General features: G+C 40.4%; 4 protein-coding genes and 1 pseudogene across 4 annotated transcripts in view; 2 read left to right on the forward strand and 3 right to left on the reverse strand.

The window, feature by feature from the left end:
* Positions 1-3001: 3001 nt before the first annotated feature.
* LOC146587642 (uncharacterized) lies at positions 3002-5736 on the forward strand (annotated as a pseudogene).
* A 12690-nt stretch (positions 5737-18426) lies between these two features.
* On the reverse strand, positions 18427-28969 carry GABARAPL1 (GABA type A receptor associated protein like 1). Its single transcript, XM_085319232.1, has 4 exons — positions 28656-28969; positions 25185-25263; positions 24071-24189; positions 18427-22692 (listed from the first exon to the last, which is right to left on the reverse strand). Exons 1-4 carry the CDS (start codon positions 28743-28745, stop codon positions 22627-22629), a joined length of 354 nt encoding a protein of 117 aa, XP_085175358.1. The 5' UTR covers positions 28746-28969; the 3' UTR covers positions 18427-22626.
* Positions 28970-38734: 9765 nt separating this feature from the next.
* TMEM52B (transmembrane protein 52B) lies at positions 38735-43419 on the reverse strand. The gene is made up of 5 exons (XM_085319234.1): positions 42995-43419; positions 41584-41627; positions 40662-40700; positions 39504-39670; positions 38735-38990 (listed from the first exon to the last, which is right to left on the reverse strand). Exons 1-5 carry the CDS (start codon positions 43064-43066, stop codon positions 38740-38742), a joined length of 573 nt encoding a protein of 190 aa, XP_085175360.1. The 5' UTR covers positions 43067-43419; the 3' UTR covers positions 38735-38739.
* Positions 43420-47123: 3704 nt separating this feature from the next.
* Positions 47124-50917, forward strand: LOC146587645 (C-type lectin domain family 7 member A-like). The gene is given in 5 exon segments (XM_085319236.1): positions 47124-47166; positions 47169-47210; positions 49245-49392; positions 50188-50309; positions 50583-50917. Coding segments are annotated over 5 exon segments (690 nt in total).
* Positions 50918-66812: 15895 nt separating this feature from the next.
* Positions 66813-72089, reverse strand: part of KLRD1 (killer cell lectin like receptor D1) — a 7147-nt gene continuing 1870 nt past the window's right edge. The window contains exons 2-7 of the mRNA XM_085319235.1: positions 71474-71572; positions 69802-69897; positions 69353-69507; positions 67391-67503; positions 66990-67136; positions 66813-66849 (exon numbers count right to left, since the gene is read on the reverse strand). Coding sequence (XP_085175361.1) covers positions 67016-67136; positions 67391-67503; positions 69353-69507; positions 69802-69897; positions 71474-71572 — 584 coding nt within the window. The 3' untranslated portion in view covers positions 66813-66849; positions 66990-67015. The remainder of the gene's footprint in view (positions 66850-66989; positions 67137-67390; positions 67504-69352; positions 69508-69801; positions 69898-71473; positions 71573-72089) is intronic.

The raw sequence follows: 72089 nt of genomic DNA on the forward strand, positions 1-72089 counted from the left end.
CAGTCACATCAGTTGGACACCACCATACAATCACACAAAACATCCTAGGACTGCTGTACTCCTTTGAGTAAGGTTTTCTCTCTCTGCCCTGGCTGGATGTCTCCTGTCACAGCTTATCCATACCGGGGGGGTGGTTTGGTATCAAGTAGGAGGGACAGGGAGAATCAGTGTCACCTCCAAGGTTTGCTCTGTCCTAAGGATCTCAGGACAAGGATATACCTGCCATTTGCCTGCCCCAGCCTTGCAGATTCTGAGGCTGAATGAACATCCTCATGCTGAGAACAGCTTTGTGCGTTATTGTCTTGTGTCAGATAGCTAGTGCACCAGTAGGAGAAGCCAATTATACGAGCCAGGCCTAGAGTGCAGCAAACAGATAGCAATTTGTAGAACAGTCACTAGGTTCTATTTAAACTTTCTGGGGATTCTGAAGATGGTTGGGAGCCTTCTAGGAGCCCTCTGAGGAAGTAGGGGGGGCTTCTGCTGCTAAGCAAGGAGAATCAGGTAAGGACAGCCACAGGAGACCTTCATTTCTCCTTGGAAGCCTTAGCAAGCTCTAGCAGCTGCTAAGGAGCTTTCTGGGTTGCCCCCATCAAAGAGTATTTAGGCCTTTATTCCAGCAGACCCCTGATCAAAAGAATCAAGCACCCTTTGAAACAGTGCAAAGGGAGAGTGGCCTATTTAAAGGGAGGCCCAGAGCACGGCTAACAGAACGCAGCCATCAGACAGGGGTTTGGGCAGCAGTCTCTAGACTGTATTCATATCTTTCAGGGACTTTGGAGATTATTGGGGAATTTCTGGGAATCCTTGAATGAGCTGGGATGGAAGGTCCCTCTACTGACTGGTAGGGAGAACTAGGTAAAGAGACCCACAAGAAGCCTTCACTTCTCCTGAGAAGCCTTTGTAGCTCCTAAGAAGATTGCTGGTTGCCACAAAGGGGGGTGTTGGAGCAAGTTCAGTGAAGTGCCACTAAGATCATTAAGGGACTCGTAGTCCTTTGCTGCTCCTTTAGCTACACTCTGACCCTGCCTGTTATAATAGGCCTTTCCCTAGCATTGGTAAAAGGGTGCTTCATCTTCCCTTCATCTTATTGGCAGAAGGCCCCCAGGAGTTCCTCAGAGAGTTCCCAGAAAGCCCCCAACAAAGACCCCAGAAGGTCTAAACACAGCTTAGACTGCTGTGCAAATAGCTACATCTGGTAGCTACACTCTGGGACTAGCACTTCTATAGATTTCTCCCTAACACTGTCTGAAAGAGTGCTTGACCTTGCTAACAAGGCCTCAAGACTCGCCCTTGGGGGAATGGATGGACCTTGCTAGCAGCTGCTATTGCTTCCCAGGAGAAGTGAAGGCTTCATCTGCCTGTCATTGCTTGGTTCTATCAATGTCCATTCCTACTGATAGATGTTGATACCTCTCAGTTTCAACAGATATCTATATATTTTGATTTCAGACTGATTTTGCTATGAGTAAGCATTGTTGCCTATTGATATCAATATCTCTTGATTTTTAGGAGGCATTGATGCCTCCCAATTTCCATACTTGTCAATAGGTATCAACAACTGTCATTATCAATTTTTATCAATATGCATCAATACCTCTTGATCTCCAAAGAAATCTATAGTTTTCTGTCTCAGACCAATAGTGCTATCAGTAGGCATCAATACCTATTGACATCAATACCTCTTGATATCAATTTCTATTGATCTCTATTGATAGAGCTCGATCTCCAAGGGTATCAGTAGCTATTGGTATTTCTTGATCTCAACAGGCAGCTATAGCTTTTGGTCTCTGAACAATTTTGCTATTGGTAGGCATTGACACCTATTAAGAGCACAGCTAACAGAGGCAGCCAACAGATGCAGCAGTTTGTGCAGTGGTCCCTGAGGTCTGCTTAGATCTTCAGAGAACTTTGTTGGARGCTGTGTGGGATTTCTGGGAACTCTCTGAAGGGAAGTATCAACACTGGGGGGTTATCAGTGTTGGGGGGGGGGAATATCAGTGTTGGAGGGAATCCACATTTTGGATATCACCAATAGAGAAGTATCAGCATCATGGGGAGTGTATTGAAGTCACGGGGATGGCTGCATCTGGCTCAAATCAAAATCTGGGGAGACAGATAACAGCACAGTAGCCAAGGGCTAATTGAGCATGTGCCAACCAAAATATGGCTGGTATGCAAATATGACCAAGTCAATCATCTTACCCCATAAATAGGGGGACAGTCCAGAGCCCATCGAGATCTGCTGCATGGCAGTGGGATTCATGCTAGAACCTCCCCCTGAGTAGGGACACCTCTCAAGGTTACTCCTCGAGGTTGAGAGATTCCTCATACGTGACAGATTCTCAATAAGTGATTAATTACATGCTGAAACTTGGCAAGCTTGCTAATTTGCATCTTGGATTGATTGTGTGCATAATCCTTTAGACATAAACAGTTCACCATGTCTGGGACTAAGATTGGATCCAATTGCACCAAGTCTCCTCTGAGAAGGAGTTGGGAAAGCAAGGGAGTCCACTCTGAATCCCATGACTCAATAGGAGAGTCACTTTGATTTCATCTGACCCAGTCCTCTATGCAGTAAATAACAGAGTGAGCCTTGCCATGGAATCTTGTAAACCACTGTTCTATTTACCGTCAACTTTATTAAATCACTATCTTATCTCAATAAAACGTATTGCTGCTTCTCTTTTATGAGTGAAGTGCATTACTCATCTGTGGCATTGGGGTATCAACCTCAGCAAGATATTGACTTGGGGGAGAGAATTGATGTCAGAAGTATCCGGGCCAGGGGATATCGGTGTCAAGGATTATCAGAAAAGGGGAGGTATTTATATTAGGGAGGTATGAAGGTCAGGAAATTTTTGATCTTGCAGATATAGCAATATTCCAGACATATCTAGAATGGGAAGGTATCAAGGAAGGGGATGTGTCAAGATTGAGTAGATATCAACATGGGGGAAGTATTGATTTGGGGAGATATGAACATCAGGGAGTGTCAACAATGGAGAAGTGTCGATGTCTGGGAGATGTCGACATCAGGTGGTATTGGAAAAGTGGAAGTATTGATGTCATGGATCTATTGACCTTGAGGGTATTGGAGGGTAAAGACCTCATGGGGGTGTTGACCTTGCAGTGGTATCAACCTTGCAGGGTACCAGTGTTGGTGGGAATCAACATCATGAGGGAATCCACACCAGGAAGTAGTAATGTTGGGATGATATTGACACTGGGGAGATACCGCTGTCTGGTTTTTCATTGTTGTGGTAGCATCAATGTTGGGGAGGTATTGTCATTAGGAAGGAATTGACACCATGTGGTTATCTACTTCGTAGGACATTGACGTCAGGGAGATACTGATTTGGAGGGGGTGTTGATGTCAGAGAGCATTGGCATCAGGGAGATACACACATCAGGGGGATTCATGTCAGATGGTATTGAAGACAGGGAAATATCAATGTCAGGAATATATCAAAGTCGAGGAGATCGATGTCGGTGAGGTATTGATGTTGGGGTTTCATTGTTTTAGTGGTATTGATGCTGGTGGGGTATTGATGCCCAGGGAGGTTTGATGTTGGGAAGGTAGTGATGTTAGGGACATTTAGACACTGGAGGAATATCAACATCATGGACTGTCAATGTAGGGGGAGTATTGAAGTCGAAGAATTTTGACATTGGGGAAATATCYACATTAGGGGGGTATTGACGTCAAAGAGCATTAATGTCAGGGAGGTATTAACATGTCAGAGAATCAAATCAGGGAGGTATCAATGTTGGCAGGTATCAAATCGGGGAGTATTGACATTAGGCGGTATCGACCTTGTGGAAGAATTGACATCAGTGGGTATTGACATCAAGAGGTGTCCAGGAAAATGTAGAATAATTTTGAGGAGATAGGCGATGGAAGCTAGCCAGACCATTCCATGGGAAAAGGAGCATCACCAAGGCATGTTGACTCACAGTCATGGTCACACAGCTGGAACTGTGCCAATGTGGCACTACACCTGGGCTTTCAATTGAAATTAGCAATGAACTCAGTATGTGTACTGCACATGTGTACAGTCCATAAAAACCTCTTATGTGCCTCTTCTGACATTCCTCAACATGAACCAATGTTCAGCAGGTCCTTGGATTCCCCTGCGCCTTTATTGCCTTGATCAGGAAACTTCTAGAGAACCCCCACTTAGGCACTGAGATAATAAACGCTCATCATTGCCCATAGTGTGCCTTATGTTTGTTTATCTGACCCTCCTGGGAGTCGAGGCAATGTCCCCACCTCACCCTTACAGTTGACATAGTTGGCACGATATGCAAACAATAATGCTGTAACCGAGGAGAGTGAAGGGGGAGGACAAGAGCCAAGGAGGAGCTGCTTGCCTGTGACTGCCAGGATGGCCCCAGACTGAGTGGTAGGGAGTGGTAGCTGCATTGCTTGCCACTTTGGCAGCCCCCAAGCACTGACCACAGCTGTCACAGGGGGAAAATGTTACCTCAAAAGTGATTGAATCTGCATTAAATGCTAAGTCCTTCTGCACTATTTTGGAAGCAGCTCAGAAACTAGCTGGACAATTAGGGTGGGTACAGTTGTCAGGCATTCAAGCCTTAGATATTAAGGTATCATCTCTGCAGCAATGAGTAAAAGATACGGAGAAGGAGCATGGAGATTTGCATGATATGAAGACAGTAGTGCAAGAGCTGATTACAACCCAAACTGAAAAGAGCCAGGAATTAACTCATAGGGTAGAGTAGCTTCGTGAGTGGCTAGCAAATGCCATGTGTGCTATGGCAAAGCTCCAGCTACAGTTGCCCAGGTAAGAGCAATAATAACTAGACCCTCCTGGGACCCAGAGGAGTAGGATGGTAATATTTGGAGTACTTATCTGACTCAGAGGTTGAATTTGGATTAGAGGAAGAATTGACCACTCCTCAGGTCTGACTTCTTGTGCAATTGAAGGGGGAGAGGCTAGTACATGAGAATACAGTGGAGCTATCTAGGATGTATACCCTAAAGGAACTGCATGAATTTCTAACTACTTTCCAGCAGCAGCCTGGGGAGTCGTTGTTAGCCTGGTTAGTGAGAACATGGGATGCAGGTGCCAGATCACTTACAATCTTAAGAGAGGAGCTGAATTTAATGAGCTCCTTATCAACCTGTGCTCAAGTATTGTATTATCTTACCCAATTAATTTTTATGCAAGATGAAGCAGGAAATGTTGTTGCAGCTCCAACATTATATAAAAGGTGGTCCGCTGCTGTGTTAGGTGCTTACTTGTCCACAGGCGAATTAACTGCAACAGTGGGAGTGTGGCGTACTTTTGAGGAAGGGATCAACATATTGCAACAGCTAGAGGTAGCAACTGGATTAGCAGATGGAGATGGACTGGACAGTGTGGAAATAGCATGGCAGATGAAAACCTAATTACTAAAGGGGGCTTCAAATGCTTAAAGCTGTTACTACTTGGCACAGTAATGCCTTCAACTGGGACAGCAGGGGCTTTGGTAAACAATATGAGGGATTTGGCACTTTTTGATGAACCAGATACTAAGCAAGTGAGAGCAGTTCAGAATTCCAAGGTGAGAAAATTGGCAGGGTCTACTAAATTGAGGGTAAAGGTAACAAGGCAACAGATATGGGCTGATTTGCTTCAGGCAGGGGTATTATGTGATGAGATAAATAGTCTTTCTACTGTTGACTTATTTAAGCAGTGGCAGTGGTTGCCTGTTAATCAGCAATATTGAACAGTCTATCGCCCTTCCTGCTCCAGTTACAGAAGGGAAATTGCTGACCAAAAGACTATGAAGAGGCGGCAGTTCCCCCACAAGAAAAGCATCTGTTGCAGCTTACCATCGAGGGGACTGATGCCCTTACATACCCCTGTGAATTTGCTGGTGCTCTGGAGGAGATATTACTGTGCTTGCTTTAGTAGATACTGTGGCAGAAGTTACTGTACTATGTAGCGCAGTAGCTCTGGAGAAGGCCGCCACCCATATATGCAGTTTGGGAGGACAGGCCACCCCTGCAGTTCAGGCTGTAGTTACATTAGCAATTGATGTTTTATTATCACCAATTCATGAGTACATTTGGGGAATCGACATGATACTTGGTAGAGAAATTCAGACCTTGCAAAGATTGTTCTACTTTGGAAAAACTCCTGGATTATGATGGTTTGGAGGGCATCCAAAATGGGACCCAGCAGATTTACTGGTTCCCCCCACTGTGGTGCAAGTGAAGCAATATAGAATTCTTGGTGGGAAGAAGGAGATTCAATAAACTATAGATGCTTTACTGCATGCTCAAATAATATTCTCTGCCTTGTCAGCTTTCAGTAGTTCTGTTTGGCCTGTTCGGAAGCCTGGTGGTTCATGGCATGGAAACTGTGGAATATAGATAGTTAAATAAAATTGACTCACCATTAACAACTGCAGTACCTGACATGAAAACTCTACTAGAAGGAGTAGGGAAACATCTGCAGGAATGGAAAGCTGTCATTGATTTGGTGAATGCATTCTCTGTTGCTATATCCCGCAGTCACAAGATCAACTCGTGTTTATCTGGGATAATAAGCAACATTTCAAGTCCTCCCTCAGGGCTACAAACATAGCCCCACCATTTGCTACTAGATAATCTCAGCTGATCTTCCCTCCTTTCAGAGTCCATCATTATATTGATGATATTTTGATAATGCAACCTTTTAAAGAACGAGTACGTGAGTAACTATCATTGTTAATAGAAACTCTACAGGAGCAGGGGTGGACTGTAAACCCTAAGAAGGTACAGGGGCCAGATTCAGGTGTGTGATTCTTAAGGACAGTCTGGAGAGGGCAAATGAAAGCTATCTCTGAGAAAGGATGCAATGCTATTTGATAGTACCCTGTTCCCACTACTGTGAAACAACTGCAAGCTCTTTTGGGTCTTTCGGGGTTCTGGCAGACCTTTATACTCCATTTAGTGTATTTAATGAGGCTGCTGCAGTGTTTGACCATAAAAAGTAGCCAATGGCAATGGAGTAAAGAACAGCAGCAAACCTTTGGCCTGGGCAAGGAGGCGGTGTCCAACATGCCAAACTAGTCACTCCATATGAGGGACAATCTTTTGAGCTGGAGGTAATGGTTATGAAAGATAGAGCGTCTTGGGACTTGTGGCAGCAATGTGCCCATGCAAGGTGGGAAATTATAGGTTTCGTGTCCTATTCCCTGCAAGAGGCCACAGAAAATCATATACCTCTGGAAAAGCAGCTCTTGGCAGTAGTGTGGGCTTCAGAGAATACCAAATGAGTTACTGAATGTGACCTGGAAACTGTACACACCCTCATTCCCATTCAGGCATGGGTCATTGATGGTACCATCAGCATCCATGTGGAGGCGGCCCAAGCTGTGACTCAGTGTAAATGGAAACACTATTTACAAGCCCAGTTTAAGTGGGGGAGAAAGGACATGAGTACCCTGCATGTAACCTTCTTAGGGGAAGTATGTTTTAAACACATGCCTCTGCTGTCTGAGCCAGAGGGGCTGCCCCCCTCTGCTCCTCCCACAGAGCCATCATCTGTCCAAGAGACCCCTTCTTTAGAGAAGTTATCTCCTGAACAATGAGAGTGGATCTGATTTTCTGATGGCAATGCAGTGTACTCCTGGGCAGGACAGCGAGTGTGGCACTCTGTAGCATGCAGTGCATACAGTCCTGCCACAGATACTATCTATTTTGCCTCAAGTCAGTGGACTGAAGTGAAGGCTGCAGCTATAGCTCTGGATGAGGGAGATGCACGCTACCTCTGTACAGATGGCTGGGTAGTATACAAGGATCTACGGACGTGTTACCAATGTGGGCCACTGCACACATTGTATGTGGAAAATTTTATATATGTGGAAAATACATGATAAGGAACTCTGGGGGACGCCCTTGTGGGAAAAGATTTGGGACATTTTGCAAACTAAAGCTGTGTCTCTGTGACACRTTGATGCCCATCAGAAACAAGAGACCCTTGAAATTGCATGATAGAGCGGTCACTTAGATGGCAACTTCCTCAGAGCTAAAGCAAGCTTGGCAAACGCATGAACTATCAGGGTATCATGGCCCCATCACAGCTCAGGCTTGGGATCTATCATGAGGCCATCCCATGTTAGCATTACACTGGTATAAGGCAGCATGTGCTACCTGTCCCATTTGTATGAAGATAACAACAGTGCCTTTCACTAGCACATATGGTTGCATCAAGCAAGACAAACAACCCTTTGCAACCTGGCAAGTAGATTATGTGGGCCCATTGCCTCCCTCACAGGGATAAAAGTATATATATTAACAGCTGCAGACACTTATACAGGCCTTATGTATGCATAGTTTACCTCCCATGAAAATCCTCTACTATACAGGACTTAGAGCAATTCATGTATACTTACAGTATACCAAATACAGAGTGACCAAGGCACTCACTTTGCAGGCCATACAGTACAAGAATRGACTTGGGGTCACCGGGGGTCTTGCATGTATCGTACCACCCTCAAGCTAATGAATTAAAGGAGAGAACGAATGGTCTGCTAAAAGAACAAAGTTGAAAGCTTACCACCAGCAGACGTTAAACAGGGTGGGTAGGCGTGCTCCCACAAGCACTGTTTATGCTTAACAACAGGCATATTGGAATGCTTACTCTATGAGTGAGTACAAACCAAATCAACCCTAGCAATTCCTGCTCAGATATCTGTGATGGAAGGGAGGTTGCCCCCTGCGTACTTGCCTCTGGGGAGGTAGAATTCTACACACCTGAGCAACTTATCATTACTGAACAAAGAGTTACCAGCTTGCATTTAATACTTGACTGCCCTTCACAGTGTATACGGCTGTTTACACCTCTGATACCTGTTCARATAGTACCACTGTTATTGACCTCTTCTCAAGATTTATCTTRCCAGGTATTTATATCCAAGCCAGTGAATGTCTCACAGGGAGCACCAATACCGAGAGGAATTCTGATCCACAGTGCCAAAGTGCCTCAAGTTCAGCAAACACCCTCAACACACTTCAACCAGTGTGTGGATACTGCCTCCTCAAAAGGAAAAATAGGCTGGCACTGTTTTAGCAAATGATCCAGGAGCTACTGCTCTAATTCTTCCTGATGATGATACCATGCCTTCCTATATTCTCATCAACAGGTTATCACACCAGTATCTGTAAGTTGCTGTTGGAATATTGCCTCTTGCTGACCATGACAGATGCCATTGCTCTACAAGACCATCCAGCCTCCCATGTAATACATGGATTTGGCTCACACAAAGATCAGCTAACCTTTCTGCTTTCTGTATTGCAGGAAGACAACCAGTGGATGATGTCTTAACTACATGTTACGTAGATGTACCAACTCCACTCGCAGCATTTTTCTAAAAAAAAAAAAAAAAAAGATATATCTGTAGCTCCCATGCATTTATATGATTTGTGTATTGCTTCCCAAAAGCTGACACCTTGGACTTACTCTTTTGGTATAGCTAACATATCTACAGCAGATATTTGCCTTCATTTTGTAAATGCTACCTCTGTTCTGTGGAATGTAACCAATACACATTTCATTTGTAATGACACTATGAATACTACTTATGCAGCTGCTCACCTTATACTACCATTAGGGTGTTCCTTCTGTGTGCCACTGTAGCATATACATATGTGCCAGTCAATGCCACACGTGGATCATGAGTTGTGGGTCATGTTACTTTAAACATCCTTCCCTTTATGATGGAGCAGCAGAAAACCCCATAGCATATCATAAAAGTCATGTGTAATCCCCATGTAAATTTATTTTCTCACACAGAAGCCTTAGGCGTATAGTTAAACCTAGTTTAGATTCTGGGGCTCTATAATTAAAAACAATTAGAGCATGTTGTCTGTGCTATAGCTCAAGGATTAAATTGGACATTTAGAGCCATTGCCTTTTTAAATAAAGAGTTGGGGTAGTTCAGCAAGGAACACTGCAAAACGATTTAGTGATTGACTGTCTCTTACTGTGGCATAACCACAGATGTCATGACTTTGCCAGGATGTGCTGTTTTAACATCACTGATGAATCGGTGTCTACTGAGAATGATATCAGCTACAAGACATTATTCAACATACTCAGCAGAACAATGGAGATGTCTGGCTGACTAATTGGTTTGTCTCTACTGTGATGGCTGGGTCACCTCATATAAAGGGGACTCTTGTTTATCATTTGCTTTTTATTATGTTATGTTTGATTTCATTACCTCACACCCTACTTTTCCTCATACCTCACATCCTTCTGAAGACTGGGATGGCCTGTAACTAGCTTTCCATCGAGTATATGGGAAAATGCAGAAGAATTTCAAGAAGATACGTGATGGAAGCTAGCCAGACCATTCCATGAGAAAAGGAGGATCAATAGGGCATGTTGACCCATAGCCATGGTCACACAGCTGGCCTGTGCTAGTGTGGTGCTACACCTGGGCTTTGAATTGAGATTAACAATGAGCCTAATAGGTATACCGCTCATGTGTATCGTACATAAAAACCTCTTAAAATGCCCCACCTGACATCCCTCAACATGGACTGACACTCAGCAGTGCCTTGGATTCCTCTGCACCTTTATTGCCTTGACTGTAAGACTTCTGCTTGGGGGGTGTCCCCACCACACCCTTACAGGGGAGTACCAATGTGGTGGGCTATCAATACTGAGGAGGTATTAACAGCAGAGAGTATTCTCATCAGGGAGGAACAGAGATCAGGGAGCTATTGACCTCAGGAAGATATTGATGTCAGGAGAGTATCAATGTCAAGGTGATATTGATGTTGGGGTGTGCCCACATTGAGGTTATCGATATTGAAGAGGTATGGATGGCAAGAGGATATCAATGTTGGGCAGGTATTAAGGGCAAGGAGGTATTGACATTCCGGGTTTTGATGCTAGAGAGGTATCGACATCAGGGACTGTCGACATCAGGAGTTATCAATGTTGGGAAGCTATTGAGGTCGGCTGGATATCAATGTCTTGGGTGTATCAGCATCTTGATATCAGTGTCAAGGGAGACCAATATCAGAGGGATATTGAATTTGGGGAGTTTCAAGTTTGAGGTTTATCGACAGGGAGTATCAGTGTCAGGGGAGGATCAAGGTCACGAGTGGTATCAACACTGGCAGGGTATCGATGTCAGGGAGGTATTAATGTGGGCAATTTCTTTTTTGTGCTGATGTTGACATCAGGGAAGTATTGATGTCAGGGAGTGTTGAATTCAGAGAAGTATTGATGTCAAAGGGTTCATTGTCATAGTGGTACTGATGTCGGGGGTTTCGATGTTGGGGTATGGACCTTGGGAAGATATTGATATTAGGTGGTATTGACGTTAGAGGGTATTAGCGCCATGGAGGAGTCGATGTTAGGAGGTATTGATGTTGAGGGAGTACCAATAATGTCGGTAGTGATGTTGGAGGTGTTTAGACATCAGAGGRGTATCAACACTGGAGGCTGTCAAGGTCAGGCAGGTTTGACATCSGGGGATATCAACATCGAGGTGTATTGATATTGGGAAAGTATTGACATCAGGGTACATTGATGTCACGGGCTTTTGACTGTATCTACGTTAAGGTTATTGGCATTGGGGAGTATTGGAAAAGAGGAGGTATGACTGTTGGGCAGGTATAGTTCCTGAGGAATTATTGAAGTCAGAGGCTGCTGATGTCACAGGGGTATCCACATCAGAGGGTATAGACAATGGGGAAGTATCAATGGCAGGGGTGTATCAAAATTGGGTAACATCAACATCAAGGAGGTATCAACATTGGTTTCATTGTTGTAGTTGTACTGATGTTAGTAGGATATCAATGCCAAGAGATTTCAATGTTGGGGAGGTAGTGATATGTCAGAGGTATCAACTTCGAGGGATATTGATGTCAGAGAGATATCAATGATGTCAGGGGTTTCATTGTCATAGTGGTATCAACATCAGCTGGGTATCAATATACAGAGAGTATCAATATCAGGGATGTAGCAATATAGGGGGTGTTTAGACATCAGGGGTATTGACATTGGTGGCTGTCAATGCCAAGGAAGTATTGACACTGGGGGTATTGACGTTGGGTAGTATCAATGTCTCGGTTATATCAATGTTGCGAGCTTTTGACATCATGAAATTTCTGACATAGTGGAGGTATCACTGTTGGAGGTACTGATGCAGTGGGGTATTGAATTCAGGAAGATATTGATGTGGGGACATATTGGCATAGCGGGGTATTGACGAGAGGAGTTGTCAACATGGGGGAAGTATCCATGTTGGGGTTATCAGTGTTGAGGGGGTATTGGAAGAGAGGATTTATGAACATCAGGAAATGGGGGGAATTATCAATGTCAGGGGCTATTGATGGTGTGGGAGTATCAACATTAGAGAAGTTTCAGCGTTGAGGTAGTATTGACACTGGGGTAGTATCAAAATTGGACACATTCACTGTCCAAGGATAACGACATAGTGGAGGTCTCAACATCAGATATTTCATCGTTGTGGTGGTGTCGACAACAAGGAGGAATCTATTTTGGAGAGTATCAGCGGCAGTGAGTTACAGACTTCAGAAAGATATTGATGTCGAGGTGGTATTGCTGTTGGGGGGGTGTCAATGTTGGGGAGATGTCAATGCCATTTACATCCCTGTATTAACATCAGGGAGTATCAGCATCAGGGTGGTGTCAATGTCAGGGTTTGTTGTGGTGATATTGATGTCAGGGGATATCAATATCAGGGAGTATATACGTGGTGCGTTAATAACATAGTGATGGGACATATATATATTGATATATTGATGTTGGAAAGACATTGATATCTGAGGGTGTTGACTTTGGGGAAATAGCGGTATCTGGGAGATATCAATGTCAGGGGTTATCAACATCATGGGGCTATGGTTGTTGAGTGGCTATTGACCTTGAGTAAGTGTCAGTGTCAGGGGCATCCATGTTGGAGGGTGTTCAAATTGGAGTCGTCGATTCCAAGAAGGTATGAACATCAGGAAGATATTGAGGTTGGGCAGGTATTGACATCAAGAGGTATTGACTTCATGGGGTTTCTACATTGAGGAGGTATTGACGTAGTAGGGTTTTGATGCTGGGGAGGTATCAACATCGGGGGCTGCCAGTGTCAAGGGTTATCAATGATGGGAAGCTGTTGAGGTTGGCTGGATATTGACATCTTGCGGGTGTTATTACTGTCTCAGGGCTATCAGTGTCATGGGGGTATCAGTATGTGATGATGCCAGAGCTATCAGTGCCAGAGAGGTACAAATTCTGAGATACTGATGTCAGGGGCATGTCAATGTCAGGGTTGTGTTGATGTCAGAGGTAACAGTGTCCAGAAGGTATTGATATCAAGGGATATCAAAGTTGGGGGTAACAATATAAGGAGGTATCAATGTTGGGGGGTAATGATGTCAGTATTAATGATGTCAGGGACATATCTATTTCAGGGATAATGATGTCAGGGAGTGTCAGTATCAGGGAATACTGAAGTTGGGGGTTACAAAGTGAGGAGGTATCGATGTCAGGTGGTAACAATGTTGGGAAATTATTGATGTTTGAAGGTATCAATGTTGGGGTATATTGATACCAGGGCAGGTATTGATGTTGGTGTGTAACAATGTTAGTTGATTTCTAGGGGTATCTATGTTGGGAGGTATCAGTGTTGGAGGTTCTGATATCATGTGGTATTGAGCTGGGGGAGGTATTGAAGTCGTGGGGTATAGATGCCAGAGGAAGTCTTTATCTGGGGTATCAGTGAGGTATTGATATCAGGGAATATCAAAGTAGGGGGTAACAATCTGAGGTGGTATCAATGTCTAACGTAACAACATTGGGAGGCGTTAATGTCAGAGGATGTGGAAGTTGGAGGTATCAATGCCATGGAGTATTTATAGTTGGGGCAAATGATGGTGAGGAAGTTATTGATGTCACAGAGTTATTGTTGTCAGGGTGGGTATTGATGCTGGCATGTAATGATGTTGGAGACTATCAATTTCAGGGAGGTATTGATATCAGGGGTTATCGATATGTAGAGTACTGATGTCAGAGGGGGATTGATTTTGGAGAGGTATCATTGCTGTGGTGGTGTTGATGTTGGGGGGTTAATGATAACAGGGAATTAATAATGTCGGGGACTAACAATGTCAGGGGCATCTCTATTTTGGGCTTCATGATGTCTGGGAGTATCAGTGTCAGGGGACTATTGATGTCAGGAAGGGTATTGATGTTGGCAAGTAATGACGTTGGGGACTATTGATGTTGGGAAGGTATCAATGTCTGGGAATATTGATACCTAGGGATCTCTATCTTGGGAGGTATTGATGTTGGGAGTTCCAGTGTCATGGGGTATTGATCTTAGGGAGATATCAGTGTCAGTGGGTTAACAACATTGGGGACATACCTATTGCAGGGGTGTCAATGTCGTTGAGGTGTTGATGTCACAGAGCTGTCCATTTCATGGGGTGTCAATATTGGGGAGTGTTGATGTTGGGGCCAATGTGAAGGGGAGTATCAATGTCAGGTGATATCGATGTCAGGCGTTATCTGTGTTGGGAGGTGTTGATGTTGGGAGTACAGATGTCATATACCATGGGGGATCTCAGGGAGATCTCAAAATCACGGGCATTCAGTGTGGGRGGTTGATGTCTGGAATGTATCCATATTGATGAGTGTCAACTTTGGGAGGGTATGGACATGGGGAAGGGGTGTGATTATCAGAGGGGGGGTGTCATTGTTGGAGGAAGRTTTTGACGTCAAGGAGGCATCCACGTCGGAGTGTGTTGATGTTTRGATGTATTTATGTGAGGGGTATTGATGTGAGGGGTATTGTTGTCGAGTTCATGTATTCATTGATCTTGGGGAGTTATCCATGTCAGGGAGGCATCACTGTTGAGGGGGTGTTGATGTTGGGAGTGCTGATGTGTTTATATCTGGGATGTATCCAGACACTGGGGAGGTATCCATGTTGGTGTGTCGATATCAGGGCATTTCCACRTCAGGGGTTGTTGTTAGGAAGGTGTTAATGTCAGGGGATTTTGAATGTCTGGAATGCATCCATATTGGCAAGTATTGATGTTGGGTGTATTGATGTTGGAGGTAATGATGTGGAGAGGTGTTGATGTCAGGGAATTTTGATGTCTGAGGTATCAAAGTTATAGGGTATTGAAGTCATGGGTAATGATGTGGAGAGGTATCATTGTTGYAGGAAGCGGTAGTTTGAGGTATTGATGTCAAGGAGTATTGATGCTGAGGCTATTGATTTTGCAAGAGTATCAAAGTAATGGGGTATAAATGTTGGAGGGAAAATGACGTCAAGGTTAATGATGTCGGAGATATCTATTTYGGCAGTATCAATATTGAGGAGAAATGGATGTCAGAGGGTGTAGATGCTGAGGAGGATCAGTGTTGGGAAGGAATGGGTGTCAGGGGCTAATGATGTCAGAGGCTAATGATATGTAGGGGTGACAATGTTGGGAGTTGTCAACATTAGGAGATATTGAAGTTGGGGGTTACAATATAGGGTGGTATCAATGTTGGGGGGTACCAGTGTTGAGGAGGTGTTGAAGTAAGGGAGTATCAATGTCAGGAGTATCGTGCTGGGGCTAACCACTTGGGAAGTATCATTGTTGGGGGGGAAACAGTGGTTAGGGTTATTGAGGACAAGGAGGTTCGATGTCAAGGGTATTGATGATAAGGGAGTATCAAAGTAATGGGGTGTTGATGTCAGAGGGTAATAATGTTGGGTTTAACAATTGGAAAGGAATGAATTGGAGGGGGTAACAATGTCAGGGATATATCTGTTCGGTGGGTATCAATGTTGGGGAGGAATCTACGTCACAGGGTGTCAATGTCTGGGAGATATCAATGTCAAGGATAATGTTGTGGAGGCATATGTTGGGAGGTATGAAGGCTGGGATGTATTGATGCTGGGAAGTATCATTCTCAGTGGATGTCAAAGTTTGGGGGTATCTGTATCAAGGTATTGATATCAGAGGGGTAATGATGTCTGGAGTAACAACGTCAGATGACCCTGTTTGAGCAAGGTGGTTGGATTAGATGGTCTCCAGAGGTCCCTTCCAACCTCAACCATGCTGTGATTCTTTGAATGTCAGGGAACAATAGATGTCAAGAGAKGTAATGTTAAATACAGAGAAAGCTAAAGCAGTCTGGGCTTACCTGACAGTCAGGTCATTGGTGACTTATACTGATCGTCTCAGTTAGAAAGCAATAGATTTTGAAAACAGCTGTCCCTAGGGGAACCAACCACATCTACAGATATCAGACACTTGCAGAAGGCTGAGCTCAATATGGAACTGCTATTTGTGAAAGATGAGTCTCCAGAAAGAACTTAGACACCTTGACCACTTGGAGTGAAAGTGCTTGTCGTCATCAAAAGAGTTTTGACTGAGTAAATTTTACTCAATTTAATTGACTGTTATTCACACAAACTTTTAATTACTGATTTGGGTATTGAGATGAAAAGAAAACATAACTTATTAAACACTTAGAGAACAGCTGTTCCTCTCCCCTTCCCCATGCTCAACTTCAGTCCAACACTTCTCCTCTGCCCTTCCTAGTCTCAACTTCCCATGTTGTTTCTGTGTGTTACACTCAGTCCATCCTAACTTCTCTTGTAAGTAAAGGGCAGGGCAGGAGGTTGTGATCATTGTGTAATGTTTTTTTCCCACCACTCCTTGCTGCTTACTCAATTTCCTCTGCTCTGGTGTGGGTTCCCCTCAGGTTGCAGTACCTTTGGGGATCTCCTTGCTCTGGAACGAGTCACCCATAGACCACAGTCCTTCGTAGGCATACACCTGCTCTGATATGGGTCCTCCAAAGGCCACAGACACTTTTTGGGGGTGTCTCTGCTCCAGCATGAAGCTTCTCCTTCCAAGAGTATGTCTACAACAGTATCTCCTTCCATGTGTCTGCTCATGTATCTCCTCCAGTTTGCAGCTATCAGTCTTTTAAATATGTTTGAGACTGGGTGCCATGGGTTCTGCTGTGAGTGCTCTGACTGGCTGAGATTTCCAGCATGCCACGAGCTGCTCACATTAGTTTCAGAGATGGCTTGAAGGGACTGTGACTGATATAGGGCAGTTCACAGCCTCCCCTGCACAGGTCACCCCAGGCTACCAAAATGCTGCCATTTTTGCCAATAAAGAGTTATTCCCCTGAGTCCATGGTGTAAGTGTGTTCTGCACAGAACATGTATGTGATCTTAAATTTTATATCACTGAGTGGTGATGATCTTCTCTTGCTGCTACCTCACCTAAATTTCCCAGCACAGCTCACTTTCTTTTTTAAATTATCTATGTTTTACTGGACAAGAATATGCTGCTATACTAGGTAAACTCCTTGGGCCATCTCTGGCCAAGAATCTCTGGCAGAGAGCTACCTCCAAAGACAATATTATAGTATGGACAGCCCAGCATCAATGGCAGAAATGGCAAAAGCTAACTATTCTATGGGAGTGAGCAACCTTCAGTCAAGAGGAATTTTGGAGTCTGTGGGCTGCAGTAAATTACAGCTCATGCTACCTGTGACTTATACATTGGATGTGTTTTCTATTTTCTGAGAGTCGGGAAAATATATGACTTTCAGTAAAAGAATATGCTAAAATGTGCTATAAGATTATGGAAAATACGAATCTGAATCAACTGAAATCTACCAGTCATTACACTGATACTAACTTGCTGTTGCTTCTCCATTTCATTAGGTAGCTGTAGAGTCTTCAATCTGTACAACTGAGTAAGTGCTTTCTGACCTTTTGAGGTCAAGGTAATGTGTGGCATTTTTTCTAATGACAGTTTAATCCTACATTAATCCTACATCCTCAATCCTCCCTAACATCTGAAACAAAGTTATAGAATTTTTTAAGTGCTTGTTCCTTTCTTTACAGACAGGAAATTCTGTCCCAGAAGGGTAAAATTATCGGTAATGGCTTAGGGCAGATTTTTACTTAGACACTCACAACTGTATATAGGCATACAGTTTCAGAAACACCAGGTTTTCATTCTGCTTTATCATGTAGYTATATGTCTTTAAAAATCAACAATCCCACAAAAGAAAGTATCACTGAAAGTCTATGGCTATAATGCCAATTTTATTTCAATTTCTTCTAAAGTAAGTGGACTCTACCCCTGAAGAACTATGGCTAATTACCTAAATTCTTTTCAAAATGACATTTAGGGTCCTAATTCATTTGAACTCTTCTGCAATTTCACAAGACTTCTTTGTAATAGAAGAATAGATAATAAATACTTGTAAGCTGCCAGAAAACCCAAGACAATGAAAAAGAAAATAAGAAAATGTATTTTTTTTAAATCAGGCTTGCCCTGACTAGACTAATATGTCTATTAGTGCACAGCAAGAAGGCAYTGATAAATGTATCAATAACCTTTGAACATAACTGTAATCAAAGACAATTCATAACTCAGGTCAAAGACAATGTTTTATTGGCAGTATGTCAGAGTAGGAGCTACCTTATTGTTGCTGGTTCTGGCAAAGAAATCACAGCTTTTCCATTCTACAAATGGCAGAACATCAAAACATTACAATGCTGCATTCACAAAAATGATGAAACATTTGTTTCATTAATGAAAGAGAATATGAATATACAGAAGCCAGATTTCAAGTTTCAGCATCTAATTAATATAATTCTATTTCTAGAGGTGTTGGAGATCAAGGGGACAAGACTTTTTTTCCTATTTGTTGTGCGGTCTTGGGGTAAGCCAGTTCACATCTCTGCACATTTCCCCAGCTGAAAATTGGTGACAATAATAGCTACCCTACTAGGCTGCTGTGAGGCCAAATAGATCAGAAATTGTGAAATGACCGAGACTGTCATATTGAACTTGTTAAATAAGTGAAAAGTAATAAAATGTAAATATGATCAGACCCCTCACTGCTAATTTTCTGTTGTATGCCCCTGGACCAAATTATTTGTGAGTGAAATGTTCCAATCTTACCTCTCCGAACAATCACAGCAAAACTGAAGAATATTTATTTCAGATTCTGGTCTGTGTTAGCGTTTTCCCCATCTTTTTTATATATATTCTGAAATATTGTACTACAACTTGAATTCTGCCTTTGTTGGTTCATATACACTGCTGCCCTCATCCTAAAAGCGTTATTTTTGCTCATTGTCTTCTAAAGGTTCATCTCCTAAATCTTCAGCTCTATCACCTTTCTTATCTGCATGAGGATACCACTCTTTTGATGATACAATCACTTTGCTCCTGGTCTGAGATTACCTGTTCGTGGAAAAAAAGGGACTGTCTCTATGATAAGAATTCAGTTTTTCATGCGGCCATGGACTTCCTGTGGAAAGTCAGGCAAGTGATTTAGTCTCTCTCTCCCCATTGTCAAACAGAATGATAGCACTGGGTTAACACAAAAGCTATAAGGAGCTCAGATGGCTATAGTAATGACTATGCAAAAAACGACTAATTAGAGAGAGAGGTGTAAGTAAATAACCAGAGCTTCACCAAAATACTCAGCTTTGTGAATGAGGTCTATGTGCAATTGCAATTTCACTAGTAGTCACAGCAATCTGCATGTGGAGGAACTTTTTGGAGCCACTATGTATCTCATCTAGGAGCTTCTGCTGMAATACTTTTTGGTGTTAGTTTGAGCTGTCTGTACCTTTTCACTCCTGCCCTGCAGCCCTTCTGCTGGTCTGTTCTTGCTCTCCTCACATACCTTGCTCTGCCAGGATATAACCTCCATCTGCACTCCACAAATTGCCAATACTCCATCTCTGCCTCTCTCCTATTCTCCCAGTCCACCTCAGTCCCAATCAGAAGCATTCTGTTTTTGTGCCCCTCTTGCACGTCTTTTATTTACAACTGTGTATGTGAGACAGAAACATTACAGTCACTCATTTTGGGTCAAGCCTCTGATTTCAAAATGTGTCTTTATTGATTGGTTGATTTAGCTTAAGTAATATCAACTTTATTTTACAAGAAGCTAACCAACAGAAAAAAATTACCACAATTACCTTGTACAATATTGGACTAGCAGAAAAACAGAAGCAAATGCCACAACTCAGTTAAAAGAAATGTAAAATAATTAAATTAAATTAGGAAACCCTACATATAACAAATAGTTGAGGTTAGTCCCAGATATCACTTACACACACAGCAGTGGGAGGGAAGGCAAGGTCTGAACACAAAGTCAAGCATTTCACCTTACAACTCTTTCTCCCCTGAGTGCCCAAGCATGAGTTAGTTTGAGACAACACATATCCATGTGCTTAATAGCATATGTGTGAGCAAGTGGGACAGTGGTAGAGATGCATGCCATCCTGTCCTGCCCCCTCTTGTCTTTTACCCTAAAAAGTCTTCTGGATCTATTTTCTGTTTCAAAAACTTCAGAACTTCCTAAAACAAGAGACTGATGTGGATTTGCATGCAAAGGATCTGAAAACAGCTTAATAGTCAGAGAAGAGTGGGTAAAAAAAAAGAGTACTGTACACTGTAGGCAGAATTGATTTAAATTAGGCAGTAGGTATAATTCATCTCAACATGTTTACTCTAGATGAGCACATGATTGAGCAGTAAAACTGAAGTTCAGAATGAAAAGCCGGGGATACTAAGCCACACATTTCTGCTTTTGTTCCCCCATTTTCTGTCTGTTCATTATGGTTATCCTAACTACACTCTTTGCACACCTTCCCTTCTCTCTCATTCCGGTCTACTACTTTCCATACCACACAGGCAATGATCTTCCTGCTCCACAGTCTCCTTGACCTTCACACACTTCTGCCAATGACTCTTGTTCCACATTCTCAGAAYGCTCTACTTGCCTTATACTCTTTAGTGGAACAGCAGTCACAAAAGGCTGAAATCTGATTTTCTATCTCTCACAATCAGAGGAGCACCTATCTTGATTTTCATTCCTGAGGAACTGGGACCTAATTTCTTCATGTAAATACAGTAAACACCTTCAGCTTACATTGGGATCTGCCTATCTTCTTCATTCTTCTTGTCTTTTCCTCCTTCTTGGTCCCTCTCCTGTATGTAGCAATGCTTACAGTAATTCAGTTCAGTTCTCTAATTTTTGGATAAAAACCTTAACCTAGAATTTTCCCGGAAGTCAACTCACTCCCCAAAGCCCTTCTCCTTCATTAGAGTAATGGCAGTTATGGGAAAATCTGCTGTTTGTGCCACCAGGAAGAAATTGCTTCAGCATGACAGCGTAAGGCTTGCACAGGACAGAATCTATCTAGTACCTTTCTAAGAACATTTGGCTTAAAAGGGATGGGGAGGACGGGGAGAGGAAGCAATCTACAGAGAATCTGTCCTGAAGAGATATCCATCCCATCCTCATCCCCCGTGTGCCGAAAATGACTTAGTCCTATGGGGATTCATGGGATTAGTCCCCATCCCCCTCAGACCTGAAAGCACTTCTCTGGAAGCAAAGAGTATCCAACCACTGAAAGCTGGGAAAACGCATTTGTGAGGGACCAATTTCCTCTGCTTATGAATGCGGTACAAGATCTGTATGGGAGCGAGACACGGAAGGGAGGTTTAACTGACAGAATTTCTGCCATCTTCAAACTTGCGGAAGAGTTACAAAGACAGCACAAATAGATTACTCTCCATGTTCACCAGTACCAAGATCATTAGTAGTTAGATTCCTTAATACACAGCAAGGGAGACTGAAGTTAAGGTATCACAAAAAGCTTTCTTGCTTGGAGTCTAGCTAAAAAATGGAACAGGCTATCACAGCAGCCTATAGGATCGATTTTAGTGAAGCTCACTAAGAATAAGTTAGATGAACAGCCATAGAAATTTTTGGTATATTCCGTCCTGTCTCAGTGTCTGATTGGGCTAGAAGTTTTCTTGAAGTCCTTTCTAGCCCTGTGAGTCTTATCAGTTGGCTTCACTGAGAAGAATGAAAGGGTCAGCCTCAAACTTTTGTCCAGAACTTGCAATTAAAGTAACAAAGAAAACATCCTCCCCGCCCCCAACCTTTACATGTCACAACTGAGGAGTTCCCAGCCCTCAGGGTTAGCCCTTTTACTAGTGATGTGACAGGAAATACAGTAGTCTTGCAACACTTCAGAGGCAGCAGTTGGAATGAGGATGGTCAGCACAGGAAAGCCTTGTACAAGCAGAACAAAGTATTGCACTGCTCACTGAATGCTCATAGGACTGCAATCCAAGCCACAGGCAAGGTGTGACTAGGTCAGTGTACAATATATGTTCCAGACATGCCTCCCTCATCCAATGAAAGATTTACACACGAACAGCCATTTCTTTCCTACCAAGTCACTTTGCCAGAGGTCCACCACACTGGCTCGTCTAGCAGCCTCCAGTATTGGCTAATAAATTCCAGCTGTGGCAAGAGAAGAACTAGAGAAAATGGAGTCTCCCCATCCCTCAACACAGAATCCCTTGTTAGCCTATGAGTTCACCCTTTCATACCATTTCTTCTTACCCTCCCTCCCCTCAATACAAAAATGATGATTATAATTAATGCATGAAGGTGATGGCATTGTGCATGTGACTCACTTCCAGTTCTCTTCCCCTCTTCTCAAGCATTCTCCTTCCTCCTCTTCAGCATACCCCCAAGCCCCCCCAAATCAGTTCCATCTGTCCATCTCATCTGCATGACTGGTGGCTGGTGCTCACTTGCCATAGACACTCTCATCACTGTAGGCCACATAGAGAAAATAGTCCTCCTCATGGTTATCCTGGGAGGAGAGAGAGGGAAAAAGTAACAAACCAAAGCCCTGTAACTCATCATGTGTGAAAATGCCCAAAYAAGCAATCACTGTGACAGCAAGAGGGCATAACCCCTCTTTTATTGCTTCTTTCTCTCCATGGAAGGCTTTACTTCCTTATACCACAGGGTCCTTTAGCTGGCTGAAAACAGAGGAACTCTCTCTGGCCACAGCTCTACTATAAGTTGAAAAAATGTCTCGTTTTGAGGTGTATTGAATTTTCTAGTACTGCCACAGCCAGAGCATGCTAGAAACACGCAAGCACTGTGGAATAGAGATAGCTCTTTTGCAGGCTCTGCAGCAGAATCTCAGCACTGATACAGCCTTAAGATTGGGAGAAGAGACTGAGAAGGCTTAACAAGTCAAAAACCTTTTTGCATAGTTCCATACTTGAAGTTGCTTCTTTTCAGAACACCTTGGTGATTGCATTTCTAGTCCTGTTTTACAGATGGTCTACAAAGCTAAGATGCAAAGTGATTACACTGACACAAAAAGTCTGCAGAATGCTAGGAACAGAGCCCAGGTCTCAGCTCTAGACAGTTAGATCTACCTACCTCTAATGTGTTCAGATTTTGTATTGCCTTCATTAGCCTAGACACCCGTTGTGCAGTTATTATTGAAAAATGATGGGCCAGATATGGCTCACAGCACCATAACAGAATCTCTTACTAAAATACACTAGCACAGCAGGAGGCAGGTTTTTGATTGAAGTCCATCCATGCTGCAAACTAGTCATGATATAACGCCAACATAATTAAGGAACATTACTTTGATGGCCAAAGAATATGCCTTCAAATTTGATCAAACCGCTCTCCTCAACAGAAATAGTGGGAAATAATGTTTAGTGTCCTAAGAGGTTCTTGCATATACAGTACAAAGTACAAAAAAAAACTAATCCAAAACAAAGCATAAGCATTCTCTGAAAAAGCATTTGTAGGCAGTTTGTTGTCCAGCAATACTGTGCTCAAAAGAAATCTCTTTTGTATAAACAGGAAAGTTGATACACAGGTTTGTTCATCTTTTCCCCAGTCACAGTCTCTCCTCTGCAATACAGACAAGTGGTTTATAGCAATGCTTTGTTTATGTATGTCACTGCTGAGGCATCTGTTCACCACCTAATACAACAACTCTTTCAACTAGCAAGCTCCCCAGGCTCCTCTTTATAACCACAAAATGGAACTTACCCAAACAGGTGATGGAGTATCGCCAAGGGCAAGGGGTCCATGTTTAGGGACCTGTTGCCAAGCTTTACCCACTGCCATTTAAGCAGTGCTCAGCGATACTTCAGTGAGGATATACATTCCTATGGACATTCCACCACAAGGAGAAAGAGAAAGGCCAGGCATACCTCATACAGCTGTCCCATGGTAGCACTGGTGGGAGGGATGGTATTATTGACAAAGAAGAACAGGGCATCTTCCGGCCTCAGGTGGATTCGCTTTCGGATTAAGAAGTAGAATTGGCCAACTGAAGAAGAACAGGGGAGAACACTTTAAATACGGAAAGATCGTGGGTTTTGTTTAGCAACTAAGCATGGTTGTTTCCTTTTGGGAAAGAAGTGGGGGAAACAACATGCTGTAAAAAGTGTAAGTTAAAAAAAAAAAGAAAAAACATAGGAAAGAAAGATGAAACTTCTTGATGGTCATCACATTAGCAGCTGATCCACTCAGAGCTGTAAGTGTTGGGTCAGTGCAGCTTTTCAGGTTGACACATACTGCCTCTGACCACTGTACCCTCTAAATCCACATTCCCACTATTATGATATTAAATGCTCTATAGTAGGGACTGGTGGGAAAATCTCTAATCAGCTTAATCTTAAATCCTATATACCAAAGGTACTATAAAGAATTTTGCCTTAGTGTAAATGGTCATATTGTTCCTGAAAACAAATTTAATCCTTACTGTTTATTTGCTTGAGCTTTGTTGCACAAGATGTTCCACAATCGACTACATAATGCAAGATAAAAGATTCTGTTGCTTTAACTGATTCATACTCTCAAATGAAAACAAATGTAATCACACACAAAATGGCCATGATCATTTGGAAAATGAACTTTGTGGCCATGACTCCAAACCTGGCAGTGGAAAAAAGTGGGACTACTTTAAGAACTTGCCTCTTCCTGCAACAAGGATACAGCTTCTGTCAACTTGAGCTGCAACTAAGCCATCATTGACTGATGATTGTGTTACTGTCTATGATACACAATTCAGTCATTTTCATCCTGAGTAGAAGTCTGTAGTAACACATGCACATTAGCTGAGTCATCAGGATTCCTCAAAAGACCTCAGAGAATTCTGCATGTTGCAATTCAGGCTGTAAGATACATATCTTAAACATAGGTAGGTAAACTGGAGGTAACGATAAGCTACTCAGCCTGCTTGGATATTTTCTTGATACTGATCATAGCAGTAAAAACTTAAGAGACTTTGTCATCAGGACAAAAGGAGGTAGATTTTCTTACCTGTAAGATCAGAAGGCACAAGATACTTCCTTTTGTCTAGGTCAGGTACTCTGGCTTTTGGCGCTTTTTCCACAATTACCTGGAGGCAGAAAGGAAGACAGAGCAAGAAACAAGCCATGATTATCTTAAGAGGGAACGGACTAAGAAGCATCTGTGAAAAACGATATTACCCTTTAAGAAAGATGTTGTTTCTAGGACAACAGAAATTTCTTTGCTCTATGAGAAATACACAATATTAAGGAACAAACAAGTGAGAACAAGTCTGGAAATCACTGGCAATAGCTGTGTCAGAAGCCCAGAACTGAGGCAGTAAACATAAAGAGTGAAAAATGGGAGACTGGAACAGGCATAAAAATAAACTATAATAGCAGGAAAAGAAAGAAAAATCAGGTCACCTTGATGGTCCCAGTGCAGGCCAGTTTTGTATGAATAGGCTGCCAGGAGGCTAACACATAGGCAGGAGAGGTATTACAGATAACGTTAACTGTTCCKAACCACCTGGCATAAAATCAGCCCTAGTTTCAGTAGTCTCATATCCTAATTTCTACAGTCACCACTACCAAATGTCCTAGAAAGAAGCAAAAAAGGAAGAGAAAATACAGTTCATTGGGAAAATTTAGTTTTTGTTTTTGCTTCAATAGTTAAGTTTATACTCTGAAATTTGCACATTCACATCTTTTCAGACTATTTTCCTGACTTCACACAGTTATGGATATTTCCTTAATCATATAAACAAATAATAGAATTAAAAAATGTGTTAGTGTCAGGGCCTCTGGAATTAGGAGACTTGATACAAAATACTAATCCTCATTATATGTGGTACAGATGAAGTTCAGTAGTTTTGACGTCAAACAGGTAAACAGCTCTTCAGCTACAGGAAAAGAGTTGTCATGAGAACTAGGCAAAATATTTACCTCAGAAGTATTAAGTATTCCAAACCAACCTGAGCGTCTTCTAAGAAGAGCCTAGAAAATCTTTCCAAAGGTTGGAGGTTTGTTTCCATGGAATTATTGAGTTTGTATGGAAAAAAAAGTGTAGACAATTCTTTTTTTTGGTGGTACATCTTGTGTTTTCTCATGTTCAGATGTCCTTTCCTGTGTTACAATGATGGGCCCATGTTAGCCTGGGCAAAGTGCCATATTAATCCAGGTCTACTCTTTTAAGACTAAAGTGAGTATCTGCAAAGGATGCCTGACCTGAGACACTAGTTCGGACATCTTTTCACTGGGCCCCATTTGGATGCTTCAACATAGTCAAAAGCCTTGAAAATTTAAGTTTGTTTTTAAAATAGAAGTATGGCCATTTCTACCTTTTCAAGAACCTTCTTTTTCAAGAACCTCAGTTAGTACAAGCCGTTTAAACTCTCTGAGATAGGTTGTGGTAGCATACGCATTTCTGTACAGATGCAATTGACACAGGACAAATGCTGTGAAGGAAATGTAGTTCCAAGATTTTACTGAATGAGTGAGAACAGCAACCACAGTGAGCATATTCTTTTACCCACACATAATACAAGGCAATATCTAACACAATAAATTGCAATGAAAACAAACCTTTCTTTCTTGTCCACAATTACCAAAACTATGGACAAGTAGAACTGTTAGCCAGCAGTAGTGGTACAACCATCCTGACCTCAAAAGAGTAGATTGTAACTCGATCATTAGAATAACAAAGGAAAAGATGATGATGGGGAAGTCCAAAGATATGTCATGCCTGTGAGGAAGATGGGAGAATGCTGGGAGGGGRAAAGATAGGAGAATGCTGGGGCTTCTAAATCCCTAGGAAGCAATCAAATTAAATAATGACTGAGTTTAAAAGATCTCTTCTTACAAAGAGGCAGAGCAGGAATGGAAGTGCTTTGCTAGACTGACTATCAACAGCAGTTAGTTTGCCTGGTAACAGAGGTATTTTTTTCTCAAGTACTAAAACCTTCACATATCTGTGCATGCACACTCGTCCAACCCAAAGAAAATCCAAAAGATAGCAAGAGGTTATCTGTATATGTGTTGTTGCCAAGTGGTGTCAGTGGTAGCATGAGACTGAGCCAACATCATAATTTCAGCAAAACGCTGAGATGTATCAGGGCACTGCAGTGTAGGCAGCCAAAGGGATGTCACCTTCAAGGATCCTGCTGTCAGGAAGGACAGAGACATAAGTGACACAAAGAATCCTGTCAGCTGCATTCATTTGTTCCAGATGCAGTCTCTCAACAGGCTTTCCCCTCATAATTCACATCCAAGCCTCCTCATGCAGCTTTTATCATTTATCCTTAACTGCAGCACACCTTGCTATTTGGGTCCTGGCTTCCTCTCTAAGGTTCTTCTGATGCCCCTCTACCCTGATCTCATTTACCTGTCGCCAAGTCTGGTTCTTTGCTCCCCACATGGCTCTTCCAGACACATCAACTGTGATCTGCTGCACAAACTGCTGTACTAATTCTCACTCCTGACCTACAGCACCCTCTTTGGTCGTGAACACATGCAGCAGCATCCATTTCATCATTGTCTAGCTGTATTCTGAATCTGCTATACTAGCGTAAGAGTCCCCAAATTTGCAGCTTGGRCAAATTTACCCAAATTCTGACTTCCCAACATTTTTACAAGCCCAGGTGTAGGCCACTCCTAAGATACAAAGTGGTGTCGGCCTGCTGGGAAAAAATGTTTCCCCTTTGCTTCAGATTCACACGGATTCTCAGATATTTTGAATGTAGTACCCCTAGGAAGTAAATTTAGGACAGATCTCTCCAGTGGGGATGGAAAGGAAAGAACATTTGCAAAATATTTAATAGAACAAAAAAAATTACAATTTGGTTTGTCATTACCAGTAATTATAAAGATAGAAGTCTTCCAAAGGCATTCCAAAGAGATTTAAGGATGAGAAAGCAAAGTCTGGCTAGGAGATCAAAACCTTGTTTCCCTAGATATGCTTTTTCTGTAAGTTAATGTCATTTTTTTCTCATGCAAAGCACAAAAATAGAACAAGACTGTACCAAAAAGTCAGTCCAAAAGAAAGTAAAACAAAAATAAAGGGAACATATCTGATGACACGGATACAGCTCTAGTTTTCTATGAGGAGTGCTCAGCAAACTCCATTTTCACAGAGCAAATGGAAAGCTCCTTTCCAACCCCCAGCTCCATGGACACAGGCTGCCATAAAAAGATCAGTAGCATTCACGTTGCCAAGCTGCTGCGGATCCATGAAAGAGGGAGGGTATATTACACTTGGCCATCCTCACACCTACTCGCTGATAAGAGACCTTAAGTGTATCCCCATAGCTTTGCACTAAAGAGAAAAGCAGCCTGAAATGAGAACATCAAGGTAACCATCATGAATACTAATTTTTTTTTTTTTTTAAGATAGCAATTGACAACAAGAACAAAGACAGGCAGATGGCAGGATAAAACGTAATGCAAGCTCTACAAGCATCAATTGCTGTCGCTGTCCAAGCACACACTCACACACTGCACTCACAGGGACTCTGTCGGGATATTTCTTTCTGATTTTCTCCCCTTCTTTCTTCCTGTACTCGAAAGGATGGTCTTCTTTGTACTGGAACTTCATGCTGGGGTACTGCCCAGGCGTCAGCTTCCCCTCCGAGGGCTGCTGCCGCTCCGTGACTAAGGCCGGGCACTTCGCGAGCCCTCCAACACCCGCCGCAGTGGAGCGGCACCCCGCCGCCACGGAGCCGTGCGGAGCTTGGGCGTCCGCCGCGACCCCGCCACGCCACACCGAACCCAGCTGCAGCCGGACGCCGCTGTCCTGGAACACGGAAAGAGCAGTGAGGCATGTTGGGAATTGTGATGTCACGGGGAGGCACCCCTGCCGCCATTCCAGACGGTTCCATTGCACCCGGGGGGGGGAGGAAGGGGGAGTGGAGAGGCTGCTGCAAGGTGTGCGGTGGCGACCGCAGTCTCTGCTTGTTCTTTCTACCCCGCACGGCAGCGTGAGGTTCCCGAGCGCCGCCTGCGGCGCGTGGAGGGCGCGGGGATGTCTCCCGTCTCCGCCTGTGGGTCGCCTCTGCTACAAGGGCCTCTGCGGAGGAGGGGTGTAGCAAAACCGTAACGGTGCAGCGGGACAGGGGCACGTCAGTGTCCACACCCTGCAGAGCAGGCAGCTGCGGGACAGTGGGGCAGCCCCATGCAGTGCGGCAGGCAACTCCTGCTTGGGAGGAGGYGGCAGCTGCTGCTTCTGCTCCATCTGCTGTGTGCTCTGTCTGTGGGGTAGAGCTTGTGTCTCGCTGCTCCATCATGCAGGGTTATGGCTTTTCTATTATTATATCTATTAATCGTACAGAGCCTTGTTGCTGCCTCATTCCCCTTCTCTCCCCCCCCCCCCAAAAAAAAAAAAGGCAAAATGAACCTATGATTAAGCAGCATCACAATCTCCAGCATGACTCCAGGGGTTATGAATACAGATAGCTGAGCAGCCACATGAACAGGAACATCATCTTTGAGGGTTGCAGCCAACTATGTAGTTTCTCCTTCCTTGCCAGCCACTTTTTAAACCACCATGGTGAAAAATCYGTTGGAGCGATGGCTGGTGGTTGAGGGGCTGGAGGGCTCCCTGCCCCAGGAGCAGAGTGGACAGGCACATGGCGTGCAGAGTGCTGTTGCAAATAAAGCTGCCAGATGAGGCTTGCAGCAGCAACGGGTCTGTAATTTGTTGGCACTTGGGCAACCACCAGCCTTTCTTAAGAAGAGGGCAATTTTGGAGACTTTCCCCTTGGTTGCAGCGAAGGCAGGAGGCGGGGATGTGGAGCGCCAGTTGTGGGGTGCAGGCCTGGAGTGGCTGCCTCAGTTTCCCCAAGTAATGTTGAATGCTTCTGCTTCCACTTACCTAAAACAAGGGTGATGAAACTGACCTATTTAAGTGGCTGTGAGATTTAAGAGGAAGAAAATATTAGTTTGGGTGACTAACACTGTCATTGCTAGGTCTGGATTACTCTCCTGTTTATACTATTTGAGTTAAATAACGGGGGACAGAAAGCATGACGTGTAATGTGCCTGACCAGATGCACATTACAAACAGCAGACAGTTAATGCGAACTGTTTGCAAACAAGCCAAAGCAATGAGGCAATTTTAGCCCAGTTACTCAACACATATTTGCTTGGAATATCTTTGTTTTTTCCAGGGGCAGTTAGGCTCACAGTATTTACTGACTAGAAGAAAGGAAGGTGCTAATGAATGGATCAGCATGTTCAAATCAGTATAAAAATTAATTGCTGCTCTCCTGGGGGGATGAACAACTGAATAGCAGTGTGTCAAAATGTTCTAGTTCTTTTAATGTGTGCCTCATACAGAGAAGCAGAATGTTTTCAAGGATGATCTTTTATTTGTGTAAAAATTTTTATTGTGGTAGGAGCTGCTGAGCAGGACAGCAGGCTGCCTTGAATGCTTGATGTATCCAAGGCTAGACCAATGGCATAGGTGAGAGGACCCAGGTTGCCTGTATCTCATTCAATGTTCTGCCAATGTGTTGCATCAAAATTAACCAGGATAAGAAAAACACTGATGCTATTTTGCAGGCACTTTGTTTCTAGAGTGTCCATAGTGCAGAAGAAATCCAGACTAAAGTGAACAGTCAGCTTGAATCCGCAGCAGATTGTYGGATATAATAGCATTTGCTTAGCACTAGTAACTAAATTTATTGTAGCCTAAGGCCACACATTGCTGAACTTTTCCCTGAATTGTTTGAGCCAGTTTGAACACGGAGAAAATAAGGAGATAAGAAAGTAAGAAAACAGCTTCAGTAATGATTAGTGAGTGTCATATCTCTACCTGGGAAAATGGGGAGAAGCGAAGAACCTACTACTTGTCAAGCAATCATTAGTGCAACAATTCAAAGAACAGACAAAGGACTTAACCTGTAGGGGTGTAAATACCCAGGGAATTTTCTATTTAGAGTCCCTCTGAGGAGGCACCCAACTTGAGCTGTAATACTAGTAAAATCATCTTATAAAGAATTATTTTGTATCTTTTGGATAAAGCAGAAACCTGAAAGTCAAACCCTGTTAAGGACACTGGGTTGAACAGTGTCCCTAACAGAGATCCAGAATGTTAGTCTGTCCCCTCTGTATTGTAGAGAGTTGTTTCATGTGCCACGTACCTTTGCTTTCAAAAGCAGGCAGCAGTGAATCACAGAATTACAGTATGGCTGAGGTTGGAAGGAACCTCTGAAGGTCAGCTAGTCCAACACTCATGCTCAAGTAGGGTTGCCTAGAGCATGTTAGACAGGACTGCGTCCAGGTGGGTCTTGAATATCTCCAGAGAAGGAGACTCCACAACCTCTCTGGGCAACTTGGTCCAGTGCTCTCTCACTCTCACAGTAAAGAAGTTTTTCCTTACACTCAGATGAAACTTCCTGTGTTTCAGTTTGTGTCCCTTGCCTCTTGTCCTGTTGCTTGGCACCACTGAAGACAGTCTGGCCCCATACCCTTGACACCCTCCCTTTAAGATATTTATAGACATTGATAAGATCCCCTCTCAGTCTTCTCTTCCCCAGGCTAAATAGACCCAGCTCTTGCAGCTGTTCCTCATAGGGCAGATGCTTCAGCCCTTTGATCATCTTCTTAGCCCTGCACTGCACTCTCTGCAATAGCTGCATGTCTCTCTTGTCCTGGGGAGCCCAGAACCRGACAGAGTACTTGAGATGAGGCCTCACCAGGGCTGGGTAGAGGGGCTGGATCACCTCCCTCAACCTGCTGGCAACACTCTTCCTAATGCATTCCGGGACACCACTGGCCTTCTTCTCCATAAGGGCACATTGCTGGCTTATGGTCAACTTGTTGTCCACAAGGACTCCCAGGTCCTTTTCCACAGAGCTGCTCTGCAGGAGGTCAGCCCTCAGCCTGTAGTGGTGCATAGGGTTATTCCTACCTAAGTGCAGAACTTTGCAGTTGCCTTTGTTGAACTTCATGATGTTCCTCTCCACCCAACTCTCCAGCCTGAATGGCTGCTGAATGTGCTGCTGAATGGCAGTACAGCCTTCTGATCTATCAGCAACTCCTCTCAGTTTGGTACTGTCAGCAAACTTGCTGAGGAGGTACTGTGTGCCTTTATCCAGACCACTGATGAATATGCTTAACGATGACATCCTGGATGAGCTGTTCCATCACCTTCCCAGGGATGGAGGTGAGGCTGACTGGCCTGTTATTTCCTGGGTCCCCCTTCTTGTGCTTTTTGAAGACTAGAGTGATGTTAGCTTTCTTCCAGTCTTCAGGCACCTCTCCTGGTCTCCATGACCTTTCAAAGATGATAGAGAGTGGCCTAGGAATGAACTCAGACGTCGTTTGGTAATGCTATTTCTCCAAGCCCTGGTGTACTATGATCTCCCTGATCTTGCATACTGGTGGGTTAGGTATGGAGGAAATAATTTTTCTTTGATGCAACTATGCAGAAATGGTGGCAGTTTCCAGATATCCAGTTTCTTGTTTGGCTTGGGAATGTGGTTCAAAAATCTCATTTACAGTTATAACTGAGCCTGTCTTCTTAAGCTGCCTTTATAATCAATGGGATAAATAGGCATGGTTGTGATTCTTCTCACTTGAACATACATCTGCTTTTGGATGGCTGAAGTATAGTCCTCATGGACTCTGACTGAGGTTTCTGTGTCCAAGTTGTTTACTGCTGCACACTATGTAATGTGATTTTCTGTATAGCACAACAATCAGTTCCAATAGGCACATACCTACACCTCTGAATGATACAGCAGCCCGCAGTGGGAATGACATAGATCAGTATTCCTCAACCTTCACTGGTTCATGTGCGCAATGTTAGTACAGGAAGCACCATCAGCTTGTTTCTATCTGTCCCTAGACATATGAATATTTTTCCATGGCTGCAGCTAGTGTCTGAAGGTCTTAGAAGCATGAGTCAGAAGCAAGAGATAATTTTTATGCAGTACCAGAGTGAGGCCTAGACTGAAGAAAGACCAGAGGTTAGACCTGAGGAAAAGTCTAGTTTCATGGCACAGCACCTTTATGTACTGCCCATGTTTGGCTTCCCCCTTGCCTCCTAATTGCCTGCAGCACAACAATTGCTAAGTGTATTGAAGGTGTTTTGTGATGTAGATGCCTGTTCCTCAAGGATAAAAGAAAGGAATTTTCCAACCTGTTTCACACAGACTGCCAACCTATTCTGGTCATAAAATGACCTATTCTGGCCATTTTAACAGATCAAATCTCAAACTCCTTCTATTGTCCTGTTGTAATTGCTGTGTTCCACTACAAGACAGTTGGACTAAGCTCCCATTTAAAATTTTGTTGACAAACCAAGGAGGAGTTTTGGTGTTATTCCCTGGTCTGATATGGTCAGTGAGAGCATTGCCAGGTGGCTCTTGCTTCCCTAACTAATCATATGTGGGGATCACAAATCTTACTGAACTCTTTCTACTGTGAAGATATGTATCTAGATGTGTGGCCACAAGACTTGCTCCTCCCTCTTCCTGCTTCCTCCCCATCAGGCACTGAATTCCTGACTGTCTTCAGCAGCTCAATAATAACAAAGTTATTGGCACAACAGCAGGCAGGAAGATGATACATGCAGAAGAAATGACAAACAGGTAATCATCTGACTTTGAGTTCCTACTAAAATGTCAAGCCATGCGCATGTGACAAACCCTATGTTCTGTGTCTGTATACTAGAAGGAGAAGTTGGAGATGAGGTTGGCTAGTTTTCCTACACTGGATGCACAGCACAAACTGGTTCACAAAGTGGCCAAACAATGTGTTTTTAACTTTGAATGTCTGAACAGCTTTGAACTTGTTCGCAGGTGGGTTTTGTAGCTCATACTGTACAACACAATGCTCTGGGGCACTCCTAGGAGCTTTGCAGTACAGTACTGGGAAGTAAAAATGACTGCAAAAATGGCTAGAATATCCATGTTTTTTTGCCCTGTATGTCTTTAAGCTGTTGTCAGGTGAATGTCTCTTGGGAACCTGCTGGAGCTGCCGTTTATTTCTGCCAGCTGCTTGAAACTCTGAATCCCTTTGAATATTTATTCCATTAGTACTTCCTCCTGGGTATTTTTTCCTTTTGTACCTCCTTAGACAGACAGACAGACTTTTTTTTTTTTTTTTTTTTTTTTTTTTTTTTTTTTTTTTTTTTTTTTTTTTTTTTTTTTTTTTACTGTGATTTCAGGCATATCAAAGTCTCTCTAATCAGAAAACTTCTGATGTGTAGGTTGAATCGTTATTGAACCAGAGAGAATGTATCTAAAGTCACTGGTAATTCTCTTCTGTTTGCTGTCCATCCAAGACACATAGATAGTTCCCCAGTCCTTGGCACCTCCCCTGCACTGCTTGTGACTGGTCACCAGTTTCTCTTTGCTCTGAATCTGTAGTGTCTGCAGAACCAGTATGGGCAAATTGGCTTTGGGTGAGGGTACAGGGCTGGTCACTCCCAGCGAACAACGGCTAATTGTGTAGATGTTTTCCTTTCCTTTAGGAAAGGGCTCTGTATTGTCTATACTGAACTCTTGTCGCACTTATCTGTTTTCTACAGCTTCTAATTTTTACAAAAGAACTGATSATTGCTCCCAAACTGATTGAATAGTCCTGTCTCTACTCAAGTTGCTGAAATGCATACAAATAATACTACAGGGAGATTAAAGAAGCTACCTCTTTGCATGATGAAAGGCACAAAAGCCCAGATCTGAATATCACAAGTTTGAGATTTAAAGATCCCTTTGTTTTATCTGATGGGGACACCACGAGGACATTTCCGAATGCCAGTCTTTTCAAGTACAACATTTTGAAGGGAAGCTAAGGGAATACATATCTTTTTAACACCTGCTGTAGATATACTCTTGCTCCCCTCATGTAGTTGCAGCCTAAATTGCTCCATGTGCAGGCTAAATATAGCCAGTGGAGACTGGTGGAAGAAGTTCTTTCTCCTCTGAGATCACTTCTTTATATTTGCTGAGTTCCCATTCTTGTCCCAGTGTTTGGTCAAGTGCAGAGTGCATGACTGAGCAAGCTGAACCAAAGCCAAGCTGAACCAAAGCTCAGCGACTTGATTTTGATACAGTTATTTAAGTACTTTGTACATCATTTTTTCCATCTATAAATGGAATACTAATGCTTGTCTGACTCAGGGAGCTTGAGAACATGGTTAAAATCTGTAAAGTGCATGGGGATCTTTGGATACAGATACTTAATTATTTATTCACCATTAAAAAGTTGTTTTGCTGGCATTTTTTTCCTTGTTTTGCAGGATATTGGTGTGGTCTGCAAAATATGGGTGCTCTGGTGCAGCCACGTTGACACCAATGGCAGTACCCAGCAGCTAAACAAACCCTAGAATTATGTAATGATTAAAAGAAACTTTTTGCTTATTTTCCAGTGTATGTTATTCTGTATTTGTGAGATGTTTGTGYCCCTTTTGCTCTTGAATGTGTGGGAAAAACAGTTGCTACTTGAACAATGTATTTGTTTAAGTGTTGCATGAAAATATTAGATACTTACATTTAATAATGTTTATACTTCCAATCTCAAAGTATAAAAGGTCTCAAAGAACTTATTAGACATTGTAAAATGACATACAGAAGATATTCAAGGTCCAAACTCAACAGTGAGATGCAACCATCTCTAATGGTAAGAAAAACAGCTGAATAACAGGATACAGCAGTTCCAAGTAAGAGTTCAGCTCTGTAAATTAAAAAACTTTATGGAGTGTGGTGCTACTTTTTCACAAACTGTGATCTTTATTGACACTGTCCTCTTTTTTAACTGTTTGTGAAAGACGGAATATCTTATAACAAACATAAAGGTGAGAGTGAAGCGTAGCCAGTCATTGACATCGGTCTTTGCATTCATATGCAGCTTTGTGCAGTTAGACAGAGTGTCTGCAGATATGCTTCTGTTTGGTGTTTTATCATGTCACATGGACTTGAGAGGTAGATCCCTTGCAAGAGTTATAAATATTTTCTCTGAAATTGTTCATCTGAAGTCAGTATAGTAGGACACAATCCTTGATCAAGTGAATTTATATCTATCACTACTTGTCACTCTTGAAATATCTGGGAACACCTACTATAAAAAACCTTTACTGTGGCTGGGGTACCTGATACAGAACCTCACAACTTCAAGCAAATAAAGATGTGATCATACAGGAAAACACAAGAGAGTTAGACCATACTGGCTGTTCCAGCTCCTGTCATGTTATTTTCAAGCATTATTGCAATGAAGGTTTAAAAAAGGGCAAAGATGTACCATCCTGGATGTTTAAAGGGCAGCACAAAGACACCTTGACTGGAAATTAAACTATGTGCAAAGAAGTGTGGTATTACTGGGCAATTTAGGTGAGCAATAACTGGTTAGAAAGAATACAAATTTATTGATGGAGTAAGTCAAGAAGCATTTGATATTGTAGAGAACAGGGCCTAAAGAAAAACACAGAAATACTCTCAAATCTGAAGATAATACCCAGCTCTGAATATAAGTGACCTATAATATTTTCCCTTTCAAACTGAGAAAGGAAATAGCAGAGTTAATTAAATGCAAAGAAAGGGAAAACTAAGAATTTTGTTTTAAATTTTTCCCTTTTATTTAACACTTTATGAAAAATTACAGCATAGTTTTATCAAAAATTATGCCTTTGCCTTGTACTAGAAATAAGTAGTATTCTGTTGCCAGGATTCTTGCCCAGTGGAACAAGATTGCCATCTTGTGTTAAATGCATACAAATCTCAAGACTTACCTGCACTGTTCATAGGCAGGGAAAAGTGGTGAAGGGAGTGGAGGAATGTTCAAAAGATTGCCAAGGGTTCTTAGAAGTTTGTTTGCTTTATAGTGTTTGACACATGTTCAACAAGTCCAAATGTCTCTGCTTGTTTCAGGCTTTTACTGTGAATTAAACATTCTTCCAAGAAGTGTTCTACAGCTTGATGGAGAGTCAAGCTTGAACCAAATTTTAGAAAACAGCTTCTGAAATAGGTCATTTCAGTAGATGTTCCACAAATAGTTATTATTTCAGGTGTACTGTATAGTAGACCTTAGATGTCATTTATTTATGCTATTCCAGCTTATCATTCATTAATGGTACAATTAGATAATGATTACGTAATTCAGGTAAAAGTTTGCGGCCTAGAAAATGGAGACCCTCATTAAATTCCCTTCTTGGATACAAAACTCCTGTGTCTCTGGGTAAGGTCTGGGGCATCATCAACTATGTTTTAGCATTCAATTCTGTTTCATGCTATCCATGGAGCTATCTTATCAACCTCCTCCAGATTCCTTCCTAAAAGGAATTCAGGAATTCATTCCTGTGGATGTTACTTCAACAGTTAGATTCCTAAATATGTTTGAGAACCTGGTCCTTGTTTTCTTTATCTGGAAAATGATCGTATTCTTCTGGACTTCACAGGAGTGTTATGAGGATCAGCATATTAAAGACAGTGAGGATTTGGGTACTCTAGTAGGAAGGACCATGCAGACTTTACAGAAAGATACAGTGATATTTGTAACCTGTACATTCATATCAACATTAACATCATATAAGTGCAATTAGTTAATGACTGCTTATCATTTGATATTTGATGTTATCTTGCTTTAATGTTTTCAGTCATTAAACCCAGAATAAAGACAATGCCATGCAATTCAACAGTCATATGGCCGTAATGAGTACTTAGTCTAAGAAAATATTTTACAGATGGTCCATAACTATGTTCATCCAAACAGTTTGATTAGCATTTCTGAATGATTCAGCACATTTGTATGGATCAGGAAAGACTCACAAATCATTTCTGTCTAAGAAATGGCTTAAATGTGTTAAGTGGTATTATTTAGCTTGATCTGGTTTGACAGCAGCAGTAAGAAGATTTAACAAGTGATGCAATATTAAAGCAGCTAAAATATGATCAAGCTTTATTTCAGGGGTACTTTTTCTGGTCTTCCTCTTGTCTGATCTGTTATCACTCACCTCATATTTTTTAATTCAAAAGAACTTGTGATTGCTATTTCATAACTGATGTATATGCTGTTCAGAACCAAACTGTATTCACTTTGTGTATCTTAGCATTTAGGAGACTACTCTGCACATACTACCACTGTATGCTGTCTTTTGTTTAAATGCAGATAGTGTTCCTAAACAGCTTCAAAGATTAAGTTTACTACAAAGGGTTTGCATTTTCCAGGAGTTTGGTCTTATTACTGGCTTCTCATGTGTCTCCAATTTTCCTGTTGGTTCCTACTGATTGAAAATCCCTCTGCCATCTGCATGAATCTTAGGCTGGAGATTCTGTCTTGCAAGCAGAATGAGTCTGCACCTGCAGTCTCCCTGTGAGTCTTCAGAACCAGGCTGTAAAGTAGGACAGCACTGTGATCTTGCTGCCTGGCTGTATATGCAAACTGTGGTACAAGAGATATGTATAATAATGGACGTGGGGATTGCTAATGGTAGATATCTCAAGGAGGTGTCAGGAGGAGACATCAAAATGGAATTTTAATCTCTTTTCCTTTCTCATTAGACTAAAGTTAATCAATATTCCTAAACCTGTCCAGAAGAATTCTCTGAACATAACTATTCCATGTTATTTGCCCTTCTATAAAAGAAAGCACTAGCATGCTGGAAGGGCTGGTTGGGAATCATTGCCCACAGTGGATGTCTGCAGTTTTTCTTCTGGCACTGAATCCAGGTCTGGCACTTTCTGCCCGGTCTTGGCCACTGTGAATCTGCTCATATGCAGAGCTTCTTCATAGACTGGAGGAGTGTCTGATCTGGAGAGAGGTGGTGTTCCCTGCACAGTGTTATGGGAGTGTGTCACTGCGAATATCCTCCTGGCTGCAGGCCCAAACACAGAATGGAGAGCTGCAAGGGAGGAGACAAAAACAATTTGCCTCATCCTGAAAGATTAGGAGAGATTAGGAGAGGACAAGCATATTTGCAGTGCACAGGCTTTCCTCTCTCCAAGGATTAAATGTTTTCTTCTTCCCGCCCCTTCATTCCTTCATTCCCCCTTCATTCCCCCTGCATCCCCCCCACCCCACTACCACATTGGCCTATGAGGGGAGCTACCATCAGCCACACCCTATAATTACTCCTTCCTCAAATGCTCAGCAAGGCTTCTATAGCTGTCCTTGTTCCACCCAGACATGTCTCACAGCCATGGATGACTTACCATCTGTCTGGGATTGCTATATATAGTCTTGTGAGCACCTTAATATATACTATTTATAGATAACCCTTTCCCAGCATCCTACCAGGAACTTTCCGCTACCAACCCAGTGAGGAACTTTGGGATGTCACAAGCTCAGCTTTTTATAGTGTAGCCTCTCACAATGGAGTGTATTTGGATTCCCATCTCTCTTGAAGCAAACTCACAGGTAATGGTGCTCTGGAGGGTGCTGTCGTGGTCAAAAGCAATGACTGTGACCTCATAGGGTTGAGGACCTGATTCCTCCCCTGTCTGATGGAGAGGAAAACAACATTTCACACAGGCTGAAACCAGGCCACACAGGAGCAGCAACCCGCCAATCACAACTACTAGCCTAGAAGGAGAGAGGAAACAGAACACAAAGATTTTGGTTGGTAGGGACCTGTTGAGTGAGGTCTCTAATCCAACTCCCTGCTTAAAGCAGGCCTAACTTCAAAGCTAGATGAAGTCATCTGTGGCCTTGGTCAGCAGAATTCAGACAGTCTCCACAGAGGGAGGTGCTATGGCACACCTGGGCACCTGCTCTAGTGCTGCACTACCCTCATGAGAAAACATTTGCTCCTTCTGTCAAACCAGAATTTCCCTGGCCTCAGCCTGGCCCGTCACCTCTAGTCCTTCCATTGTTCACCTCTGAGAAGACTCTGGCTCCATCTTCTCTATAAATCCACTTAAGTAGGAGGAAACTGCAATTAGATCCCATCAGCCCCCAGCCTTTTTTAAGCAGAAAAAACTTCTTTCATCCTTTCCTCATACTTAATGTGCTGCAGCCCCCTAATGGGGGCCCTCCATCTTATTCGCCATCCACTGAACTTGCCCCAGTTTGTGAACATCTACTTTGTATTGGGGGCCTAAAATTCAAATCCAGGTATTCCAAATGTGTTCGCAAGAATGATGAGCAGAGAGGAAAAATCGTATCCCTCAGTCTGCTGGCTACAATCTTATTAATGTAGCCTAGTAGGTTTCTAACAATGCCATCCTTTTCAACATGTACATGTTGATGAGAACTACTGAGGAATCAGACTGAAATTACTAAATATGTGAGCTTCTAAAAAGGCATATTAACATCATGAAAACTTTATTAATATTGTGCATCCAACAGAATTAATTCATGTAATAAAAACAGATGCTTGTGAAGGTTAGTTAACCATTTGTTGAAGGCAATATGAAAGCTGAAGGACTACAGTGCTACTTTAGAGCAGTGAAGGCCACAGAGAGAAAGCAGTGATACCATCACACTTCAGCTACAGGATCATATGGAATTCCACTTTTTACTACTGTAATTGTCAAATGATACAGATATTTAGAATAAGTGTATGCCATCTTACCAGATATACCACAGATGGACCCATTCAGTGCCTGAACACCTGAGGAGAAGAGGATATGAGAAAGAGTTAGCCACAGAAAATCAAAGAAATTGGAAGATCCCTATGGTATCCTTTTCTGGCTTCCCTCAAATTCTCACTTACATTCCAGCTTTTGAATGGTACAAATGAAGAGGAATCCACTGTAATTCATGGAGGAGAAAACTTCATCAATCTCCCTGTTAGGGGAGTTTCCCTTCTGTTCAGATTTATCTCTGTGTTATTCCCCTGGTATTAATATCAAATTCTGTTTGCAGACCTTAGGGATTTGTACAATGCTGTAATTTCTGAACTTCTCTTCTTCTACACTATCATCTTCACAATTTAGCTTTCCCATGCCTGTTATAGTTTGCTTTACTTTACTGTCTTTTGCTCTTACTATTTCTAGATGTGATGGTACCTTTGTATGTTGGTTTGTATGTTCATTTAGTGTCAATTAGAAAACCTGCCTGTAATTTTTCAAAAGACATTTTTTTAGTAAAACCAGAATTATCCTAGACCATTTTTCATTCCTGTTTTGCCTTAATTTCTGTTATTCTTACAAATGACATTACCAAGAGGAATATTTATAAAAATAGTATATTTCAAAACATTATTTTCATGGTAACATTAATTTTGATCTCATAATCTAAGTCAATCAAAATAAATCCAGAAAGCTATTAGCCATTTTAGTTATCTGAACAGGGATTGGAAACAATGCCACATAATCAGTATGAGGAATAGAAGTGATCAATATGGTTCACATTCAAAGCAATGGAAATTTTATTTTTCTGGAAATTTTCTGGAAAATGTCTGCCATCATGTCATAACATTGATGTCTGCTACTGCCTTTCTACTCCATTATCTTGCATACATTATTATGTATGCAAGATCTACAAATACTCACAGTTCAGCATTCATACACCCTTCCTCTCCTCTCACTGGGGGTAACTGGGAGAAGAAAAACAAACAAGAGATAGGGAGAATAATTGAAGTCTTTGTCATATGCAACTTTCATCTCTCATCAAGGCTAATAGTCTGAATCTCCAACAAGGACTCATTGTTAGCCACTTTCTGCTGTTCCCTTTATGTACTTTGACATATATTGGAAATTACTGTGATACTGATGTAGTGCCACACCTAGGGAGGAATAACCCCATGCTCCACTACAGGCTGAGGGCTGACCTCCTGCAGAGCAGCTCTGTGGAAAAGGACCTGGGAGTCCTTGTGGACAACAAGTTGACCATAAGCCAGCAATGTGCCCTTATGGAGAAGAAGGCCAGTGGTGTCCCGGAATGCATTAGGAAGAGTGTTGCCAGCAGGTTGAGGGAGGTGATCCAGCCCCTCTACCCAGCCCTGGTGAGGCCTCATCTCAAGTACTCTGTCYGGTTCTGGGCTCCCCAGGACAAGAGAGACATGCAGCTATTGCAGAGAGTGCAGTGCAGGGCTAAGAAGATGATCAAAGGGCTGAAGCATCTGCCCTATGAGGAACAGCTGCAAGAGCTGGGTCTATTTAGCCTGGGGAAGAGAAGACTGAGAGGGGATCTTATCAATGTCTATAAATATCTTAAAGGGAGGGTGTCAAGGGTATGGGGCCAGACTGTCTTCAGTGGTGCCAAGCAACAGGACAAGAGGCAAGGGACACAAACTGAAACACAGGAAGTTTCATCTGAGTGTAAGGAAAAACTTCTTTACTGTGAGAGTGAGAGAGCACTGGACCAAGTTGCCCAGAGAGGTTGTGGAGTCTCCTTCTCTGGAGATATTCAAGACCCACCTGGACGCAGTCCTGTCTAACATGCTCTAGGCAACCCTACTTGAGCATGAGTGTTGGACTAGCTGACCTTCAGAGGTTCCTTCCAACCTCAGCCATTCTGTGATTCTGTGATATCATACTGCTTCCAGCAGTCACTAAAATCCTACTTAACACTGTTCTCAGTACAGACCCCAAATTCCCTTCCGTTCTCTCACCACAAACTTTGTCAAACTACAGCTATAAATTCTTCTCCATGGTCAAATATTAAAAGCAAGTAAACATTCTGTTGCTTACTATACCCATACATGTTTGAATTCTGCTCTTTCTTTCTGTGTAGCAACTTGTTTTGCTACATTCACACCCTTCTCATTCTTCAGTCTCAGACACCCTTTTCTGTATTCTGCCATCCCTGGGACAGCAGCAATAGTCTTCTGTGTGTATCCTCTTTTATATCTTTAAATGTCAGGGAAGTTCTTATGATTGTCAATTGCTAACACCCTTCCAGCTATCTAAGGTAACGCCCCAACCAGAGACCACATAAAAAGGAACTTGAGATATGACTTACCCATAAGAAACACCCTAAAGCAAAGCAGATCACATCTGGGCTGTGCACTCCCATGAAGTGATTCTGTGGCATCTTGTTGTCTCAAGTAGCTCAGGGTGTGTTTTTCCTTCCTAGCTTCAGTTCGTCCTGATCCATCCACTGACTGAGAGAAGGGGCAGATTTCCTGCTGCGTGTTGAATCCTGTCTCTGCTTCACAGTCTACCTCTTTCTGTCCTCCTCTGGGTCTGTTCTGCTTCTCTGCCCTTCAGATTCTTGTTTTTTTTTCTCTTTCCTTCTTTGTCACTCTGTTAATTCCTGCTTATTTCTGCCTGCCTCCTTTTGTTATTCTCTTGGCCACCTTCTCTCCCCTTTTGAGGGAATCTCTAAAACCTTGTAGTTAGATCAGGAAAAGAGCTGTGACTACAAATTCTTACTTTTGATACTGAACTAAGCCAGGGAAGAGTGCTTTGAGATCTCTGCAGATCTGACCCTTCCCTTCTGTGAGCAGAAAGGGTCTCCAAGTTTGTTCATTCCTGTTTTTCCTTTCCCCGCCCCTACCCTGAGGGAGACTGAAGAGGGTTGAAGGTCATGTTACTGACCTGTTTAAATGGATATCAGATCTCTCCCTCCTCCAGTACCCTTTCTCTCCCTGCACTCACATTGACCTACCTCTGCTGATCCAACTTGTTGACTTTAGCCATATAATCAAGATCATGAGCCCTGAAGTGAAAGTTTGCAATGAAAAACTAATTTTATACAGCATTTTATATGTAGATGCAATACAATGCCACTTGCATCTCCCATTTTAAGGCTCTACCACCATCCTTTTCACCTGGAAGTCTCCTGCTATGCCAGTCCTGCAACCCTGCCAGTCTTCTCACTTCTCTCTGACAAGCCCAGATGGCCAGCCAAGTCCCCCAGATGCTTTGCATTGCAGGGAGTATGTGTTATTTCTCATAACCTGGTTACTATTCTTCCTGCAGCTGGTTAAATTAGTAGGTTCCTTTCAATGAACCATTAATTTTCTCTTTTCTAGAACTACTTTAGATTACTAATACTGGTCATGACTATTAAGAACATGGTTACATGTATATATTGTGTTCACTTTTTCTTTTGAACAATTAAAATAGAAAAAATATTCTGCAGTATTGTGTTACTATTTGTGTTCAGGAACCACCTGTGACTGGTGTATAAATATACATTAAGGGCAGGATAATCAGGAACTCAGTGCTATAGCAACTAGAGAGTCTTGTTGCTACATGTTGCAATCACAGTGCATTCACATTAAGCTGGTGAATCATTAGCCTTGGTGATACATATTAGGGACATAGAGCAGAACAAATGGATTCATGAACATAATATATTCTCCAAAGGCAGACTAGAAACATTCACCATTCTCTAATTATAAAGGTAGTGGTGCAGTATAAACATGTATTAGCATCAAATTGTTTATATGTTTATCAATCTAATTATTTTTGTATCTAAAAACTGATCTATTACTGGAAAGAGGTTTCTTAGTTCTTATGCACAAATAACAAACAGAGAGACATGAACTAACAGCTTTGTATTTGTGTGGAGAATGGACAAGATTCCTTTTCTCTCTTTCCTCTTAAATTCTTTTGTGTATTATATGTGTTTTAGAAGAAAAGATCCAGCAAAACTGTAAAATAATCTTTATTATATATATAGCATTTAACACTAGTGGGGTTCAAGGTGGAAAAAAAGTAAAAATTGTCAATGTTTTTCAGAGGCTTTTCATCATCAGTACAAAAATTCTCAAAGAAAGATTATCAATTTATTTTTAACTGAAATTCTGTCTGATGAGAATCTTAAATTTAGAAGGACTGAACTGGAGAAATATCACATAAAATAATACAAAAAATATCTAAAGAAAAAGCAGCACTGAAGCAGTGATCACTCTAAAAGCATGTCATAACTCATTCTTGCTGAAATTTACTGATCTTTTTTTTTACTATTTCTATGGCATTACCATTAATATTTATCACACTGCTATCCAATCATCCAACAACAATTTAAATTGCTCCACATTCACCTCATAGTTTACCTCATTTCTCTCAATATTTTATTTTTCTTTGATTTGTTCTATACTGAAGTGGGTTTTCTCTTYCATATTCCACCCTTGCCACCTTTCAAAAGATTATGAAAATATGATCAAACTCTTAAAGAATTGCTAAAACAAATGAAATATCCCACCATTGATGTTTCACTGTTCTTGCCTGTTGCTTAAAATCTAATAGTCCATTCCATATTACATTATGCAATTTGTACATATCCACCTTTAGATACCAAAGAAAGCAAATTGTGTGGACAGAAAATACTTCTGTCCACTCTCCATTCCCCTGTTCATGATAAATCAAGTGATGTATGTCAAGTCCTTTCTTTCTTAGATAACAGGATTTTAACTGAAAATCAAGCTCCTCAAAGAGCTAAAGAAATGCTGTTGTGCTGCTCTTAGAAGTTGCTGAGAAATTGCTACCAGCTTGATTAATCGTACCAAATATTTTTCTGTGGGCACTTAGGAATGTAAAATATGGAACACATTTGGGGCTTACAAGGACCCCTAATATTTTTGCAGTTGCAGCAAGACTTTATCAAAGTTTTCATGTATTTTTATTGGATGATAATCCAAAATGACTCCATGCATGTAAAAGAAAGCAGATCTTTATTGTCTGAACTACGTACAAAGAAACAGTGTAGCTGGTCATGGTTCTTTCTTCACATAATTCCCACTCACATTTCATGTTCTTTCCATTGAGATCATAAGGGTTGTCACCTCTCCTTGACAGAACATATGACATGGATTCAAAACCAACAGTACACTAGAGACTGAGCATGACAGTCCTAGAAATTAGTATTTATTATCTATACACCTCTGCCCAGATGCTGGAGTCTTAAGTCACTGTGCTCGTTTTTTCCACTGAAAGATAAAAGTCTGGAATGTCTTATGTCCTGTGCGCAGGGAGCTCTGTCTCTCAGGGGCTGGTAGAATTACAGTTCCTGGCCTATATGTGGTAGTGCTGTCTGAGAAAAGATAGAAGATTCAACTCTCAGAAATTCCTGTCTTTCTACCAGCAGATCTAGAAATATTGGGACACTTGGGACCAGTTAAATATTTCCATGTTATTCCTATCACTGGACTTTCAAGAGAGCATGGCACATCCTTGAGCTGTCAGGTTACCCTCATTTATAGGAAGTGACAGTCCAAGCACAATGACCTTCTACTGTACTCAGTTAATCAATCTTGCTAAAAGGCAGAGTGAGATGTGTGAATGTGCTTAGATGGCTTCCAGGTCAGCACTAGTCTAGAAGCAGTGTCGTAGTATTCATAGTGTTCATGAATTTTCTACCAAGACTCTTGATTAGTTTAGCAGATTTCTTCAGCTCACTCCTTTTCTTGCACTGCAGACATGCTTAGAATGGCAGCTGTGAAATGTATGATATTTTCTTCATGTTTGAGCAATGGGTAATGCTATGGCAAGTCTATGTGGTATCCCATTAAAGTCAGCATAGTGTTCTCAGAGAAGGGGGAATCAGTATGATTCTCACTTCGTTTTATCTTCATTCTTCCTCCACTGTCTGAGCCCTTCTGGTTGAGTTTGCTGAATAATAATCACTGTGTAATCAAGCCAGAAAACACTCTCTCCCCACATCTCACCCTCCCACACTCCTCCCCCCCCCCCACAGCTGAAAAACATCTAGGAATCACTTAGACATAATCCAAAATTAATGTCAGTTCCTCTTCACTTTTCCTCTTTCTCCCTTTTCTTTCTACAGCAAGAGTATATCTAAAAATTGATAATTGTATGGGTTTGTTCCAGGGATTGAGAATGAGAGAATTCCATTCCTGTTGCATTTCGGCACACACAGAAGAGTTAAATGCTATTTTGTGACTCCAATTTAGAGTGGTTTTTTGAGACTTCATTTTTTTTTATTTTATTAAACAACTCCCTGAGTTTTTGTGTCATCCAGCCCCTTTGTATGAGACAAAATGCTCTTCTGAATTGTACATGAATCACTTCTCTTAATGCCCAATGTCACTGACCATTTGTTTGATCTTAGCCAGAACCTTACCTCTGTCTCCTCTGTGGGCTCAATCAAACCTTTGAATTCTTCTGTAACCTTACCAAAAATGACTGAAGAAGTGACATATGCAGACCTGAAGTTTGTGACATTGGAAAATTCCAAAATCAGGAGCTCCATGATGCCAGAACAAAAGGTCGTGGAGGAGAGTATTTTTTATGTGACACTCTGGAGGATGTCACCTACATACTGCAACTCAACTTCTGGGAGCCTTGGACTCAAATTCCAAAAAAGTTATAGGGATAGAAAGAATGGAAGAGGTTAAAAATAATGGAAGATTGGAGAATGTGGAAAAACTGTTTAGACTTGAAAGGAAAGATATAACTAAGGTTATGGGATGCAGTTAAGTGGAAGTAAACATGTTCAAGTTAGATATTAAGTGTAATTTCCTAGAAGTTAGTGAAATAATCTGCCTAAGGGACCTTATGAAAGTCTTTCTGATTTGCTCATTTAAATTTAACTGACTGAATCAGCTTGGAGTAGGTATGAGGGAAAAATTAACACTTATCCCTGAAGAGAAGGAATTGATAGAGAAATAGCTCTCTGTACTTAAATTCATAAAAACAATACCATATAGCTTCTCAGAGGAAGGGAGGAATATGGCTGATCCAAAATCTGTATTATATATGCTATTTATTAGTGCTTTAGAATTCCTCTGTATGAAAGGTACTAGAAAAACAAATAAATGTTTTGCTCCAGCCTGAGTAACCCATTTGAAAATGAATTCACTAGGTTAACAGATTGAAGAGATCTTTCCTGAAAGAAATTGTCCCTTACTGGCTAGTCAGTGATTATCTCATTATCACTTTTCCAGAGTTCTTTGAATTTTATACTTGAAGACTGGAGCAGAATTCTCACTACTCTAGTAAGATTCTTCTCAACCACTAGGTTAAAGGATTAGGGAGTACAGGAGATAAAAAGGAAGAAATAGCACAGGTGGATATCCTAGTTGTTTCTGTTGTTGCCTTCAGCATAGTATAAATATTCCCACTGAAATTTCAGATTGGGAGCTAGTAAAAGAACATAAAGTTATAAACCGGAAGTAATTCATTTCTCTGTGTCTTTGAGATTTTTTGTAAATTCATGCAGGTGTTTGCATATGTTTACATTATGCGAATGAGTGTAGATTTCCAGGTGTGAGAGTCTAATTCTGTGCAACTGCAGGTATGTGATCTTATTCACATCCATCTGGCCTAATTTCATATTATTTTACAGAGGCCTTGCTTTCATTAGTAAGTGTTTCTGAGGTTATTTTCTGAAAAGGCAACTTAATTCCCAGTGTGCCAGGTTAGGCATTCAAAAGTTAAAATACCTCAAATACATGATTGTATATGAAAATCTCAGCCCTGTTGCAGATAAAAAAAATCCTTGATGAAAATACTCCATGTGTGAAATTCTGTTCTGCCCAGCCTTACTTGTCCAATTCAAGGATCTGTATCCTTCTAAAAGCCATTGCTACAATAGTCTCTGTGAGCTCCTCAGTTCTCAACCCCTGACTGCTAAGGAGGCCTGGGCACAACCAATCAACAGGATAGTTTTCATAACGTTTCTACTCAGCCCTGGAGAGGCCTCATCTCGAGTACTCTGTCCGGTTCTGGGCTCCCCAGTCCAAGAGAGCCATGGCGCTATTGGAGACAGTCCAGCATAGGGCTATGAAGATGATCAGAGGACTGGAGCATCTGCCCTACGAGGAACGGCTGCGAGAGCTGGGCCTGTTTAGACTGGGGAAGAGAAGACTGAGGGGGGATCTTATCAATGTGTACAAGTACCTGAAGGGAGAGTGCCAAGGGGACGAGGACAAACTCTTTTCAGTTATCTCATGTGACAGGACAAGAGGCAATGGGCACAAACTGAACCACAGGAAATTCTGCCTGAATATGAGGAGGAATTTCTTCACTTTGAGAGTGATAGAACACTGGACCAGGTTGCCTGGAGAGGTGGTGGAGTCTTCTCTGGAGATATTCAAAGTCCACCTGGATGCAACGCTGTCTAACATGGTCTTGGTGACCCTACTTCAGCAGGGGGTTGGACTAAATGATCTCCAGAGGTCCCTTCCAACCTTACCAATTCTGTTGCTTTTCTCTGAGGGACTCTGCAGTGCTCCACTGATTCTGCAGGGGAATCCAATAGAGACTACCCTCACTGACAAACCTGCTGCTTTGTTTTTGAGGTCATACATGTACTCCTTGTCCTGAGAACTGACTAGGATATGGAAACAACTGCTACTATTTTTCAAAGGAAAGGAAAACTTGGCAAGAAAGCAAGGCTCAATGCTCTACTCTGGAGTCCAGATTTCTTAAGATAGAGAGTAAGGAAGAGCTGGTAAAAATTCTTGTTTTCTCTTTCTTTGACTATATGCTTTGCAATGTACTATGACCTGAGAAGCTACATCTTTTTTTCCATGATATAGCATTTGTGCTCTAGGTCAAGTGTCAAAAACTATCCATGCCCCTTTGAAACCCTTCAGCCTATATAGTGACTGCACCTATCCTTGATGTATATTTACTGACTTCAGTGGAACTGTACTGAGACATGCCAATTTGGGCCTACATCTAGATCCTCACCCCATGTCAGGTCAAAAATACTTGAGCTAATTCTGATTGGCATCCCCTTTGTTGTCATGCTAGAATAAATGATTCGGCAATTTACAGAGGCCTGGATTTCTGTTTCCTGCTTCCCAGAATTAGTAGGCTAGACAGCCTGGCCTATTCTCTGACCTCTTATTCCACAAGATCAGAAGAGAAGTATTATCTTTTTCTCACTCCTAAATTGCAGGTGGATCAGTAGATAAAGCAACTGGAAGAGCTCTTCACTGTGAAGGAATTCATTCTCAGACCTGTAATGGCAAAGAGATTAAGTCTTTAAGTCTTTAGCTTTTATTGCCTGTATTTTGAATTGCCTGTGTGCAAATGATGCAAAAGACTTCTCCTGCCTAACTTATGTAACCAGAATGTTAGAAGGAAGTGATTCTATGACTGTCTGTTACACACAGTCTGTTACGCACAAGTGTGAACAGCTCTCTTTCATTTACTTCTGTTCTTTTCCAACACATTATGAATGAATCACAGGTGTGATTCAGAGCTTTGCATTTATTTCCCTGCAGGAGTTCATAGTCTTGAAGACTTTGTGTAAGACACGTGGTCTTACAGTTGTTCCTCTTTCTAGATTGGACTGTCTCACAACTGAGCTGAAGGACCTTGACTGTCAGGGAATGGATCAGCTTTCTCCTCTGATCCATAGGTGAGTGCATAGATACAAAGAATTCAAGKCCGTTCATATTTCTTATGAGCCAGAAACATCAGTCTTTGACCACTGTCCCACTTACTTCCTTTCCCTCTGCCCATTTGCCAGCAGACAAACCATCACTCTCTCACTTATCAATGCAGACAAAGCTTCATCGGGAGCTTATATACTATTATGGGTCAAATGGGTAGCAGTAGTTGGGAGATATTGTATTAGCCCGTGATTTGACATTCTCTGCTGTTTTTTTTTTTTTTTTTTTTTTTTTTTTACAGATTTTGCATTCAGGAAGCCAGCTCCAATCTTTTCCTAGTCTGTGTGTGGCTTCAAGATGCAAACAGAAACACTGCACGATGTGGTGAGTACAGATTTTGCATTTGTGAGAAAATGATGAGTCCTGGGGTGATGTCCTATAAACCAGAAAAACAGAAGGCAAATAGAGAACAACCCTTTCTTAAGGAAAGTCACCAGTTTGTAATGCCYGGGAGTGCCAATCCAGCTGGAAGCAGGTTGTTCTGCATCTGGCCATTGAGGAGAAAGATGCATTCCTCTAAAACATCCCTCTTCATAACTAACGATGTCACACCTGATCCAGTTCTTTGATTTTTTCAGATCCATTTTCTATCCTGTGAAGGAATCTCACAAATAGAATAAATATTTCTGCTGCTATTTCTTTTGTTTATTGTCTCCTTAGTAGGGCTTTGTGCATAATAGCCTCAGCAATCAGAAAATACCGAGCTTTTAATGATTTAAAACCTGCTGCCACTTGACTGCTGTACAAAGAGAAGATTGCATCATAACATCTGTTTTCCATGGCACTAGCAGACAACAAAGATCTTTGAAGTCTCTCAGGAAAAGAAAAGTTTATAGCATGGGACTTTTGTTCCTCTATATATTTCATACTATTTTGTGCCATTTGGTGAAACTAAACTGTAATTCAGGGGAAGTAGAACATAAGGTTGTGTGTCAGACCTCTGCAGTAGCAGCAGCCAACAAGCATGTTCCTATTCCTCACTAGATGACTTTTTAGTCATATGGCAATTTTCTTAATTATATGTATGAAGAAGTGATTCAGAGGAGCAGGAAAAGCAGCGTGGCTTGCAGCACAGTTATCTCATAGCCTGTAAATGTTGTCAATTCTAACTCTAAGCATGGTGCTTCAGCAGCTTTGGTGGTACTACCTGGGATCATATGGCTGACACAAATACCCTATGAATGATGGAAGGCATAACCGATGCAGGCTTGTTGTTCCAGCACATGAAGGACTTGGTGGGAGCCTCCATGTTACAACCCTTGCCAATAAAAGAGATTCTTAAGAATAACAGCATGAGGAAGCAGGAGAGCCCTCACCAAGGGATCTAGAATGAGGAAGAGCCAGTGCAGGACTCAGCCAGTGAGCAAAACTGATGTGACGAGCATTGAGAGAGCAACAGTGGGAATTGATGTGATGGGCATGGGGTCACTGGACCAGTAAAGGGAGCTCATACAAAGGTTTTCTGTTAGAGAAAGGGTTGTTTGTAGAGACCTGACTTCGGGAGAAGGGCAGCATGTGAAAAGCACTGTTATTATGGACTGTTGTTGGGAGTGAAATCCTGAAAAACTGAAAGAATGAAGTGCTGAACAGAACGCTATTCTGGACTTCATTAGCAAGGAGACTCCATTAGTGTATCTTATTGTCCTGTCCATGGCATGAAAACTGTTCCTGATATGGCCCATTGCATGGCAGATTTCTACCATTGTGCCGAGGACTACTCCTAGGCTTCTTGCCACATGTGCCACACATTGCCTCATAGTACATCTGAGGGTGAATCAACCCAGTGACTCCATGGCATACACACTGTTTCCGTATGAACTCAGGAACAGCAGTCCATGGGTCTGGATGATGAGTTTTTGCAATTCAAGGAAGGTATAAAACAGAGGAATGAGTTGCCTTGATGTTTCATAACTGTAACAGCTACATGATGAGTCAAGTGACACAAAAGACAATATCACATTGTATGCCAGTAATACAGTGCTGTCTGCCCTGAGGTATACGGTTTACAACTTGTTACTGTCTTTATCTGAATAATGAATAATCCTGATTTTTGTTGATATATGGGATAAATTGATTCTTGAATTTTGACTTTGTCTGCCCTTGTAAGACAGTCACTCAACCATTATTTTAACAGATGTCAAGTTTTGCACATTTATTATATGCAGCAAAATATTCAGAACTTCATAGCAATTTAGAACAAAGCATTTTTAAATGCGTATATTCAGTATTCAGTATGAAGATGACCATCCTGCACTTTCAGTCTTCCCTATAGCCACTTTCACACATCAGATCATCATCTAAATCACTACATGCATTTTTCACGCAACACTACTTAGCTCTTACTGACATTTCCTCTTAAGAAATCTTTGTCAGATATTCCAGGATCCATTGAACTAATTGCCTCACAGAATGAGTCTATTTTGTGCTAATGGGTAAACAGAATTGCTTATTAATAAGCAATAAGTTAGAAAAACAGTCTTTCAACTTAGCTTTGTAAACTTTGCTAACCATATCATTTTGCACAACTGTCTGTGAAGGCTTGTCCCTCAAAATTGCCACATCAATGTTAATTTGTCTTAAGAGTGATTTCATCTCTCCTGTCACTTGGCTGCAGAAAGCATCTAAAACTGACAAAGATCAAGAAGCAGCATCTAAACATACATTTAATCTACTGAACTGAGTCATTTCTAGTCTCATATAGTGCCCTTAGGCAAGTCTTTAGGATTTGTGGCACACTGTGAAAAGACAAAATGAGGAAGATTTTTTTTTTGATAGCCATCACTGGAATAACGATTGCTTGCTGTTTTATGTTGCCAATAGGTTACATTAGAACAGCCAAAGTCCCTAACTGGTCTATATTATTGATGTTATGTGGTGATACAATAATAATAATAAAAATCTTGAGCCTTTGTAGTTCAATACATTGTCCATTAAAATCAAAATATAAGTATAATACACACGTGACATTGTCACTAAGCAAACTTTCAGCTCACAAGCCACTCTCAATGCTTCTTGGCAAATATTTTCCCTACTGCTCCCAATATAAATTTCCATCTCAACAGATCTACCAATCGGATGAACGTTTTTCTTCATTGTATCTGTTTTTTTTTTATGAAAATTCTTCTGCTAATTCCATTTTTTCACATTGCTTTCAGTTGCTTCATATTGACATATGGCAGCACAAATATTTGATTCCTTGGCAAGCCTGAGAGATGCAGCCTTGAGGGTGCTGTCATAGCTTTACTTTTTATGGAGTTTTCTTCTCTACAATGATGTCATTTATCCTTAGCAACAAGCAATCAGTAAACCCCAGCACCATAAAAATATAAACAAATCCGAATAGAAAAAAATGTTCTTGCAGCAAGAGCTCAGTACTCATGATTAGCCTAGAAACTGTATGTATCTCTGATTTCATGTGGAAGCAGAAACTGCTGTCTTTAAATAGTAGGACCTGAGGATACACTGTCATTTTCCAAATTGCACAGGGACATGATATATAGAAAATGCTGCTGAGTCATCTTTGGTAAGGACTGCTACAGAAACAAGGAATTAAGGAGAGAAGCACACAATTAATGCTCTATGCAGGCCTGAAACCCATAAACTTGTAACTGAGGTTGGTTCTCTGTGTCTTAANTAAGGACTGGTATTTTAGTATTCTGGTGTCCAAGAAAAGCTTTTTGATATAGCTTATTTTTGCATTCCAAATAGAATTTTAAGTGTTATACAGAGACCTTTGTATCTCATATGTTTAAGTTATCTTTTAACACTAAAAACTTGAAGAGCTGTCTTAATTATTTCCTTTTTCCCAATGTAGACAAAGTTAGCCACCAGTAAGTGATTTATTTAGGATAAAGACATGTAATGTGGAATATTACAGATAGAATGATATGATATTCTGCCAATACCTGATCATGCTGTAAGGAGTAAAAGTTTATTATGGATTTGAAAGAGTATAAAAACAACACATCTTTACCAGTACTTGTTTTCAATTTTTTAAGAAGTAGAACATGCTACTATTGCTATCATTAATAATTGAAAAAGTGGATAGATGATCCTTGAAGTCACTGAAATGAAGACATCAGCCATCCCAGAAATAAAAAGACTGGACAAGGGAGAATTCAATAAGAGATTTCTGGCTTCAGTGGTTCATCAAATAAATAAAACATATTGTATTTTTTAAAAAAGCTCATTTAACATTTTATTGAATGAAAGGACAATAATCCCTTCTAAAACAATCATTATCTTTGACAACCCCAGACTGTTAGCCAGAAATTCTTGTGTGAACTAATATAACCATTCATTTCTTCTTCAGCATTTTATTTTCCATCAGTCAGCTGGCATAAATCAGCCTAACTGCATGGACTTCATTCAGAAGAATGGAGGAAGAAAGGAATTTAATTTTGAACCACAGAGATGATGGCACAGAGAAAGCAATAAATTTGTTAATGTTGGGTTAAAAGTTGACTGGTTGTAAATCAATCAACTTCTGCAGTCAGTGAAGCAGGGGTTCTGGCCTAGTACTTTTCAACCCTTTCTTGGTAAATATCATGGTTTTGATTTGTACTCACTCAGTATAATCCAGATGTCACTATTTAATTCACTGCCTTGTACTAATAAAAGATAAAATTAAGATTTATGCCAGGTCATATGAAGAGAAAACAAAATGTCTGATGTTTGATCCTCTTAATTTTATCACTCACATCATTGCTTTCTCATTGGTAACTTCCCTGTACTTACTCCTGATGTGCAGGAGTACTAGAAAAGTATGAGTAAATACAGTTGTAGTTATAGCTAGCTGGTTTTACTGTTTGCTTGTTTCTACAGAAAACTCATTTTAATGGAATTTTGAAAAATGTTGTTTGTTCTGAGTGAAATATTTAAGGTTTTTTTTTTTTTTTTTTTTCTTTGTTAAAGAATGAGCATTCATGTTCTAGATCTGAAATCAAAGAAAGCTGAAAGAGATATTTTATGTGCACTTGGAATTCCACAGAAAGAGACAGGATTTGGGGAGTATGCACTTAAAGCTATGTATTCAACATTGTCTTGTCTAATTTTTATCCTCTATAATTTGATCTGCTTCCTACTTTCATCTGACCCCAACCCTTCTGAATAAAAAAAATAATTTAACTCTGCAAGGGAAGAGGTCAAAAGGGAAACATTATTCATCCTTCAGTTCTCTAGTTAGAGTCATATAGAATTTCTTTATTTTCTAAATGAAGATGTGATTCTCATCCTTAAATTTAGCAAGAGAAACTTTGATTTTACATATGAAGAATAAAATGCAGAGTTGCCATTTTGTTGTGATATGAAACAAAAATATTTAGTTACAAAATATACTTTGGCAGAGAAAAACCGTCTAAGACTGATTAAGCCAACAGCAGAAAAGTCAGCCTTTCCACCCTATCCAGAGTTTCCTGTATTTTCTCTCTCTCTCAGTCTTTGGATTTTTTGGACTTTTCCATGTGAGCATAGTTAGTAACAGTTAACAAACARTAGCCTAAACTAACAAACAGGAACACAAAACTGGAACTTGGAATTGAAGCACATAATTGGAACACATTGAAATGTATAATATGCACAAGCAATCTTTTGTGGATAAATGACTCTTCTGGAAATGGAARTTTAAAAGCCCATGTTGAAGTCATTCCAACTATTTGCTGCAATTTATAGTATCAAATTAAGCTGGAAGCTAGTCACGGCACAAATTGTGGAGCAGATATTTAATAGGAAATGTATAGCCAAAAGAAGCATTTTTTAGGAGAGAGTAAATAACTAACTGACATTAACATGCCCATATTGTGATTGATGAAGTTTTTTGCATTTCAGAAATCTGTATTTTGAAGCATAATATTACAGTTCAAGGAAAGAGAGCAATTTCATCTGCTGTCCAGGTAAGACTGTATCAGGATAATCACATATTCTTATATTCAAGATGTTTCATTATTGAATGTGTTGGTTCCAGCTGCATCCCTAGACAAAGTGGAAATACACCAGATTTGTAATGGACTTTGTGTATTAAGTCTCATAAAAATACATTAAAATGTATTTTCCACCTCATACACTCATCTCAATTTTCCAACATGAAGCAAAAATCTCAGAGTCACTTTCAAGCTTGAAGCACCAACAAAAGGAGTTCCATGATCAATGTTCCTACTCAAAAAATGCTATCACCAACAAATCCAGTTTAAATCTGAGCACTATTAAATTAAGCATCTCATTTAATCATAGTGATATCAGTATCACACAGAGATAATATACATTCATTACGCTGCAAAATTTCAGCTCTTGAAAAAACACCATTTAGATTTAGAAAACCATCCATCCCAACAAGCAGTTAAACATAGAATACTAAAAATATGTACAATTTCTGATGCATTAGAAGACTCAGTTCCCCATTCTCAGCAATTAATGATTTTCTGAATCCCCTTCACAGCATTCTAACTATTTATGCAGCCATTCATACAACATATAGTTTCATAAGATGAGATATATGAATTAAAAGGGTGGACATGTTCTATGTTAGCTGAATACTAATGGCCTTTAGATGTCATTCCTGGAAAAATCCAATTATTATCCTCATTCTCCCTGCATAAGTGCAATGGTTATTATGATAAGGATAATAGCCTACTCTTATTCAAAACTCATTTAACACTTCTATGCTTTCTTGGGAGATCACATTACTGCATGCAAAGGGAAAGCATCATTGTCTGGAAGTAAAATTTGAGTATATCTAAAATTCCTGCATGATATTCAAGTCAAGAAGAGGATGAGAATGCTAAGTGATGCTTCACTGCCAAGTGGTGAACAAGGGCACCACACACCTCTGATCAGAAAAGGAAAAAGGCAAGGTTGCTTTGGAGTTTTAGAAGAAATGTAGAATAACTGAAAGGGAGTGGGCTGAAGAGAAGGCTGGATGTAGTTAAGAGTTATTGGAAGTTAATGTATCTTTCCAAATCAAAATGAGAAAAGACTCATTTCCTGAGTAATGTCAAATGCATTAAAGAGAAAGCCGTGGTGGGAATACATGTATATAGGAAATTCCAATCAGAATGACCAAAAGTGTTTCCATAGGTCTTTCCTCTTTGGACTTATCTCATGCTTGAGGTTATGAGCATTGCTAAGGCAGATGTTTCTGAACTAGAAGGATGAGGCTAGTAACTTGACTATTTGTAAATATTTTTTACTGCTCATTCATTGTATCTTACAAAACCTTTCTGTTTCTGTCCTATTTCTGCATATGTGTGTGTGTCTGTGTGTGTGTAAATACACAAGGAAGGAAGAATGGACTCTGCTTAGAATTTCTATTAAATATTATTTTGCACCTCTTCTTTGAGAAATCGAATATTTCTCATCCAGTCCTTCTTCTTCTGATAATCTTTTTAGATTAGCTGGACTGCTGGCTTCTCATGGATCCAAGGATGCCTCTTGTAACAGTTCTCTCTGTTAAATCTTAAATTACAATATATATAAAGTAAGATATACAAAGTTTGCCTAGATGACAAATCAATCCTGCAAAAATTCATCTTGTTATAGCCTCTCACATACAAGTTTTCTAAGAAACAGTCCTACTGAACAGTCGTCTGTTATTGTAGAAGTGGCTTAGTCATTTTATTTTTTTTCTGCAAAATATTGAAGAACGTAGCAACTCATAAAATTCAAGTCTAAAGAATTATTCTCCTACTTGCCCTCATACCAAAGATGGAAAAAAGAAAGCCTAGTTATGGAGCATCCAGGTAGAGAAGAACACTAATTCCTGTGCCAATGGTTATGTTACTCCAGCCATTGCTTTATGCACTGGTAATTTGGGTTTGGAAACTAAAAGGCAGTGGTCTACCTGAAAAGAATATAGGTCTATGTCTACTAGCTACAGGAAATGTAAGACTTTGCAAGACAAAATGGATACACATTTCCAGTGCGGCACTGAAGAGTGTACACCCAAAGAACATTGGTCCTGCCTTCAGCAGCTCTCCAAAGCCTGAAGAGAATTTTCATATTAATTGCATCTAGTGATTACCTCAGAATAGAATGGGAATTCAGTATTTTACTCATAGTTAATAAAGGGGAAATACACCAAGTAAGCTGATGATATTTTATAGAAAAAGAAAACAGTCTGTCTCTACTTAGTGTTGACTTTTTCTTGTGATAAATCTTTCAAAATGTTGACAGAGGAGAAAAGTGGATTTGGGACAATTATGGATGAGTAGAAGAAGTAAGAGCAAGAGGGGTTTGCCCAAGGCATGCTATCTTGAATGAAGTGTGAGTTACTTGTTATGGAGTTGTGGGATGTTTTGTAAAATAAATGAGTCTAAACAGTGAGAGCAGTCATTGGTTATGCTAGTTCATAGCTCCTTCACCTGCTTTCAGTTGCTCTATTTTTCCAAGACCCTCTTTGTCTTTTTGGGTGACCCATGCCTAAAAGCATATTTTAATTCCAAATATATTTGGTTGTTTTCTGCCTTGGTGCTTTGCCATTGCTGAGATTCTGATCCCTTTCTCCCCCAGGACATAGGTAGGATATTATGCAAGAAGAGATTAAAAACTACAAAACTCTCTAAGTTCAGAAAACTTACCAGTCTATTATCTGTGTAGAAAGTCATGTATCATCCACCTAAAATCAGTCATCATCTCCATATGATAATTCAATCCTATAGGATTGTTTTTGTGATATTTGAGATGGGCTAATCTATGAAAAATGCCTTTATCACCAAAAGAGTTTTGTTTTTATTTATTTGTAACTGGTAACTACTGTTGGGTGGAGCTAGTCAAAGAACCAAAGGAGGTAATTTAACAATGACATTCTAAACACCTCATCAGAACTTCATAACATAGTTTTGAAGAGGAAATATCTCTGTTTGAATTGCAAACAGAAATATATTTTCTCTGATCTCTTTACTAAATGTAAGATCAGGACCACAGTTGTCTCGAGACCACTCTCTATTAATGTATTCCAAGAGATTTCCTGAATGAAAGACTTAGTACTTATAACTTTCACAGGATCCAAGACAGTCGCATCCACTGTTCGTGTGAATAATATCCTATGTTGCCTTCTCATTAGTACACACTGATGATTAAATTCTCTTCAATCTGCATTGCCTCAGACCTTGAGGACAATACCTCTACTAGTAGTCTCAAGAGGTACTTGCTGACTGGTGAGGAGTTTTGAAGAGTTGATACTAATGCAAAGCAGTACTAGTATGATAGGTACCATATCAACTTCTCTTTCCTTTTCAAGAAAAGGGTAGAATTCTGAGAGAAGCAAAACCYTTTACTTTTCTGCCATGTGGCCTTCTCTTTTGAAAAGTGGAAACAGATGTTGCCTTCCACCTATTTAGAGTTCTTAGTGCAGAGCAAACATACTGATCCTAGAAAAGAAAGACCATTGATCTCTTCTTCTAAACACTCAAGGAAGAGTAGAAAAGTCTATATCCCTAAGCCTGAAAGGCAAAGAAGTTTAGAGCTGAAATGTGTATAGCACGTTATGAGTCAAATCTACACTAATTCTTTTCTTTCTTTCTTTCCCCCYTTTTTTTTTAACTCCTTATTTATTCTAATAAAACCCATAGACTTCAGGCCATGTGAACAACAGTTCTATTTACCATTTTGGTTACTATCTTCATCTCCTCCAGGAACAATGTCTCTTAGTCCTCACAAGTTTTCAAGTGGCTCCGTGGATGTTTAGAAACTCTTAAACCTGARATTTATAACAATACTCTCCAGAGAGGCAAAAAAGTTGTAATGCTACTGCATCGTATTTGCTTCATATGTTGCAAAGTCACTTGTTGCAACTGCTTGCTCACATGCAACTCTGATGCTACAGTGTTATGCATTGTGAGGAGATTAGCAGATGAGAAAAGGACAGATAAAAAGATTTCCTATTTTTAGATAAAGCTTAATCACAGTGCAGTTGCAGGTCACTTGGCAACCTAATAACAAATGAAATCAAGACAAAAGAATGTGTCTAATAAGGAATATCTTGAACTATTCATATTGGATTTGAAGGAAGTCGTATGAGCCTTTGAAGAAACCTAAAATTCTAAACATACTTCAGGTTGTAAAACAATCTTTGATTCATAAATGTTGGTAAAACTTCCCTGATGGAAGTGGAAACTTTTTTTACATTTTCCTCCAGAGTATTTAGATATTAGCTTTTGGCAGCAGCAGATCAGAATGACCATGTCCATGCTTTGTGATAGCAAGTTTAGATGCAACCATGTCATACATGATAAAAGTTAATAAAAATACAGGAATCTTCAGTTCTCTTTCAGATCTCAGGTAAATTTGGATGACTGAGTGAAACAGACAGAGCAGATGAGATTTCCTTGTGAATCTGAGTGCTAGAAGTATGTTCACTTTTGACATATTACTATGACCTAAATGAAAATAGTATTCTAAAAATGTGAAAGGTTTGTCAAAGGAAGGTGAAAGAGCTGCTATTCTAATAGGAAAGAGAGTTTTGAACAACAGGAAATAAGAGAAGAAAACACTAAACTGTTGTAGGAGACTCAATACCAGAAATTCATGATTGAAGTCTAATTAACAAATACACAAATAACAGATGGATGAGAACAGAATCCATTTCTACCACTCTTTCAAAAATATATCATCTTGACTTCTAGATCCCTGCTGGTACAAATGCAGAACTAACTAATTAAAAAATGCCTCCCTCAAAGCCTTGTGTCAACCAAATTGCAGTGTGTTCACTGCAAGGAAATAGAAAGAGAAGAAAGGACAGCATGTGTGGAGAAGTTGTCCTTGTTGAAGTCAGTCCGCCATCTTTTTTCAATGGTGTTATTCCAAAGGTGTTAATATTAACAAAAGAACACAGTATGTACCAGAACTTCCTAGGACCATCATACCTATGACGAAGATGAGGCACAGTGCAAACAAAGTTAAGGTAGCTGACCACCATATACCAAATGGTAGAGATCACCCTTGGTGAAATCAACAATTTATTTGATCCAGGTACTCCAGTCAGTAGCAGTCCCAGCCCTCCATCCCTGCATGGAGACTCATCTGGTGATTCTCAAAAGAATTTCTCTTCTTGTCTGTAAAGCATTTTAAAGATCAAGTCAAACATAGATTGATAAGAATATGTGGCTTCCTCTGGTGCTTGTGTTAAAGAGATCAGTTTGAAATTACATGGCTTAAACAGAACAAATGGAGGTTTCTTAGCCTTTAACAAATGATGAAACTACAAAACTTTCTCACTTAGAAGGAGTAAATAATGCTCTTGCTGTCCTGGGCAGTACCTTATCTCTCTGTTCTGTCAGAACAGAGAAGGGAAATGGTTGCATACCATCATACACTTTGCAGTTTTTTTCTGATGTCAGTGCACACAATTCTCAGAATGCGTACCTGCTACAAATTGAAGCCCAGTTCAGGAAACTTCTGAACTTCTGGAGTTAAAAATACCCACTAAGGTTCTCCTGTGTTCAAAAGTTACTGGAAGTTTGAATCTTCTAATGGTCATTGTAATGCAGTGTGAAGGATCTTTCAGTAGCAGAAATACTTAACTCAAGACTAGATGTCTTCCTAAAAATGAATGGTTTAGCCCAACAAGAGCTATGGGATTTGAAGAAGTGTTTCCAAGGAAATCACACAACTTATGTCATGCCCATGTCAGACCCAGTTTTGTCCCTTCTGACCTGAAAGCCAAGCTTAAATACTTTCTGGRAAAAAAAAAGCTTTACAGGGCAAAACATGAAAAATTTTTTATTATAGTCAAATTTTCCTATCTCTGTGGCAATTTCCTGTGTCAGGAACATAGTAATGAACAGAACTAATCATATCACAGCTGATTCCTACATTCCAGAGTTTGAGTTTGAAACCACCCATCTTTTACTAGAAAGAGATAAGTTAGGGCAAGTTATGGTAGTAAATCCACCATATATATTTTCACATTCACACATAATGACTTTTATCAGGCAAAGCAATAGAAATAAACATACAGTCTGTAAGTACATATTTTACTCATCTGCTGAACTAAACAAGAGAGAGTGTTCCTATTGTCATGGTGTACCATGATGCAGAAAGTTCAAATAGCAAGTATCAGTGGTAACTTCACTGACGTTCTGGGACATTATGTGACTGGTTGGGTGCTGTGGCCAGTGATTTAGAGTATCCATCGTCTTCCTCTGTATTCATGTTCAGCATCTGAGAACTCATTCATGGTGAAATAATAAGAGAGAAAATGATAGGCTAAATATTTTGTGAAGGGGATACAGAAAGAAAAGCAGAATTCAGGAAGAGATGGAAGAATGAATCAAACTTAAAATGTCCCACATATTCAAGTAATATAAGTGATCTTCCTTTTCCTCCCTTAGGGGAAGGATGCCCTTCTTCCCACCCATCCTGTTTCAACCTGGGCCTTCATCCCCTAAACTAGAGAGAAGTAGGGTGACAAGAGTTCTCAGAAATGTATGCTCCAGAAGGCCGCTCTTTTCCATTTAGCCTTTCCATGATTTTCATTTCCACTGAACTTTTCCTATTTTAAAACAGAGCAAACATCTTTGATTCATCTCAAAGGAATATTGGCTTAATTTCTGTGCCTTTTTTGCTATTCAGTGTGAAGAGTTAAAAATTTAGGTATATATATTCAATTTAGAGCAAAGTTCTTAGCTACAAAGAAGTGGAAAATCTGAGTCTGGAATAAGATACATGATTTGACAAATAGGAACAGTGTGCCCTTGTGGCAAGGAAGACCAACCACATACTGTGCTGAATTAGCAGGAGTGAATCCAGTAGTGCAAGGAAGGTGGTAATTTTCCTCTGTTCATCATTTGTGAGTATGCAGCTAGACTGCTATGTCCAGTTTTGGGCTCCCTGTACAAAAAATATCCTAAAACACTGGAATACTAAAACCAGTCCAGGAGAGAGCCACCAACATAAATAGGAGCTGGAGGGCAAGATGCACAAGAACAGACTTTGACAACTAGATTTGTTTAGCCTGAAGAAGAGAAGACTCAGGACAATCTAAATATAATCTCCTATTATCTAAAGTAGGGCTACAGAGAAGAAAGAGCCAAACTGTCCTCAGAAATATACAATGAAAGGACAAGAAGTAAAGAGCATAAATTACAGGTAGGGAAATTCTGAGCTGATATAAGGAAAAAAAAAGTCACAMCGAGGGTGGTCAAATATTGTAGTAGATGGGCAGAGAGAGTGTGGCATCTCCATCCTTGTATGTTTTCTAAACTTGACTGGACAGGTGTCTGAGCAACCTGATCTAGCTTTGGAATCAGCCCTTCTGAGCAAGACTGAAACAGATGAACTTCATAGGTCCCTTCCAAACTAAATCGTTCTGTGACTCTGTGATCTACAAGTATCAAGCAGTGACTCCTTACTGTTCTTAGGGGAGAATGTCCAAGGGAACAACAATAAATGAAATAGCATCAGCTGTCCCCCTTTCTTACAGTTTCGAGCGAGAAAAGAATTAGAAAGAGCAGGATGGACTGGATACTATTTTCATTATGTCTCAACTTCTCTGCACCATCCAACATGTAGGAGGCCATTTCTCTCTTTGTAAAGCTGTGGCTGTGTGCTGGCCCTTCTGTGCAGTGCTGTGCACTCTCCCCTTTTTTCTCGGAATTTTCCTTACCAAGGGAACAAGAAGGTTCTATAGGATGTATTGAAGTCATGATGACAAGAAAGAAGGTTCTGAAACCTTTGTTGGTGACATTGCACCTCCTCTAATAAAAGGTCTTGGACCTGTAAAGATWTATTTAATTTATTGCACAGCAAATGCAAAAGCTGACCCAATGAAGGCAGGAGCAGAATTGAAAGACTGTTTCAGGAACAAGATGTTGACAGTTGACAACTGACACTTTTAAGGAAAGAAGATACCATGTGATAAATGAGTCAGGCTTAGAGCGATGTGGATCTGTAGGGTGCTAGTGAGATTCTGTAACTAGAAACTTGACATTAGAGATGCATTAGCCAGAACAAGCCCTGTGCAGAGGAGTTTGGACACTGCCAAGAAAAGATGCACAATATTAAAAAATACAGATAGAATCATGATGTCTTAAGTAGCTTTAGTTGGAAGAAACCTCTGAAAGTTATCTAGTTCAAGCTCCTTTTCAAAACTGGGCCAGCTTTGAACTCGTCCAGCCGAGTTTGTACAGTCTCCAAGGATGGAGATTACCTAGGCTTTCTGGATACATGTTACTGTATTTGGCCACCCTCATTGTGAAGAATTTTTTCCTTCTATCTAACTGGAATTTCCCTTTTTACAGTTTCTGTTAATTGCTTCTTGTTGCAACTTGCCGCTGTGCACTTGGTATGTCCCAGAGTTCACAGCAGGAGCAGGTCTACAGACATAGAAAGAAATCATTGTAATGAGATCATTCAGGGTACCAAATTCACTCATCTCAACTCACTAGAAGGCTGATTTTACCCTTTGGCAGCTGAATTCAAAATCTGATATATAATAATCTTCCTGAAATAGGCATAAGGTAGACTTCACATCTTTGGCACCATCCCGCTCTATTGCTTTGCTCCTGCTGGTCCATGCTACTTGACCATGTGACAAGACCTTTGACTATGCCAGTGCCACAGAAAGTTTGCAGATCTTCCTTGTCTGTGCTGAGCAGCTGCTTCACTGCTACCAGCTTTCTCACGCAGAAACATTACAATATTCATATTCATTATTGTGTGGACCACCACTGGCCTTTCAATTTCAATTTATTATCAATTAACTGATACTCAGACTGTATATTTTTTGTTGGTAGGTTTATTATTTCCCTCTATGTATGTCTATGTACACAGCAGGTCTAACCTGTGATGACTGTGACCATGACACCTGCTAACCTGCTATGACTGTGACTGATGAATATTATATCAATGCTATTATTTAGACAAACAAAATGAAAGCTAAAATTAGAGCTTATGAGGGCTGGAACAATCTATGTAGAGGCATGGCAGATTCACTTTTTCTTCAGCTATATTTTCTTCAGCTATATCTTATATACATATGTAGGCAGGAGAAGCATGACAGACTGACATAGAAGCCAGACTGAGTGATATAATGGATCTGCTTGGATTTAAAATACAAAATACTGTAAATTCTTCCCTCTAAATTCCACCACTTTTTAGAAGGGAAAGGCCCTTACCAAGTGCTTGGGGCCAAGATTTGGACTGGAATCAAATGAAATTTGTCATGTGAAGGTATGGAAATAATTTCTAAAATACACAGCACCCAGGCACAGAAACAAAAAAAAATGTATTCCTCAAGTTATCACCACTGAACTGACCTTACTATTGATGCTCACTTAAAAAGCCACACAAAGCAGTTAGCAGGAAACTCAGAAGCTAACATCTGTTTGCGTAAATGAACCATCAAAGAGTTGCATTTATCAGATTACTAAAAAAATGAAGAACTCTTCATATACAGTTTATGGAAAGAAAAAGGGGTTAAATGTAGCAGCTCAATTGCCTGTTGTAAATAATATTTTTCAAGCTTAATGAATTGGAAGATTTGAACAGATGAAACTGCAATTTGCATTCACGCATACCCTTCCTATTGCAATACTGAAGAATTCTAGATAGTTCTGATAAGTAGTTGTGTTGGTAAATAAGGACTTGATTCTACTGAGTATTGTTAATCTAGTCAATTAACAAATGCCTTCCACCACATTAAAGAAGTTTTTTGCTAAGGAACTGCTTCACATTGAGATCATTTCAAATGAAATAGTGAATATCACACACATACCGAGTATTATTTTTAATTTATTTTAAGGAAAGTCATGTTTTCATGTGCCAAGGCATATACACATATACACAAGGAGTATATACAAGGACTGTACACATACACAATACAAAACAGATGTCTATTGCCACATATGAAATTGCAAAGAATCCATACAATGAAACTCCACCCAGATTGCTGGTAACTGATTCTGCATTAGCTTGAGTAATTGCTGAGTGGAGCTCTGAATGGAGCGTATTATTGCTATCCTCACTGATTTGTGTAGCAATGAAAGTTATGATAGTACTGGAGTTAGTCATGTAATATTTGAATCCACCCATGACATTCAACTCTACTTTTTGTACAGATTCCTTCTAGGGTTTGTCTGTATTCTTCTGACAAATGTCCTTTTGTTTCTATAAGTATTATTACATATATGAAAACATTTTTGAATAACTAGAGCCTTGTGTTCCTTCTGTACATTCATACCCAGAACAGGAGAATAGTTGAAAGATTTATTTATGAAAGAGGACATGATTAAGCAAACTGGTCTGAAAGAGGTATACTGTATTTAGTGTGTGTTGTGAGTAATTCAGTGAGTAAAATCATAAAGGATGAAGTGGGACTGATTTCTGACTGTGGCATTTATTACAGTAAAATGTTGAGAAAATGAAAGATTCCCACTGAAGCTCAATAATTATTTTCATAGAGATCTGTGAGACTATGTAGTTGTCATGCCAGAGAGTCACTCAAGAWTTGTTGCTTCACTGAAGCTAATTCTTCCAAAATATTTCCTAGGTTTACATTTCTTATGTGAACCTAAGAGGAAAGATGGAGGCAGAGAGAAGGTTTTAGTCTCTAATGGCACATTAATTTCAATAAACATTTTGAGAAAGTTGCAAAATAAGTAAAACTAAACATGTATTTAAAACTTTTAACTGCTAAAGATCGTATCTCACTCTGTGTCCTTTCTTGAAATACTTCTTCAGGTGAAATGAATAGCCCCTTTCTCACAGATCCAGAACTGCTTTGTTGAACAGGAGTTACTGGTGTAAATTATTTGTCCATATAAGGAAGCACAGAAGATGTGTTCATATAATACAATCCTGGAAGATTAAAAAATAAGAATTTATTGATTGTGTGTTAGGTGGTCCTTTATGTACCTGTGATCCAGCTGTACTTTGCCACCTGTTGTTCCTTATACAGGGCAGGAATTAGCAGCTCTATAAAAGATACTATGACCTCTATGCTCCTTAGCACAGTTAGCAAACATGGAAAAGTAAGCAGAATCATAACTTTCATACATTTTACTGGGGCCTATAGGATAGAACCGCACTGGTCCTCAGTTATCAAGGCTTACCAAGCTGTAACTTCTCTCACAAGAGCTGTCCCATCCTCCCAGTACCATCCATTCCTTTCAGAGACATATGATAATCCAACCCAGTAAAACTGTGGATCCCGTGGCAGATAAACCTGTAGCTATGAGAAAATCATCACAATGATCTTTAAGAATAAAATCCAAGTTTCTGTATCTCACAGCTATGAAGATTCAGCAACTAATGGAGATAACTTAAAGAGAGTGGGCTATTGTCTATGCATGTGACAGTGATGATTGCTCTGATTATAGTGTCATTCAAATGCTTTGCTTATTGAATGTCAAAAGACTAATGTACTCTGGATCTACAAAAAAAACTCTGGAGAGAGCTTTATCTGGTCTGCCTGTAGGTGTCTACAGTTTGGTACACACATGAGAGCACTGCTTAAGCCCCGTTTAGGATTAGTGGAGATCTGGCCAAAAGAGCAAAGTGAGCCTGGAGTTTGATTCACCTCACCCAGTGGCTGTGCTACTGAATAGTGAGCTGAATTGCCCCAGTGACTGAATGGACTAGATTCCCACTGGCTGTAATAGAGCCTAGTATCTCTGAAGCTGACGATAACTTATACTGTGGATGCCCAAAGCTGGGTGAGATGAATCCCATCCTAGAGAGCAGAGTCTATTGCCTAGCACCATCTGAGATGCCCTGAGCTACCTGAGGTTTTCACATATGTCTGACAAACAAGACGCAGGACCTATGGGAGAACTGTGCCTTTCTGAAGCATTATTTGGAGGTCGAAAGGGACCCCTAGGGCATCTAAGATGGCACCAGTCACCTATGTTTAGGCATCGGAATGACTACCAGATATTTAAATGTAACCAAAGAGATCTTAGCCCATTCAGATCCTCTATATGTTCTGCTACTGCTTAGTAGTATATTCAGGGATTCACAGAAAAGCTGAAATCCACAGGGTTAGTTTCAGTGTAGCTGCAGCTGTATACACCCAGTATAGAAGAATRAGCTATTATCCAGACACTTGGAATCAAACCATTCAGGGTTTTATATAACATATCAAATCATCTCTTGAATTTGATGTTGAAGCTGTGGTGTTCAGGTGTAGCTCAACAGTGCAAACCAGGATCCTGGTCTCAGGACGTTGCTATATATCCTATGTATCTGTATGGGAAGTCAGTAAAAAACCACTTCGCCACTTTCTCTCTTGTGTCTGTCCATCTAATTTTCACTTAAAAAAATCCAAAGGACTAGCCTTTATGTCTTAAAATGAGAGATAACTGAGTATCCCTATCTGAAATTAACTCTGGTAAAATAGAGATATTTTCAGGAATGTTTGTTTCCTTTTAAAGCTTTTGTGTAGCAAAAGGCAAATAAGGATGTTTGGGGTTTGTGTATAAATTTAATAGGTGTTAAAAAGGAGATTCCCCAGTATATCTACAGAAAAAGGAAAAATACGCTCTTGACAGCAAATCATAAATTATCATTAGTCAATAAAAATAAAAAAAATAATAAAATAACTTAAAAATATTAGTTTTAAAAAACTTTATGTTAATATATATAAAAAAAAAAAAAAAATAATAAAATAACTTAAAAATATTAGTTTTAAAAAACTTTATGTTAATATATTAATATTTTATATTATTATAAATTATTAGTTGTGTTATTATATTAATACTATGTTATTAATTATTATAAGCTTTAAGTTATATTGTTATATTAATATATGACTATGATGACTAATAAGTCATCATAATATAATTCTCTGTTGTCTACCCTTTGTGCCATCATGAACACCAGTCTATGAAGACTATAACAYAAGTCAGAAAAAAAGACTATGGTGAATGTGGTGCTCTCTAGATCTAGTGGTCTAATATAAATGCTAGAAAACTAGATGCTAGGAATCATCAGTGAGAAAACTTGCTTTTGAGGTGCTCTCTCCTCCATGCTAATATTGCAATTTATTGTATCAAGACAAGCTGTTTAGACTGTACCATCTTTGTTCTGTCTTTTAGCACAAGCAAGGTTGAATTTCTCAGGGAACAGAATTCTTGACTTTGTTTCCATGTTTTCTTCTGTTTTGAAATGTAGAAACAGTTGTCAGCTCCACTGTTTTGCCAGCTTGCTGGACAGAGAGCACATTTTGTTTCTAGAAATCAGAGAGACATTATTATGCAGATCAGCAAGGAATACAGGGGCTTTAGCTACTAGCTTGACTGAGAAAAGAAGATTAAGTGTAGCCATGAATCAGCTAAGATCTTCTCAGATCTGTGAGAAACAAGTCACTGAATCATAGTTTGAGTGTTAGTATTCACATCTTGAATACTGTCACAGTTAAAAACAGTCAATAACTGATCAAGCTTTTCCCCCATGGCTTTACAGTCTCTGTCAATGGGCTCTGAAGATGGTGTGATTTGAATTTATTTTCATAAAACATATTTACCATTAGTCTTATTGCTTTCTTTCCCTTCAGAACACAAGGTTTCCCTCATTTCTTGTAGCTTCTTTCCYTCCTCACAGTCCTTGGAAACCTGAAAAACTGTAACAAATGCTTAAAACCAAAAATGCTCATGCTCATCTTCATTCTTTTTCTTTTTAATAAATTTAAATTGTAGCTTTGAGGATTCTTTAAACTTCTATCTGCATCATTTGCGTGTCCAGCACTGTGTGTACACCATCAGCATTTGGTTTCCTAAAAGGGAGATCATGAAGAAGATATAGGTGGTTTTGGCAGGGCTAATTAACTGKAATTAACCCTATCATCATTGCTTATCCTAATTCTGGAAATGATGGACAAGTGGAACAACCATCGGCTAGCCATCAGGGCTGCATTTATTTGTGCCGTATGAGATGTCCAAACTAAGCATATTTACATTCTTGTGGCATATATGGATCTTTGCATTTGGTGCTGGTCAAAATCAGATAATCAAAATTGACTTTCAAAGGAACATTTGATTTTTAACCAGGTTTGGTTTCTTATTGCAGAGTCTTCTTTCTGCATTTGTTGGGAGGAAGGAAGGAAGGAAGGAAACAATTCAGTCAAACATCAGTTAATTACAATTGAATGTAATAGCTTCCTACAACTACTTGAAGGGCAAAGATGAGGGAGCCAAATGCCTCTAAATTAGCAGCAGATGATACAGCAATGCGTAATAGCCACACATTAGGCTTGACATATTCAGATTGGACACTAGGAAAAGTTCCTCACCAGGAGGGTAGTGCAGTGCTATTAAAAGTTACTTAGGGCAGTAGTGGCATCTACATCCTTGAAGATGTTCAAAATTCATCTAGACTAGGCTACGAGAGACTTTTATCTAGGGTTAGTGACAGTCCCATTTCGCATGGAGTTGAGGTAATGGTGAGAGGGGTATTGAATGAGAAGCCAAGAGCTGGCTTTGRGTAACATTTCCGAGATGCTATGGATCGCCACCTGGTGTTCTTTGTGGTGATTTGCAACTACTTCCCACCTCCTCCATGCCCGGAAAAAAAATAAGGACTCTTTGTTAGCTCTGCTTCTAGATGTAATATGGAACCATCTTCAACACACCAATTTTAAAATCGAAGTGTTCCTAAGGAAAACATATTGCAATAAATAGGAAAATTGCACAAATTACTATGATTTGATACCAAGATTTCCTTCACTGCAGAAAAGGTTGCAATCCAAGAAAAAGCCCGAATATTGATGATGAAACTTGTCAATATCAGTCACACGAGGGCACTGCTGGTCATATAGTGTAGTTAACAAGTTGGAGCTCATATACTTCTAATAATGAAACCAAAGTGTTTTAAGAAATGTAATAGGAATTTCCACYTCTCAGTTATTCCTGTAAGTGCAGCTTAAGCTGCTAGTTTGTGACTATTGTTACAATTCGTAGTTTATCTGATGGTCAGTGTGGAATGGACTAGAGGCTGTAAATACAGACCAAAGTGATCCAGTGTGACTCAGACTGACACACAATGAAAGGCGATATTGCTTGTAGGAGGGTGGCACTATTTACATTCTTCCTTTATTATTTCCATAGGTATTTGCAGGGTCACTCTACAGGAGAAGATAGAATAGCCATACTGCTGGAACTCACTAGTATAAAATTAACTCAGGAGGTCACAGTACTTACACAGTGCCAGCAAGGTTACCAGCCCCATTAACAGCACCAGACACAAAGTGAAGAAAATGAAGGCCACTGGTCGCCATATGGAAGCTGAGGCAGAGACTCCTAGCCAAAAAAAAAAAAAAAAAAAAATAAATCCACAATAAAAAGCACCAATGCTCACAATGCAGTGATATTACCTCCTCTTTGACATCATCAGTCTACCTTTATYGTGTTCTGCAGAGCATCTTATTTCTTTACTGAAAAGTTTCTGTTATCATTGTTCTGAATTTCCTGGATTTTTTTATTTTTATTTWTTTTTTTAGAAATATCTATTTATTCACTGAGATTATTTATCAGCTGAGGCTCTGATGCTTTAGAATCATCTCTCTTTTCATGAGACAGGCAACCAGATTAGATTTTGAAGTTCCCACAATCCTGGAAATAACAAAATAAAATCAAAGATTTCTCAATCTCAAAGGGGAAAAAATGCTATCTAGTGTAAGAACACTCTTCACCATATATAAAATTAATTATTGACTCTGTAATTGTCATTTGAAAATGCTTACAATCTTTTGAACATTAAACTCTTCATCTTTCTTCGGGTTCCTTCTTCAAATTTCCACTGTGGTCCAATGTCTTA

This window comes from Rhea americana, unplaced genomic scaffold (genome assembly GCF_003343005.1).
Source record: "Rhea americana isolate MKP2758 unplaced genomic scaffold, rheAme1 scaffold_579, whole genome shotgun sequence".
Classification (NCBI taxonomy): Eukaryota; Metazoa; Chordata; class Aves; order Rheiformes; family Rheidae; genus Rhea; species Rhea americana.

Bases quoted from the DNA above. Each gene is read 5' to 3' on its own strand.
- GABARAPL1 (XM_085319232.1), bottom strand. From the start codon at position 28,745: ATGAAGTTCCAGTACAAAGAAGACCATCCTTTCGAGTACAGGAAGAAA. The intron at 24,190-25,184 runs GTAAGAAAATCT...GTTCTTCTTCAG, and splicing joins TGTGCCTTCTGATCTTACAG to TTGGCCAATTCTACTTCTTA. The intron at 22,693-24,070 runs GTATGCCTGGCC...CTCTCCTCCCAG, and splicing joins CCATGGGACAGCTGTATGAG to GATAACCATGAGGAGGACTA.
- TMEM52B (XM_085319234.1), bottom strand. From the start codon at position 43,066: ATGCCACAGAATCACTTCATGGGAGTGCACAGCCCAGATGTGATCTGC. The intron at 40,701-41,583 runs GTGAGTATTTGT...TCTTCTCCTCAG, and splicing joins GGGTGTATGAATGCTGAACT to GTGTTCAGGCACTGAATGGG. The intron at 39,671-40,661 runs GTAAGATGGCAT...CTCTCCTTCTAG, and splicing joins GTCCATCTGTGGTATATCTG to GCTAGTAGTTGTGATTGGCG.